General features: G+C 35.8%; 1 protein-coding gene across 1 annotated transcript; it reads left to right on the top strand.

Moving 5' to 3' along the window:
* The first annotated feature begins 42,907 nt into the window (after nt 1–42,907).
* Nucleotides 42,908–52,712, top strand: LOC129922895 (uncharacterized). The gene is made up of 4 exons (XM_056011074.1): nt 42,908–43,086; nt 48,211–48,408; nt 51,367–51,534; nt 52,401–52,712. Exons 1-4 carry the CDS (start codon nt 43,017–43,019, stop codon nt 52,511–52,513), a joined length of 549 nt encoding a protein of 182 aa, XP_055867049.1. The 5' UTR covers nt 42,908–43,016; the 3' UTR covers nt 52,514–52,712.
* Nucleotides 52,713–64,572: the final 11,860 nt, after the last annotated feature.

The following is a 64,572-nucleotide window of genomic DNA, read 5'->3' as shown; positions in this document are numbered from 1 at the left end:
ATAATATTGATAAAACAATGAAAATTACGTATAACGTGAAAGCCTTTAATGGATTGCGTAATTTGTATACAAGGTATAGAGAACCAAGTAGTAAAATGTTGTTTGTTTACGATTGGTGAATGAGGTCCATTTATTTCAATCAGTCATGTAATTAAATTTCTAATACCAATTGTTTTTGTGTAGCGTAATTTCATGCTTCTAGCTTTCTCCATACACTATGATCCTATCACTTTTCTGGACTAGCTCGAAAGGGGTGGGAGAAGGGGAGGAAAGAAATGGTATCTGGGTCATCGCTTTTTAAATGTATTAACAAAAAAAAGTAAGCGATCAGAATTTGAACTCTAGAGCTAAGGCCTCATCAGCCTCCGCTTGCCATAGTTAGGTCCTTTCATCCTCGTTTACTTCATCCCCGGTCATTTCATCCCCGGTCACTTCATCCCCATGCACGAAATGGCCTAAATTGTGCCGATATGCCTAAACTCAAAACTAAATCACTTTCTCCCCGGTCATTTAATCCCCGGTCACTTTATCCCCGGTCACTTCATCCCCGATCATTTCATCCCCGTCATTTCATCCCCTGTCACTTCATCACCGGTCACTTCATTCCGGGTCATTTCATCCCCGGTCATTTCATCCCCGGTCACTTCATCCCCAGTCACTTCATTCCTGATCATTTCATCCCGGCTCATTTCATTTCCGTTAACTTCATACCCGGTCATTTCATCCCCGGTCACTTTATCCACGGTCACTTCATTCCGGCTCATTTCATCCCCGGTCATTTCATTCCCGTTAACTTCATCCCCGTTCATTTCATCCCCGGTCACTTCTTCCACGGTCACTTCATTCCGGGTCATTTCATCCCCTGGTCATTTCATCCCCTGATCATTTAAATCCCCCAGTCATTTCATCCTCTTGTCATTTCATCTTCTGGCCATTTCATCCCCGTAACATGCAATCTAGTAACACCGTAACATACAATCTAGTAACACTTTAACATGCAATCTAGTATCACCGTAACATGCAATCTAGTAACACCATAACATGCAATCTAGTAACACCGTTACATGTAATCTAGTAACACCGTAATATGCAATCTAGTAACACCGAAACATGCAATATAGTAACACCGTAACATGCAATCTAGTAACACCGTAACATGCAATCTAGTAACACCGTACATGCAATCTAGTAACACTTTAACATGCAATCTAGTAACACTTTAACATACAATGTAGTAATAATTTAACATGGAATATAGTAACAATTTAACATGCAATGTAGTAACACTTTAACATGCAATCTAGTAACACCGTAACATGCAATCTAGTAACATTTTAACATGCAATCTAGTAACACTTTAACATGCAATCTATTAACACTTTAACATACAATGTAGTAACACATTAACATGGAATCTAGTCACACTTGAACATACAATGTAGTAACATTTTAACACGCAATCTATTAACACTTTAACACGCAATCTAGTAACACTTAAACATGCAATCTAGTAACACTTTAACATACAATGTAGTAACACTTTAACATGCAATCTAGTGACACCGTAACATGCAATCTAGTAACACTTTAACACGCTATCAAGTGACACCGTATCATGCAATCTTGTAACATTTTAACATGCAATCTAGTATCACTTTAACACGCAATCTAGTATCACTTTAACAAGCAATCTAGTAACACTTTAACACGCGTTCTAGTAACACTTTAACATGCAATCTTGTAACACCGTAACACGCAATCTAGTACCATTTTAACATGCAATCTAGTAGCAGATTAACATTCAATCTAGTAACACTTTAACATGCAATCTAGTAACACTTTAACATGCTATCTAGTAACACTTTGACATGCAATCTAGTATTACCTTAACATGCAATCTAGTAACATTGTAACATGCAATCTAGTAACACCGTAACACTCAATCTAGTAACACCGTAACATGCAATCTTAAAACACCGTAACACACAATCTAGTAACACCGTAACATGCAATATAGTAACACTTAAACATGATATCTAGTAACACCGTAATATGCAATCTAGTAACACCGTAATATGCAATCTAGTAACATCGTAACATGCAATCTAGTAACTTTTTTACACGCAATCTAGTAACACCGTAACATGCAATCTAGTAACACCGTAACATAAGATCTAGTAACACCGTAACATGCAATCTTAAAACACCGTAACACACAATCTAGTAACACCGTAACATGCAATATAGTAACACTTAAACATGATATCTAGTAACACCGTAATATGCAATCTAGTAACACCGTAATATGCAATCTAGTAACATCGTAACATGCAATCTAGTAACTTTTTTACACGCAATCTAGTAACACCGTAACATGCAATCTAGTAACACCGTAACATAAGATCTAGTAACACCGTAACATGCAATCTAGTAACACCATAACATAAGATCTAGTAACACCGTAACATGCTTTCTAGTAACACCATATCACGCAATGTAGTAACAACGTAACATAAGATCTAGTGACACTGTAACATGCAATATCGTAACACTTTAACATGCAATCTAGTAACACTTTAACATGCAATCTAGTAACACCGTAACACGCAATCTAGTAACACTTTAACATGCAATCTAGTAGCACTTTAATATGCAATCTATTAACACCGTAAAATGCAATCTAAAAACACCGTAACATGCAATCTAGTAACACCGTAACACTCAATCTAGTAACACCGTAACATGTAATCTAGTAACACCGTAACACAAAATCTAGTAACACCGTAACATGCAATATAGTAACACCGTAACATAAGATCTAGTAACACCGTAACATGCAATCTAGTAACACCATAACATAAGATCTAATAACACCGTAACATGCAATCTAGTAACATCATATCACACAATGTAGTAACAACGTAACATAAGATCTAGTGACACCGTAACATGCAATATAGTAACACTTTAATATGCAATCTAGTAACACTTTAACATGCAATCTAGTAACACCGTAACATACAATCTAGTAACACCGTAACATAAGATCTAGTAACACCGTAACATGCAATCTAGTTACACCGTAACATGCAATCTAGTAACACAATAACACGCAATGTAGTGACAACGTAACATAAGATCTAGTGACTCCGTAACATGCAATATTGTAACACCGTTATATGTAATCTAGTAACATCGTGACACGTAGTTACTAACTGCATTCTACGAAGTGAAGTAACATCGTGACACGTAGAGTAGTACTAATATAATAATATAATTTTTCAGACCCACCTCCAAGTGAGATAGAGATTACGACTATGACTAGTAACATCGATCAACAGCAAACAGATCTAGAAGATTTATAATCTTTGTTTTACATCAAGCTACAACTAAGCACGTGATATGGCTGTGTAGCCACCTTGGGATCATGTTTTATTGTCGCCCTTACAATCATTCTGTAAATCCTCCGCTTGGTTCAAACATAGCAGAGAATCGTGGATTTTGGTGACCGTGTTTCATTTTTCATTGTTCCGACATTGCTGTTTGATTGAATTGAATGTAACAAATTAGTAGTGATAACAAAATATCCAATTTGCTGGTTGAACTAATTTTTGTGTGTGTGTTTTTCCTCGAATGAAATCTATGTTTTGTCAGATCATTTAATGGTAAACACAGATTCACCTTCACCTCCACCTATGGCTTAGTCTGTTGGACCGTTGGGGCATCACAAAAGATCTGTTGACCACACTTCTCCATTCCTCTCTGTCTTTTGTCTTGGACAGAATCTCCCTCAATGAAAGGCCCGTCCATTCCTTTAAATAAGTTGTCTTCCCATCGCTTATTTCCTGGACGAAATTATTTCTAAGCTCTTAGGACCCTGAAATAGAATTTTAGTCTTTTTTGGTTTTACATTAGTGAGCAGATTATTGCATAATTTAAGAAAATTAAAAATTTGGAAACGTGATTTCACCTACTAAAGTTTGATGAATAAACATTTTTATTATGGAAACAATTATTCCTTCATATTTCATAAACTTTCTTACACTATCTATCTATCTATCTATCTATCTATCTATCTATCTATCTATCTATCTATCTATCTATCTATCTATCTATCTATCTATCTATCTATCTATCTATCTATCTATCTATCTATCTATCTATCTATCTATCTATCTATCTATCTATCTATCTATCTATCTATCTATCTATCTATCTATCTATCTATCTATCTATCTATCTATCTATCTATCTATCTATCTATCTATCTATCTATCTATCTATCTATCTATCTATCTATTTATCTATCTATCTATCTATCTATCTATCTATCTATCTATCTATCTATCTATCTATCTATCTATCTATCTATCTATCTATCTATCTATCTATCTATCTATCTGTCTGTCTGTCTGTCTGTCTGTCTGTCTGAAAGAGAGAAAGGAGAGAGAGAGAGAGAGAGAGAGAGAGCAGGGAATGGTACTTTTTAACACTGTAAAAGCAAGCAAACAAACATAAAACTACTAATTCTAATAGCATTGAAAAGGTAAATCTCGATATATTGTCATGTCGCTACATTTCAAATGGGTTAAATAAGCGTTTACAATTAATTAAACCAAATTGATATTTCTTTTTGTGTAGAGAACAAAATACCAAGAGAAATGTAGACAAGGGGCATCATGAACAAAATGGCAGGAGCACAAGTCAAAATTAAAAATAATCTTGCTACAAGAGACGAAAAAACATTGGCCAACGAGTTAAATGATTTCTATTGTCGCTTCGACACGAAAGATTTTAATTATCTAAAACTCAAAGCCCTTGAGGATGTCAATGTTAACAACTGTTTAGAATTAGCGATTACTAGAGAGCAAGTTTGTAACATTTTCAAAAACGTCAACCCAATGAAAACTGTTGGGCCTGATGGAATAAAAGTGCGAATCTTAAAAAAATGTGCTGAACAACTAGCTGAACCTTTCCAAGATATTTTTTCTACTTCATTACTAAACCATGAGATACCACCTGTGTGGAAGTCATCTATAATTGTACCTGTGCCAAAGGTTTTAAAACCGAAGGAAATGAATGACTATAGACCTGTTTCACTTAATTCCATTGTGTCTAAATGTTTAGAAAAATTGGATAAAATGTTTCTTTTGAATGATCTTTGTAATAAGTTAGACCCTTTACAATTTGCTTACCAAAAGGGTATCCTAAATATTTTAAACTGTGTCTACAAACATCTGGACTTACCGAACACTTATGTAAGATTGTTCTTTATTGATTTCTCATCAGCTTTTAACACTATGATTTAACACCAATGATTTTCAATCCGATAGTTCTTGTTGCTCCTTCACAAAATTCGCTGATGATGCGGCTCTTCTTGCCCTTCTCTCAGAGAGCTCAGACGTAAATGAGTATTTCAAAGAATTAGAACACATTGAAAAATACTGTTAAGATAATTTTTTATTATTAAATGTAAAAAAACAACAACAAAGAAATGATAATCGATTTTCGTAGGGACAAGAAGGAAAATTATATTGTTTCTATAGCTGGAGAGACTATTGAAATTGTGCAAACCTTTAAATACCTTGGTACTATCTAGACAATAAACTAATTATAGCAGCAAAAAAGGGCAGCAAAGATTACGAAAACTGTCCTCGTTTAATGTTAGCCAAAAGGCCTTGGCTATGTTTTATCACTCTCACATCTGCAATATTTTAAGTTTCAATATCACTGCCTGGTATGGCAATCTGAGCATTAAAAATAAAAATAAACTTAATAGAATCCTAAATGCTGCTGGCAAAATCATTGGCAAAAAAACAAACCCCGTTTGGGCAGTTGTTTGAGACAAACATCTATAAAAAAGCTAACAAGATCCTCGAAATAAAGAATCACCCTTTGTGTCAGGATTGTGTGATTTTACCATCACAAAACAGATACAAGACACCGATTGCAAAGACAAACAGACACAAACACTCTTTTGTTCCCCTGGCAATCAAATCATTAAATAAGAACAATCTGGTATAAACTTTGTCACATGTAAATTATGAGTGAGTCTGTTGTGAATGTACACTTTGGTTTTTTATAGTTATAATGTCTATTGTTTGGTGTAATGCACAAATTGTAAGACAAATTTCCTTACGGATAATAAAGATTATTAGTATTATTATTATTAAATGTGTAGAAAGGACTCAGTTTTTGTTGTTGGCAAAGAAGAGGGGGGGGGACGGATAAGTAATAGTGCTATTAAAATGAACGTGCCAAAAATATGAGTGCGTGTAAGTGTCGGGGCGGTAGGAGCGCATTGTAAAGTGGGTCTCACCAAATCAAGTCAGAAGTTTATGTGGGAGAAATTACGATGCGCAGGTAAAAAATCACAAAATCTCCAGAGAGAGAGAAAGAGAGAGAAGGAAAGTGAGAGCGGGCCCGGAAATCTCATTGTAACAGAGGCGGGCTAAATAATATGTTAAGTTGATCGTTAAAATGTATACTGTTTAATAAAAAAAAGAGAAGAGAAGGGGCCGTTCCGGTCATAATAAATGTTATAGAGCCTAAAAACAAATCAACGGGCTTAGCCGGCGTAGCATATGCTACTTTTAATTGAAACAGTTCCCTTTCAATCGACCTCTCAAACACTCCCACTTCATGCCTGTCAGCTCTCTATCGCTCGCTACCCCATCCATTTTTTTTAGTCATAATAAGGCTTGTCTTCGAGTCCGAAGATAAATGAGAAATACAGTATTGCAGTATTTCCAGTGACTGCCTAGCCTCAGCAAGAGTAATCATTTTTTAATCAGGTGTTAAAAACGTCTTAGTATCGAGGTTATTTCAACTTTTGTGCAGATCGAATTATTAAAATTCAAATGTGCAAAAAAACAACAACAAAAAACGCTATTTAATTAAAAAAAAATAAATTATAAATTAAAAAAAAGCTCGCTAAGAGACCTATACCAATGCCGAATTGGCAGAAGAAAAACGCCAGAGAAGAAAAGCAAGGCCCATGACACTAGCTCCAGCTGGAATAACCTGCCCAGTGTCCGGGCTGACATAGGTCTCACCAGCCACATGAGAAGGCATAAAACCCCAGTGCAAAGCCCTCAGCCCCCTGGATGAGAAAGTGCTCATCATCGAACCACGATGGACGAACTATATATATATACCAATGACTCTCACATCTTAAGTCTGATACTCTATCTTATCTTATCTTATCTTATCAAATTAAAACGTTAACGTTACTTAAAAAAAAAGAAGATAATTGCGTCCTACGCGTGTCCCTAGGTCAATCTTGTTATGCATGTCAATGACTTTCTTAAACTCTGGCTGATTGAGGCAACCAATTTCAGGCTCTAATACGAGGGAAGAAGGAGCATTTGTTACCAGTGGAAAAACGTAAAGGAAAGTAGAATACAGTACTTTTCAATCTGTCGGACTATGAAAAAAAAAGATGTTCGGTCGAAAATGCGAATAAAAAACCATTTTAGGTCAATTTAACCGCTATAGTTCCAATCATGAACAGCTTAAATTTTCGTATTTTTTGTCTACGGCAATTGGGAGATGTAATGATAGGTGAGTCAGTCAGTATATCAATCAGGGCCCTTGCGTTTATTATATACATTTATTAAAGACATGAGTTTTTATATTAGATCTAGTGCTATAGTAACCCAGAAAAGTTCCCCTTTCAGACCGGCAGATGATTTTAAGATCAACTGTTTCTTTGCTCAACAGTTAACGAGCAGGGCGTCACGTGGCCAGCACCACTACCAACCGCCTTTTACTTTCCCTAACCAAAGTCACGTACCCATTCAAGTTAAGAGGACTCAGGAGAGCGCCCTAAAAAAAACTCGACGAATTTAAAAATCGCATCCTTCACCGAGTTTCGAACCCGGGACTCCAGGTTCGGAAGCCTTGCGCTTAGCAACTCGGCTATGGCCTAAAGATGCGTAGCTGAAGTTGTGCAAATCAGTAAGTGTTCAACAAGTTCAGCACGTGTACGAACAAAGCACAACCAAATGTAAACACAGTGAACTGTCAAGTACATGGAAATAGATGTAGAATCTTTAGTCTAAACAACCGGAAGACTTTCTTTTGCTTCAGAATTAAAGGGTTTGCACGTCTGTTTCTCATTAGATGAATTCATCTGTCTAGGCTCTCTGCTACCAATGGAATGTTATCAAAAGCAGTCAACTCAAATAGCCTCTATTAAGTTATTAACCAATTCTGGCTTATAAAGATCTAGACATTGACTTATATATTATACTAGACTGGAAACCGGAAATAAATTCTTATATGTATATATATATATATATATATATATATATATATATATATATATATATATATATATATATATATATATATATATATATATATATATATATATATATATATATATATATAAACGCCTTGATCCAACTTTCTAAAAACATTTTTACATTTTTTGTAAAGCTAAAAAATCTCCAAGTCCAGTCTAGAGTAGTATATATAAGTCTATGATCTAGATCTATTTTGTCCGGCGGAATCACTGCCACGGATCGTGTGAACCATTTGTCGGATGAACCAATTGAACTTTAAATCGTTTGTCTGTGAACCATTTATCTTGTAACTATTTAGATTTGATACAATATACAGTCGCCCAACTTAATTCCCTCCCACCTCTTTGTGGCATTTTACGTCTCGAGAGATAATCTTTTCCCTTTGCAATTTCTCGCGTGACAAAAGAGCAGAGACATAGTGAACATAGTTGGCGCCCGGGACTTTGTTGCCCCCTCCCTTTTTTTTCTTCTAATGAGCGTAGAATGTATTACCTAATTAAAATATCTACAATAATTTTGCTTCTAAAAAATACTAGACTATTTTTCATGCTAAAAAAGAACACTGAAGCTCCGTTGTATTTATTTGTGGTTCACTTTTTTCAAATCGATTTAAAAAAAAAATTCAGATGGTATTGCAATTAATATTGGGATAGAAGACTTAAAAGTAAAGGAGAAATTATACATAAAACACTGAACCATAATCTTCAAATACAAAACAAAATTTAATAAAATACTCAGAAAGACACACAGATAAAGGCACATACCTCGTCCCATATACTACAAGAAATTTGTACAAATACTCCTTCTTCCCTAGTGCTATTATAGCATGGAATGGGTTGCCTGAGCTAGCCAGGAAAACCTGTGACTTGGCAGAATTTAGGTTATTTGTTAACATGCATGACTAGATGCATGAAAAGTATAGTGCGTTTGTCATACATTTTGAAGTAACGTCTGTATTATATAAGATAAGATATTAACTGGCTTATGGTATATGATTATACAGAATCTTCCTCTATATCAAAGTAAAAGAAATGTATAACCTCTAGACTCTAGCTGGTGGGCTACAAATGGTGAAAACATTGTCTCAACTTGTAGTTACGTTTGATCCTCATTCATACCTTTATAGTCATGGAAACGCCACTAACTAGGCATACCTATCACCACAATCTCAAAATGAGTTTTTTTATCTTCTAGAGATCACTGTCAGAAATCAAGGGACATAAATATTCGGAATTTTTCTTTTGATTCCTATTATTTCTCGCCGAGAACAAATGGTTTAAGGTATGTGGATATTGTTTTTACCAACAGAAATGTTTTAGTCAAAGAATCTTTTTTTGGAGATATAGTGAAATACATGCTCAAGTTGCATCCTCAATTTAACTAGATAAAAATCATATTTCATTAATACACTGTAGATCACACTAATATGATAGTATTACACTTCTCATCATTGGCCTCCTTCAGTCCTAGAGCGAATATGGTTCATCTCGCACACTTCCTCTTGTGGCTGTGGAGCCCTATTTTGGAGAGACACTCCCGTCCACAAATATCGCAGGTTAATGTGTCTTTTGCTTCGGTGGTAGACACGCTGGCCATTTTTTGCATTGTCCGTTTTTCTTCCAGGGCTGAGGCCCATGTTCTTTCTCTATCCATAGCTTTCTTGGTCACTGTTTCTCTCCATCTGGTGCGGTCTAGAGCTATGTCTTCTCAATGGTCAGTATTGATGTTCACTGATTTGAGGTCCCGTTTTATTACATCTATGTAACGGAGGTGGGGCGACCAGTTTTTCTTGAGCCAGTCGCAAGTTGTCCATGCATTTGTCCTTCATTCGGAGAACTTGTCCAAGCCAGAGCAGTCTGAGGGCTGTAAAGATGCTGGGAATACCTGTTCGTGCAAGGATCTCAGTATTGCACACTTTTTCTTTCCAAGTGATTGTCAAGATCCTACGGAGACATCGCAAATGGAATGAGTTCAGTTTTCTCTCTTGCTTTGCGTAGGTGGTCCATGATTCACTACCATACAGTAGTGTACACTTATATATGCCTGATTACATATCTGAATTCAACTAAGAATCATGAAACAAAAAAAAAAAGGATTGTTCTTATTTAGTGTACAATTAATGTTTCAATGAAATAGAAGTTACTGTAGACAAGTAAAATCCAAGAGTTGCAATATTTGTTATAAATATATCTTGAAACATAAATCTTTTTCTCACGTTGAAAATCAAGATTAAAACTAAAACAATAATTCTGAAACTTTTAATAGTAGCTTACTCCACCCCCCTCCCAAATAGAAAAACATATTCACACATCCCCTCCCTTATCCAGCGAGTAAGCAACGGGACCAAGCGTTGTCCTGCATTGTAAGCTTCCGAAATTCATTATCTATTGGTCCATACCACACTTTACTCTAAGCAAGAAAGGTCAAAGTTCAATGTAGAGAGCTCGGGATGGGTTGATACGTAATAAGATAAGATAAGATAACTTTTATTGATCCAATCAAATGGAAATTCGGTTTGAGTACAATTGACAACCTCAGCGTAACTACTGTACAATACCACTATAGATGCACAATATGGATGCACATAGGAACGACATTCACACACGAAAAAAACAGACACTCATAACCAGCGCTTTATAAATAGACTTCTATGTACTTCTCGATGATAACAGAATGTTAATTTTTAATTTTGGTCATCCAGGGTCTATTTCTACTGAATGTTTAATTTTCTTCTTTGGTACAATCATGTTTTCACAGAACTGGATGTAAAAATTAACAGTTGTGGTAAGTTCATCTGTCTGGGCAGTTGTTTACAAACATGTCCCAATCGGTTTGCCACAGACAACTTTGTAGCTGTAAAACAGCGTCGTCAGACCATGACTGGATGGACTGTACTTTAGGTTTTGTTGTTTTTAAAACCGGTTTGTACGTGGATGTAAGATGAATCATTGTGAGGTCCGACTCTCCGAGGGGAAATAACGATCGAGATGTGTAGGCCATTTTTATGTTGCTATAACACATGTCCAAGGTTTTATCGTGCCGTGTGGGACAATTAATATATTAAATATATGTTAGCAAGAGTTAAGCTAACGAAAGATGATTTTAATCTCCCATTACTAGTCGGGCAGCAATAATAAGATACCCTCACACATACACGAGCATGGACGTTCGCAAAGGCTTAGATCGAAAGTTTTAACTCTTATTCAGAAAGGTCTTTTGTGTCTGTGATGTATAGCTCGCACGGAGGTGTCAACTGAACGATGTGAAGTCACTCACAAGAAATTTAAACTTTAGATAGTTTTTGTGTTCTTGAATAAAATATAACCAACTTCGTCAGCACCCTGGGGATTAGGGGAGGGGAGCATCCCGGTTAAAGAAACGATGGCCTGAAAATCTAAAAAAAAAACAACACACACAAAAAAGGAGCTCTTGCGTTATTCTATGTCGATTGTAGATCTAGATGTAGCGACAAGACTTATTTAAAATTTGTCTATCTAATTATTTTATTGAACTATGTTGTAACAATTTACTCACTAAATTGTAATCTATAATCTGATTTTGATTAAAAAAAAAAGATTTTTCATTGAAAACATGATCCCTTTTGACAAATTGTGATAAAAAGAACGCAGCGCATTGTATCCAACACTGGTGAATATATTCGATTTAACGCGAGTTGAAGCCTCTTATAAAATTACAATTAGCATAACGATAATTTCTAAGACTGATACAGAAGCGAATAAGATAATTACATCTTATTTAACATGTTTCTGGTTAGCTTTGTTTTTCATTGAAAATTTCAAGAAAATCATACTTGACTTTGAAATCTTTTGGCGACCCTCTGAGTGTGGCGACCGGGGCATCATACCTCCCTCACTAAGTCTCTGCAAAAGAGGCAAATCCTTGATACAGAGCTGCGGGTCACAGATTAGGCTTTTGTAATTACCAGATGCTGTTGCACTTTCTCTCTTCTGTCTAGTTCAGTGTGAATGACATCTGCAATACGGTGCCGTTCCTTTCTGCTTTCTCTCTTTGTAAATCTATCCAGTGCCACTTTTCCCAGCTGTTAGTGTCGATTTTGAGTAGCTGCATGTCACATTTCTCCGTATTTCCTGTGGAAGACCAGCGGCTCTCCTGCCTTCTGTTAGAGCTAACAGAATGAGCATCTGTAATCACCAGACACTTTTGCACTTTCACCATCAAGTATTGATTAGATGTCTACGTGTTTCAGAAAAACTACTAAGTATTAATCAGATGTCTACTTGTTACAGATAAACTACCAAGTATTGAACTAATGTTTACTTGTTATATATATATATATATAGATCACCAAGTATTGATAAGAGGTTCCTTTTTTTCAGATAAACCACCAAGTATTGATTAGATGTCTACTTGTTTCAGATAAATCACAAAGTATGGATCAGGTGTCTACTTGTTTCAGATAAGCCACAAAAGCCACATAAGGATGAGTCTAAACGCCACCTTATTGAACATGTTTTTAATCGGCCTAGTTATCATATCGCTGGCAATTGGGTGGATCGTACCAATTACCAAAACTCTTCCTGTGAGTATCCAATCGGTCTAGTGTATAGGCTTCTTTTCTCTGCTTGCTATCGTCAGTAAAAACATATAAAATTTAACTATACATACAAAAAATAAAAACAACAAAGCCCATCTATATGGAAAAAAATCCACTTTTAAGCCATATATATCAATACGGTAAGATATATTTCCTATTTTGATATCAAACAAATTTAATTAAATAACACTATTTGTTTAATTGATTGGTTAATTTATTTATAGATTCATGTTTCATCTTGATCCGATAATGGAAAGTGGAAGAAATAAAGTTCAAAATATCCTTAAGGGCACCACGCATGATCTGTCAACCGTCTTTCTCCATTCCCCCCTGTCTTTTGCCTTAAATGGAATCTGTTTCAATGACATTATTCGATATTGTCTTTCCATAGCTTTCTCTGTCAGCCTTTTCTTCTTTTTTTTACTGGTACTGTTCACCGAAGGAGGGTTTTTGCGAGCCCAGAGTAAGATGGCCGTACAGTGCAAGTTTGCGTTTTTGACAGTGGTGAGCTGGTCATCGTGGGTTCTAATTGCTATTGTGATACTGTTTCGAGTCTACTCATTTGTGATGCGGTCTATAGAGGTAACACCTAAGATATTTCTATAACACTTCCTTACAATCGTCCTCTCCAGTTCTGTAGTTAGCATCCAAGAGGATCAAGCATAGAAGAATTTCGCCATCAAATTGATTGTTACATGTTACAATTGTGAAAAAATACAAATAAAATAATCTTTAAACACTGAATGACAATTCTCAAATATTGATGAATTAAATTGAATTGTATAATTAAACAAGTTAAAGACAGTATTAAAAGATTCCTTTTCAGACCTTGCGATTTATAGGGCAGATGATGTTAAGGTCATCTGTTTCTGTCGCCACCGTTGACGAGCAGGGCGTCATTAGGCAAGCACAAAGACCAACCGCTTTTACTTTCCCCAACTAAAGTCAGGTACCTATTAGAGTTGGGTGGACTCAGCGGCGCCATATAAATCACGGAATCCGAAATCCCAGTCTTCAACGAGATTCGAGCACAGGATCACAGGGTTTTAAAATCCAAGAGTTTAACCCCCCAGCCTCCTCCCTCCTTACCCCTCCCTCCCCCCCAAAAAAAAACAGAATTAGAAAATTTTTGTTTTTAATTTCGACTTAAAGAGCTGAAGTAACTTGAACATAATGTTGCTGAGTTTGTCGAGAGCTTTGATCACTTGGTTTAAATGGTACAAAACCTAGAAACAAGATATATTCATAAACTCAATAACCAAAAAGCCATACAGAAACAACTCACACTATATTTACCTTTCAACGTTCCTTTTCTGACCAAGAGAAACAAAGTAATGTCATATTTTCAAGATAATCTCTGTTAGAATTTCGTTTTCAATTGCCAAATGTGTCAATCGTGATGTTGGTTCCATTGAATATCTGTAATAACTCTTCATATCTCCAGTTTACTTAAGTACCATGCAGACTCTATGTTTCATGAACGTAAACCCATTTTGAGTTTTTGGAACAAGACCAGAAACTTACGCTTTTTGTGAATTGTTGCCTTTCAATCTGATAAAGATGTTCTTTTAAAAATTAGCTTTCTTTGAGCTGAAGGAAATTCTCTTTATTTAAAAGCCTGTATTTCTACTGGCATTGTTTACCCCCCCCCCTCAAAAAAAAAAAAAAAAGCGGACTTAGTGGAGAATCGCTTCTGAGTTTTGATGAAAACACAAACTCTTCTTAAAACAATATGTATATTTAAAAATAGGGCATTTTTAAATTTTAAAATAATGTTTGTTTCTCTGTTTCTTTTCAAGCCTGATTTTTATGTCAACATAAATTCTTGGAAAGATAATAATACTATCTACATGTCAGTGAGCTATGACTGTTCTTCATTAAATATACCATTATCGATATAAAAAAAGTGGCTATGTGCCCACGATTCCAACATGTCAGGTATGCTGTCTAGTCTATTGTTTCAACTTAAGTTGTCAATTAGCACAAGGTATCTCACTTGTTTAGTAAGAGAGTGCATTGCTGTTGTTAACTAGTAAAAGGGCATCCAGGTTGTCAAGTAGCAGAGGGCATCCTGGTTACCAATTAACAGAGGGTAGTAGAAGGCATCTCTCTTGTCAAGTAGCAGAGCGCATCGCAGTTGTCAATTAGTAGAGGGCATCGCAAAAGTCAATTAGTAGAGGGCATCTCTGTTGGCAAGTAACAGAGGGCATCTTTCTTGTCAATTAGTAGAGGGCATCTCTGTTGGCAAGTAGCAGAGGGCATCTTTCTTGTCAAGTAGTAGAGGGCATCTCAGTCTTCGAGTAGTAGAAGGCATGTCTCTTGTCAAGTAGCAGAGGGCATCGCAGTTGTCAATTTGTAGAGGGCATCGCAAATGTTGATTAGTAGAGGGCATCACATTTGTCAATTAGTAGAGGGCATCTTTCTTATAAAGTAGTAGAGGGCATCTTTCTTGTCAAGTAGTAGAGGGCATATCAGTCTTCAAGTAGTAGAGGGCATATCAGTCTTCAAGTAGTAGAAGGTATCGCTGTTGGCAACTAGCAGAGGGCATCGCAGTTGCTAATTAGTAGAGGGCATCTCAGTCTTCAAATAGTATAGTAGAGGTCATCTCTGTTGACAAAATGATGCATTACGCGTTTCGCCCAATCCGGAACTGATATATGACCCCAGGAGCATAAAGCTAGTTGGTCTTTCTGTTTACCTTCTACATCGTCCAAAGAATGTCAGAAAAGTAACGAGGTGCTCATGTCGAAAACATGAGACACACTGACCTGGCCTCCCTTGATAAAAGCTATCCAGTTCTGAACAAAATGTTATAGCCCAGTAATCTTCAAACTACGAGCCGCGGGGCAGGCCTGGCCAAGTCCTATTGGTCTTGAAGATTTTTTTTGCGGAGAAATCCTCCGTGACGTCGTAAATTTATATGCCCACCCCCCCCGCTCCCTAAGATACTGTTATAGCCCATTGTCCAGTCGAGACCAATTGTGATAGTAAGCCTGAACACAGACCTGTGACGTGACACCAAGCTATTGGTTTTCACTGACCACACGTTACCACTTTGAGCGTTTGTGTTAATGTCTACTATAACGATTGGCCTTGGTCCGTTTCACAGAAGTGTCAATTGACGATCATTCCATTTAATGACCAACTTGACTCGGTGAAGGCTTCTTTCTGGAGGCCTCCATCTACTAGATGATCCTGTAATCACTCCCACTTTCATGAGAAACGACTACTTAAGCCATCGTCAGAAGCTCATTCTCTTATTGAAGGCAGGAGGCCGAGCCTAAGAAGGGACGCTCCATGTGCCTATGAAGTACCGGCACGATCCGTGGCAGGGCCGTCACTACCCTCGCTAAAAACGGTGTGACGAATGGAACATGGTTAAAGAGCCTTTCTTCCATACTCAGCAGGTGCACGTACATTCACTTGAGTATACAGTGGAGACACACTTTACATGCCTCAGACTTGACTTTGAATTACAGTGCCTCACTAAGGAGAAAGAGGAAGCCGTGCCTCATGATTTCAGTTACGACATACCTGGGATGCCGAATGCTTCTGACTTAAGGGGCATTGCGCACTACCGCATGTTTATTTTTTCCTCGGAATTTCAAAAGACAACATTTGAGCTTTTCAAGCTTTCTCTACTATGAAGCTGGATCATAATGTGGCCAGATAGCTAACAAGGTATAACGTTGTCAGCAAGCAAACGTGACTTTAGGTGTGCTTTAATGATTTCTTACTTCCCAATTCGAAGAACTTAACCTAAGGCTACCACCCTCATTAGCTTGATACAGACCGATCACAAAAAACATCAGGCAAGGTATTTTAAAAAATATTAAAACAAAAAAAAAGCGCAAAGTGTATACAAGGGAAAGAATCGCACAATCACTGGCATATATCTTAATATTGCAAGGCTTATTCTTCCCTTTTCTAAATTAAACAAAATAAATTAATTACCACTAATTAATTAACGAATTTGTTTATTTATTTAATCGATGTGTGTATTGTCTTGGACCATGGATAACTATGCGAAGTTTTTAACTTGATCAAAGAAAGGAATGTTGGAGCAATAACGTGTACATTGTTTTATCGACAGACAGACTGACAGACTGACCGACAGAAGAGCGTGAATTGTCATAAGCTTTGTAAAAAAGAAACAAGAAATTTTTTTGTACACCTAGCAATTAAATCAATCTAACTTTCTGATGTAAACTTCACATCTGATAATTGAGTGTGGCAAAGCGTATAGTCTGTTAGCTACTGCTATAATCATATATTGTTACATGTGATGTTTGAGTGTGGCAAAGCGTATAGTCTGTTGGCTACTGCTATAATCATATATTGTTACATGTGATGTTTGAGTGTGGCAAAGCGTATAGTCTGTTAGCTACTGCTATAATCATATATTGTTACATGTGATGTTTGAGTGTGGCAAAGCGTATAGTCTGTTGGCTACTGCTATAATCATATATTGTTACATGTGATGTTTGAGTGTGGCAAAGCGTATAGTCTGTTGGCTACTGCTATAATCATATATTGTTACATATGATGCTAAGTTGTTAGACACATGTTCTTAGTGATAAAAAAAAAGTAAAGTTTCGCTTTCAGACCTTGTGGTCTATAAGGAAGATGATGTAAACGTCATCTGTTTATGTGCACTACGGTTAACGAGGGTGTCATTTGGCCAGCACAACGACCAACCGCCTTTACGTTTCCCCAACTAATGCCAGGTAACCATTTGAACTGATTGGACTCAGAGGCGTCCATAGATCCCAAAACTAAAATATCCTAATTTTCACCAGGATTCAAATTTGGGACCCCCAGTTCAGAAACCTAGCGCTTTATCGCTCAGCCACCGCGCCTCCGTTCTTAATGAAAATAGCGATATATAATTACTATTATAAAACAGAAGAGACTTATCTTTGTATCTCTCTGTGTGAAATGACTTTTAATGTTTTGGCAAGAATAATTAGCAGTGAGACACGCGATATTTACGGTCCCAGGGTCTCACACCCATGGGAAACCTCCACAGACTAAATAAAAAAAGTAGAATAAATGAAAAAAATATTCTAAGACGACATTACCATAACAAAACAAATATTTCTAACACCTATTAACTGAACTCTTCATTTACACGCCGAATCATTTTTGCCATATACATTTCAGAATGGCGAACATTATGCTTTGTATTTATGCTGATATTAAGTGGGATTGTCCTAATCGTCATTTTGCTAAATTTGCTGGCGCTGTGTCTTGATACGTTTAGACGCTTCGAACTTTTCGTTATGGGCTACTCTGTGCCAGGTAAGCTCTGGAAATCTCTGACTTTTCTTTTTTTTTGTTTCATGTCTCAGGTTGTAGAGTCAGGCCCTGGATTAATCTTAGAGCTTTGATTTTGTTTCATGTCTCTGGTTGTAGAGTCAGGCCCTGGGTTAATCTTAGAGCTTTGATTTTGTTTCATGTCTCAGGCCCTGGGTTAATCTTAGAGCTTTGATTTTGTTTCATGTCTCTGGTTGTAGAGTCAGGCCCTGGATTAATCTTAGAGCTTTGATTTTGTTTCATGTCTCTGGTTGTAGAGTCAGGCCCTGGGTTAATCTTAGAGCTTTGATTTTGTTTCATGTCTCAGGTTGTAGAGTCAGGCCCTGGGTTAATCTTAGAGCATTGATTTTGTTTCATGTCTCGGGTTGTAGAGTCAGGCCCTGGGTTAATCTTAGAGCTTTGATTTTGTTTCATTTGTTTGCTGGAAAAGTTTTATTTGGTTGTATGAGAATTGAATTTATCTGTCTAGTGCAAGGCTGGTAAATTTATATCCAGCGTAAAGCCATTGAATTTATTACTTGAGACGTTGAGTGTAAGGCCATTCAATTTCTATCGAGTGTAAAGCCATTGAATTTATTCCATGAGTGTAAGGCCATTTGTATTCTATCCAGTGTAAAGCCATTGAATTTATCCCTTAAGGCAATTCAATCTCATTCTAGTGAAAGGCCATTTAATTTATCACTTGAGTGTCAGTTTATTGTTTTATTCCAGTAAAATGCTATTAAATTTATCACTCGAGAGTAAGGCCATTGAATTTATCCCTTAAGTGTAAGGCCATTGAATTTATCCCTTAAGTGTAAGACCATTGAATTTATCCCCTGATCAGTTAAACATTGAACTTACCCGTTGTATTTGAGTCCATATAATTTATCTGTTGAGTATAAGTCCATTGATTCAATCTATTGAGCGTAAAACTACTTAGTATATCTTTTAGCATATGTCTATTACATTTATTTCTCGACTGATATGCCGATTAGACTATCTCTGGCATGTAAAGCCATTAATTGAGCGAAAGACCATTAAAGATTTCACGGGTTTGTGATACGCACTTATTACTTTGTGGAATCGGGTTGACAAAATTATATATATATATATATATATATATATATATATATATATATATATATATATATATATATATATATATATATATATATATATATATATATATATAAAATAAATAAATTATAGCTTTAAAATAGCTCTACTTTCATGCTTATAGCAAGCTCATTTGTGGACCAATGGGAGGGGGTATCTAAGAGAAGGTTTTCCGTGCTGTCTTTAGGTGCTCAGTAAACACATCTCTGATCGAGTGGGGTATCCAGGCCTAGCCAAGTTCGTGTACTTAGACTCTCGACCAAGCATCCCACAATATATATAGTGATGGGAACTAAATTATTTTTTTTTAGTTAAACTAAAACTAAGTTTGAACTAAAAAAAAGTAATTAAACTTTTAGTTAATCACAAATTGAAAGAAAAAATTGGTTAAACTAAACTAATAAACTTTAGTTAAACTTTTACTAACTATTTTAACCTTTTTTTAAGGACGGAACAGCCAAACATGAAAAATATAATGCACAACCAATCTCTTTAGCAAAATGTAATAAACATTTATTTGTGCACATGAAAAAAGATTTAAATGTCTATATGGGTTAGATGTAGATCTTAATAGAATCACTAGAATAATACTATTATAGAAAGAAATTAGAAGTAATTGTCCAAGTTCTAATATAAGTTACCTTTAGAAGTAATGCATGTTAACTCTCTAAATAACTCTAGATTCTAGAATATTGTGGATCTAATATCTTCTACAAACGAAATGATCAGAAATATAATCTGGATCTAGAAATAGATCTAGCTACTAGACCTAGATCAAATAATTATTATTTTAATCTAAAAATAATCTAAGAAATACTAGTTACTACTACTACTACTACTAGATCTAAAATCTAGATATAGTCTTCTAAATATCTTAGTTACTCAAGATCTAGAGATTTTAGATTATATTATAATTATAATTATAACTAGATATGGGTATTTAGATTTATAATTCTATATATACTCTAGTAGATAATACTAGATCTAGTAGATCTAAGTACATATAAGTATAATTATAATAGAAGTAGATGTAGATCTAGTCTAGATTTAGTTAATTTAGTATTAGATCTAGAAATCTAGTATAGTGACGACTATTATTAGTTATAGTCATTATATGTCTATCATCTATGCATCTTAGAACACTTAGGTGTTAGTATAATAAGTAATCTAGATATATCTAGATCTAATCTAGACTCTAATTCTAGAAAAGTAGAATCTCTAACCTAATAGATCTAGTCTAATAAAGAAAAGTAATATAGATTTTAATTAATAGATCTATATTATTGACTTATAATTTTAAATTTACATCTAGATCGAAGACTAAGACTACTAAAAGCTAGACTCTACTTAAGACTAAAATAATTAAATATAGACTATTATGACTATAGATCTAATAGTAGTAATATATGGTTCCTTTTGTCTCGAAAGGCAATGGATGCGCCCAAGTGAGTCACTGGTTTTGGCTTAATCTTGAGACGGGGCAGAATCTGGTGTGGCTAATCAAGCCAATTCTAGAACGGCAGACTTTGCCACAATTCGTACATGTGTATGCCTCTGATTTAGGGCTAGCAGACAGGGCAGCTTTCTTTTTTTCCCTCTTGATTAAAGCCGCTTCAATTCTTTTGTTCTCAGCAAGGGTTGTCCCAGCACGCACAGTCTGTCTCCATGCACTCCGGTCTTTGGCTATGTTTTCCCACATACTTTCACTGATGCCTGAGGCTCTCATGTCTCGCTTGCAGACATCTCTATATGTTAGTCTTGGGCGGCCCTTGGGTCTGACTCCTTCCACAAGCTCAGCATATAAGATATCTTTCGGGATTCTACCATCTGGCATGCGGGTGACATGTCCGAGCCAGCGTAATCTTCTTTGTGTCAGGAGAGCATACATGCTGTTCATATTGGCCAATCTCAAAACTTCCTGATTGGAGACATGGTCCCTCCAAGAAATGCCCATTATGCGTCTCAGGCAGCGCAAGTGGAAACTATTCAATCTGTGCTCTTGGTACATGTATGTTGACCAGCTTTCACTGCCATAAAGGAGAGTGCTCACAACACAGGCGTTGTAGACTAGGATTTTGGTCGCTGTGGTCAATTTACCATTTTCCCAGACGCGCTTGGAGAGTTTTGCCAATGCTGTGGTAGCTTTCCTATCCTTTTTGTCAGCTCGATGTCTAAGTCTAGGTTACTGACAATTGTTGAACCCAAGTAGGTAAATTCCTGCACCACTGAAAGGGTGTGGTTCCCAATTTGTATTATAGGTATTTCTGCGACGTCTTGTGCCAGGATTTCGGTCTTGGAGAGACTTATAGTAAGGCTAAACTCTTGACAAGCAGCTGCTAAGGCGTTCACTAGCTTCTGTAGAACTCCTTGTGAGTGAGATACGAGTGCCGCGTCATCGGCAAACAGCAGCTCCCTTATCAAGATACGACGCCTTTTCGTTTTGGCTTTAAGACGTGCCAGGTTAAAGAGCCTTCCATCGGATCTGCTATGGATGTATATTCCGTCTTCCAGGGATTTAAAAGCACTGGATAGTACGACTGAGAAGAAGATGCCAAATAGTGTAGGGGCCAGTACACATCCTTGTTTTACACCGCTCTTAATGGAGAATGGCCTGGAGGAAGAACTTTCAAACTGAACGGTGCCCTGCATATTTTCGTGAAAAGCTGACACTAGTTTTCTTAACTTATTTGGGCAGCCAATTCTCTCTAGTACAGCAAACAGACCGCTTCTGCTAACAAGGTCAAAGGCCTTGGTCAAATCAATAAAAGCTATGAAGAGGGGCTGCTTTTGTTCTCTGCTCTTCTCCTGTAGCTGCCGCAGAGAGAAAACCATATCTGTTGTAGATCTACCTGCCCTAAAGCCACACTGCGACTCTGGATAAACACGATCTGCCAGGATCTGTAATCGCTTTAGTAATACTCTAGCAAAAGCCTTTCCGACTATGCTAAGCAGTGAGATGCCTCTGTAATTGTTACAATCAGAGCGGTCGCCTTTATTTTTATAAATTGTAACAATGTTGGGGTCTTTCAATTCCTGGGGGACCATTCCTTGTTCCCAGCACAAGCTTAGCAGTTCATGGAGTGGTTTGATTAGGGCATGTTTTCCAGCCTGAATTACTTCAGCAGGAATGCCATCTCCTCCGGGTGTTTTCTTATGTGCAAGCATGTCAATGGCAATGCTCAGCTCCTTTACTGAGGGCGTTTCGTCTAATTCCGTCAAAACTGGAAGTGATGGGAAGTTGGAAACAGCATTTGGTGAGATGGCGTTTTCAATCTGGTAGAGTTCTGCATAGTGTTCTACCCATCGTTCCATTTGCAGCGCACGATCGCTGATGATTGAGCCATCTTTTGACTTTAGCGGAGCACACTTGCTGGTGTGAGGTCCAAAGGCTTTTCTCATGCCCTCATATAGTCCTCTTATGTTACCACAGTCGGCACAAGATTGAATGTCTTCGCAAAGCTCCTGCCAGTATTTGTTAGCACATTGTCTCGCTACTCTTTGGGCATTGTTACGTGCAGCTCTGAGCCTTTTTAAGTTGCTTGGGGTGGGATCCTTCTTGTAGATTAGCATGGCTGCTCTCTTGTTCGTGGTGGCAGTTTCCATTTCTGGTAGACTAGCTTCAAACCAGTCTTCGCTTTTCTTGGTTTTGTTTCCAAAGACCCATGATGATGTTTGGTAGATTGTATCACGCATAAACGTCCAGCCTTTTTCTACCTCAGTCACAGAGAAGTTTTTAAAAGCTTCCTCTAATTTGTTCTCAAATTCGGTGCAAAGATCAGGTTTTTTTGTGCTAGTAGTATTCAGGCGTGATTTTCTTTTTCCCTGTGAAGTGTGGATCTTAGTTGGCAGCAGTCTTGTCCGGCAGGACACTAAAGTATGATCAGTATCACAATCCGCGCTTTGGTAGCTACGTGTTAGCAGTATATTTCCAATGTCCTTTTTTCGTGTCAGTATCATATCCAGCTGGTGCCAGTGCCCAGACCTAGGGTGCCTCCATGAGACACAGTGCTGTGGTTTTGTTCTGAAGTATGTGTTGGTAATGCAGAGCTTATGGTATGTGCAGAATTCAAGCAGTCTTTGTCCGTTCTCATTCATCTTTCCGATTCCAAAAAGCCCAAGACAGTCTGGCCAGGTAGTGTGATCTGATCCTACTCTGGCATTGAAGTCACCTAGAAGGATCATATGTTCTTTTTGAGGAATGTTTGCAATGGCTTCTTTGAGGTCTTCAAAGAACTTGTCTTTGTCCTCCTGAAGTGAGCATAGTGTGGGGGCATAGGCACTAATTAGAGTGACTTTTCCAGATGCTGTCATCATACTTATGCTTAGTAGCCGTTCCGAGCCACCAACTGGAGGGACTATCATGGGAAGAAGACTGTTCTTGACAGCAAATCCCACACCATGTATTCGAGTCTCATCCTGTGCTTTCCCTTTCCAAAAGAAAGTGTAGTCAGTCTCGCGGAGCATGCCGTTTTCGGCCAGTCGGGTTTCTTGCAGGGCTGCAATGTCAATATGTAGCCTTTTTAGCTCGTTGTTTATAACTGCCGTCTTCCTTGCATCGTCGATCTGCCTTAGATCATCAGTGAGACCAGGACACATTGTCCTGACATTCCAAGTGGCCAGTCGCATGACAGGGATTTTCTTTTTCAGTTTAATTTTTCTTCTTTTGTTGCTTGGTGCAAGTTTCCAGCCTACTTGTCGTTTTAAACTAAGCTCTAAGCACCCATTAGAGCAGGCAGGCTGTGGCGGATCAGCACCTAACTGACTGGGGGCTGCCCAGGTTGAGGCGGGCGGTAGCTGATCAGTGAGGCGCGAAGACCTCTTCCACCGTCAGAGACAACCCGTGGCGTCCATACATTACGCCAATCAAGTTAGACTTATAACCCGTAACTGTTGTCTCCCGTGTTGTTTTAGCCTCTTTGCAGCAGCACCAGAGTTTCCTCTCCGGGGTGCATTCCTGGGCCTTGGATAAAGGGGTCATGGGTGGCCCATGCGTCATGATCCCTCTCTCGACCTTGCTGATGTGATCCAAAGGAACGCATCGCATTACATTTGGCACCAACTCAGTTGCAGAAGCTGCCGGAGGGAATTTCGTAGCTGATACTCCCAACGCCTAAGGGGCTTCACTCCTGATTTCTCCTCGAGGTTGTCTCCTGAAGCCTCAGTACCGCAAGGCAGCGGGGGTTTGAAGTCAGAGTACCCCTCTCCTAGAGGAACTGCCTTACTAGGCTGACGAGCTCCATCTGCCCGAAGCTCCCGGTTTTGTGGCGCCAGGTATTCGCCTTCACCCCTTCACCTGTTAGTAAGAGCAGTTTCGCCGGGCTTAATATCTAAGCCACACGAGCAGGCCAGGTGCTGGACTTAGTTGTCAGAGGCTATTTGAGACGCATGCCATTAGGAGTACTTTATAGACAATGGGAGCTTAACCCCATTGACACCCCTGGCCATGACAACCTATAGATCTAATAGTAGTAATAGACTAATACTAATAGACAAGTCTAGACGTCACTAGACTAAAAAAAGTTTTAAAATAAAAAGAGTGAACATTTCTTTTAGATCTATAGTAAAACAAAATTCTTTGCCTGCAGCTATACAGGAATACAATGGTGTTTAATAAAAAGCAGCAAATGTAGATCTATAGAAGCAAGGAGTAATCAGGATTTATCAAGCAGCGAAACTTGCTAGAAATATAATGAACACGATTATTTTTCTCGCCTTTCAAATACCTTGAATTGGCGGGAATAGCGACCATTATAGGGTAAAGGTCAAAAGGCTTTCTAGTGACCTGTGCACCCTCTAGTTTATTCTCCTCTCCATTATTCATTATATATGTTCTCCAAATTACATCGATCTAAATATTTATTGATATGTATGTTAAAAAAGTTTGTAAAATTTGTAATTAAACTTTTTAGTTTGTAACTAAAAAAAAAAAAAAAATTAAACTAGGGTTTTAACTAGACTTTAAAAAAAAATTAAACTTTGGCCTTAACTAATTTTTTTTTAGTTAAACTTAAAGTTGGCAACTTTTTAGTTAACTTTGCCCATCACTAAATATATATTTGAATCTCGCAAGTTTATTTTCAGCCTCATCAATACGCAGTAAAAAAAAACAACAACAACAAACTTTGAACTAACAATCCTAAAAAAAAATTGTTTAAAATATTTGTTCTTGTGTCTCGTTTTTTGAAGTCTCGATGTTCACAAAGTTTTCTTAAAAATCATTTTTAGGGGTATTAGGCACGACTGTTCTGATCCTCTTTCCAACTAAAGTCTCTCCACTCAGTGAGTTTACACAGTGAGTTCATCTTACACTTTATTATCCTTTTAGTTATAGGTTTACACTCTCTTAGTTGCGTGCTGCACTGCTAAATAAAGATTGAGTATTAACACTACTGAATATTGATTGCGTATTAGCCAGGGCCGGCCTTTAACAAATGCGAAACGGATTTCGCTGGGCCCAGTCTGGGTAGGGATAAGGATAATACTTGAGAGTTTTGATTTTGTATTAGAAAATAAATTTGTCTTTATATTTTATTTATTCTCTACTAATTACAAAATCATGATCAAGTTTTACGAGTCTTTCATGTAGTGAGGTCATACATTATATCATCAAAGTTCAGTTTTCTACATATCACGGTCAATAGCAAGATTTGCCAAACTTGTTCCAAATTGGGGCCTATGAAAGTGCGGGGCTTCGGCGGCATATGATTTAAGGCCAGCCCTGGTAAAGAAAAAAAGTAAAGTTCCCCTTTCAAACCTTTTGGTCTATAGGGCAGATGAAGTAAAGGACATCTCTTTTTGTGGACTACGGTTATGTGGCCAGCACACAACCAACCGCCTTTACTTTTCCCCAACTAATGTCATGTAATGATTAGAGCTGGGTGGACTCAAAGGCGCCCGAAGATACCAAAATTAGAAATCCCAGTCTTGACCAGGATTCAAACCCCGGTCCCCAGTTCGGAAGCCTAGCGCTTTACCGCTCAGCACCCATGCCTCTTGGCCTTGGTATTAGCACTGCTGAATAGCACACGCATACTTCCTATCATGAAGTCCGTTGTTTAAGCATGAAGAGGTATACATCTTAGGCGATGATAATGGTTCAATAGACTGACTGTAGAAGATTCAAAGATGAAGAAAACGTTTAGTCTCAATGACGAGATGGAGTCTAGAAAAAAGTCAAGATATAATAAGTACAATGAAGTATCTAGCTTAGTTAAACACACGGCTGTAAATGCGTCTTTTCACATTAGATGCATACCGTTTCGTTGGTAAAAAATACTAGCTCGTTGGCTACACTGGCAAAACTCTGGTTTGACCGTTATAATTTTTCACATTATAAAAAGAAATAAGTTTAAATTTGTATAGAGAACTAGAAACTATTTTTTTCTTGAACGGACTAAACGTCTTCGGGTATTTCCGCATTCATTTAAAAGCTGAGTAGATTTATGAAATTTAATATTAAGGAAAATTTAGCGCATCGCCTTCTAAGTCTAGATCAGTGTTTCTCAAACTATTTTGTCTGGCGGCACAGTAAAAAAACTACAAAAATTTCGCGGCACACCACGAAGAGAAACAGTTGTTTTATAATAAAAAAGAAAAAAGATTTTAAATGTTTTTAAGTATTACATTTAATGTGAAGGGTGTGCCTGTTTTTGAGATCAAATTCGATCTAATCGAGGCTCCAAACTTGCATTTCATCGTCTATTGTAAGATGTCTCTCTCTTTTCTTAGACTTGATTTCAGTCAGTGCTGAAAATCCAAACTTACAAAACCATGAAGATGCTAATGGAAGAATTATTTTGATTGCATTTAAATTGATTGCAGGATATAACTTGTTGATTAAAATCCAAAAAACATCCAGGCTTTTCTCGGCAAAACTTGACTTAAGAACTGCATCGTTTTTTAAATCTATGAGCTGCTCTGCTTCTTCAGTTGTCAGATTTGTAGCTTCATTGTTTCCAAATGGATAGCTGACCCATCCATATTCATTACTTCCAAATGTTGGAAAGTAATGCTGCAATGCTGACTGCAGGTGTGTCAAAGTGTCCAGAATTTCGGAGGTGATTTCTTCATTTGAAGCTCATTCATTGTAAGTAGGAAAGCAGTCGAAGACTCCTTTTAGGATCATACTATGCCACAAAGACAATTTTCCCCAAATGACTTCAGTTTTGAGGATGCAGTGATGATGGTTTCCGATGGTCCTTGAAGATTTAAATTCAATGAATTTAATTTAACAAATAAATCAGAGAGAAATGTCACCTTAACCCACCAGATCTCGTCATGAATAGAAAATCCAAAGTCTTTTTTTTCAGCCTCCAAGAATGACATCAACTCGGCCTTGAGTTGGACGACACGCTTTAACACTTTTCCCCTGGAGAGCCAACGAACGTTGGTATGATACAGGAGGCATTTGTAGTCTGAATCCATTGCTTCACAGAACTGAGAGAAAAGTCGGGATGCAACAGGTCGACATTTGATAAAGTTTACAACTTCAATCACTTGATCCAGAACATAAAATCTTTCGGCAAAGATTTGAAGGAAAGAGCTTCTCTGTGAATCATGCAGTGAACAACTAATACATTTGGATTTTCTTTTCTATTTCCCTGCATGGAAAGACAGCCATCGGTGCAAACGCTGACATAGTTTTTTCACTGTAGTTTGAATAGCAAAATGTTTTCGTTCACCACTTTGAAAATATCTTCGCCTTTGGTCGTAGTTGGTAAGTCTTTGCAAAATAAGAATTCGTTGACACATTTTTCATCCTTTATGAACCGAATAAAAGCTAGCAGCTGGGCTTGCCGCTAACGTCAGTGGATTCATCAACTTGAAGAGACCACAGCAGAGACACCTCATCGTCAGTCACATCGAAGAGTGTGCATGTTTGATCTTGTAAATCTGACGATAAGTCTTCAATTCTGCGCGAGATAGTATCATTTGACAAAGGAACTTTTTTAACTTTTTCGGCGGCATCGGGTCCAATGATAAATTCAACAACTATTGCTAAAGCTGGTGCAATGACTGATTCAGCCTTTGTGTGTGCTTTCTTAGGTTTTGCTAATACATGAGCAACCTTATAACTTGCAATCAATCCCTTTTCTTGCAGCTTTAGGTAGTTCGTAAGTTTCTTAGCTTCTTTATTTTGTTGAGCCCAGATGTTTTCGAAGTATTCCCTCGGTTGCACTTTTACAGCTGGATCTTTCGTTTCCAAGTGTCTCTTCAATTTGCTTGGAACAAGCGCCTCATTCGACAGAGTTGCATTGCAGATCAGACAGAATGGCAATAAAGAATCTTCAGGTCCAGAAGATATGAAACAATATCCGATGTAATCTTCTTTGTACCTTCGTTTGGTTCCTTGCTTTTCATTTAACGCTTGCGCAGTTTCATTCTTGCTAACGTATTTATCCATGGATAACAATAAATAAAGCTTATTGATAATTTGTTATTTTTAAAATTCACCTAAACAATTTACATGAAACACATCGCTTATTATTTGTAATAGTAGGCTAGTAGAGACTAACAAACCATTTCTTGTCTGTTTAAAGTTTAACTGCTGCTTTATTCAAGTTAGATCGTCCATATATATAGGCCTAAAAGGCATTCAATTACCCCGCCCCCTATCTGTTAATGAGCACATTCTTTCGACATGCCAGCAATGTGGGTTACACTAACTGGACGGGCCTGACCAAACAATAACATTTACTATCACATTATTATCGTTACCAATTCAAGAACTGACGTGAGTCTGCTAAGGCGGCCTACATTTATAATAATATTTGTATAGTGGACGCCATAACCTGAAGAGCTAACAACCCTTTCTGTCACTATGGAGCGCTCCACTTCTATTACTGATCATTGCAAGTGGGGATGTCATCGCAATGTAAAAAAAAATTAATAGTAGGCAGACCTGTGTAACGCTGCACTTGTGGCGTTCTAAAAACTCCCGCGGCACACCTGCAAATCTTCGTGTGCCGCGGCACACAGTTTGAGAAACACTGGTCTAGATCATAGACAAAGGTCTATCTTTGGAATATTCTAAAGTTGAGTACATCTATAAATTCTCTTTAGTATGCTTCTTTCTGGGGGGGGGAGATGAGAAGAATTTGTGTAAAAAATCTTTTATTGTTCTTTTATCTAACATTAATTAGAGAAAACTTATCGCTCTATAAGTTGTATAAAGGAGGTATCGTGTTTCTTTCTAAAATTGTTTTCAATGTTTTTCTTCTTACAGCATTGTCTCCGGCTACTACTTTCTATTGACTTCTTTCCTATCCATGTTTGCATTATCTGGACTAAGCTTTACTATAGATCCGTACGACTACCCGGGCTTTTAAAGTTCTGCCTGCAGAGACCTTTATCTACACATTGAGCTCATGTATGTTGTATTTTGCAGTCTCTATCTCAAATGTTTATCATATGCTTTTAAAGAATCAGTGTGTACCAAAGGAATGGTTTCGTTTGACCTTACGAGTTCAAGGACAATAATCTTTAAGGAGTTATTGCAATTGCTAGGAATGAACAAATCACAAAACTTGATTGACAAAATGGATTTAATGTTTACTATTTAAACTTAAAACAAATTAACTCTTTCTCTCCGTAATTATTTCTTCGTTCAGGCTGAATTATTCATTTTACGCATTAGTGTTTCACTTCCCTGTTATGATTAAACTTCAATAACTTTTTATTGTATATAATTATGGAATGTTATATTAGATATATAATTATATAAGAATGCATGTTCTTTATATCAAACACTAATTAAAGTTTATAAAATAAAAAATTAATTAATTAATTAAAAATAAATTTACTTCAATGGGTCAAATCAACGTTGGTGTTTTCAGTTAGGAGAGAAAGAGTTAACTTGTACGCTAATTGTACTTTCAGGCTATTAGCGTCAATGTGTACTCATGATACTTCAATGGTTAGTTCCATAAGTGGTTAGTTTATTTTGGAAGTCTAACGAGCGTTCCACAGGGCTTTACAATACTTAAAGATATTGTTTACTTCTCATACTGCACTTGACCAAATGTTTACTTCTTATATTGTATTGCTATAACAAACATGAACATATTTTCTGTGATGATAAAATATAACAATGTATTTTTGTCATAGTGAAAATAAAATGCATAACAGTAGAAACAGTTGTTGTTTTTTTTTCCTTGTACTTTTTACAAAGCTTGTCTGTCTACCTGGTACAAAGCTTGTCTGTCTACCAGGTACTAAGCTTGTTTGTCAGTCTGGTACAAAGCTTGTTTGTCTGTCTGGTACAAAGCTTGTCTGTCTGTCTGGTACAAAGCTTGTTTGTCTGTCTGGTACAAAGCTTGTCTGTATGTCTGGTACAAAGCTTGTCTGTCTACCTGGTACAAAGCTTGTCTGTCTGTCTGGTACAAAGCTTGTCTGTCTACCTGGTAGAAAGCTTGTTTGTCTGTCTGGTACAAAGCTTGTTTGTCTGTCTGGTACAAAGCTTGTCTGTCTACCTGGTACAAAGCTTGTCTGTCTGTCTGGTACAAAGCTTGTCTGTCTACCTGGTACAAAGCTTGTCTGTCTGTCTGGTACAAAGCTTGTCTGTCTACCTGGTACAAAGCTTGTCTGTCTGTCTGGTACAAAGCTTGTTTGTCTACCTGGTACAAAGCTTGTATGTCTGTCTGGTACAAAGCTTGTCTGTCTACCTAGTACAAAAGTTTCCCACTTAGCAGACTGGGATCAAGTTGAAACTTGCCCCATTATTCAATGTACCTGATGAGATATGGATCTATAAAAAAATTAACCAATTAATTTGTTAATTATAAGTGATTAATTACTCTGTTTGATATCGAGAATAAAGAAAAATGCTACTCAATGAGAAATGTGATGTAAATATGGACTTAATCCCCTTATTACGTTTTGTCACGTTTTTTTTTCTCTTACTTATTTTACTAACTAAGTATACATAGAAAATAAAAAGTTGCACTATTCTTGCACGTAGAAAGAATAAGTTTACATCATTTAGATAGTCGATAGCCAATATCTTTGTCTTCTTTGCTTGTTTGTTGTTAAAGAAGCTCCAGGAAAGTCCTAGTTAGACCCAAGAATCAAAATAAACGAACAGATGATATAACGAACATGAGAGATTTACCTTTCTAGGCTTTTCTCGAAACGGAAACGGAAATAATAAAATTGACTTGCGAATTCTCAAGGCCATTGCCTCCAATGTACCCGTGTAGTGGTTCCTTTAGCTGCACTTTAGCAGATCTTGTCATGTTCTCTTTTCAGGGCTATCATCTAGACCTAAAGCTTCCTCTTTTATGTTTTTCAATTGAACAAGAGTTTAATACTTATCAGAGTGGTTTGCACTGTGTGTGTGTGTGTGTGGGGCTGGGCTGGACTGAGGTAGCATTTATAGATAAATTGTCATCATCAAAATTCTAATTATTTTGTGTTATGATGTCTCTCTGTGTGTGTGTTTCTATGGTGACAGTGCGAAGACGTTAGAGATTGGTTGCTGGCTATGTACTGTGAATGATGCAAGAAAAGCGGTCGGTAGACTGCAGGATGCCAGAGTGTAATAACGTGTTTTTGTTTCTCCTGAGTCCAAAGATGCTGATTTAGTATTAGTTTTAAGATTCTTCTAACAACGAAATGTTGTAAAATTCTTTCACTTTTCAAACTGATGGGATACATTTTTCTTTTTTTTTTCTTCTTCTGACACTAGCATTTTGACTTTTAGCACCAAACTGTTGGTAGACAACTGAATCGCTGTAACTTACAAAAAGTTTCAAAAACTTCAATAACTTCTTCGTTACTTCTTTCATTACATTATAGACAAATTTAACTTGAATAAACTTATTTTTTAAACAAGCAAAATATATAAAATAAAACAACAACAAAAACAACAAGAAAGCTTACATTAAGTGTAGTTTCATCAATGGACCTCATTCACCAATCGTAAACAAACAACATTTAGCCACGTGATAATATTGATAAAACAATGAAAATTGCGTATCACGTGACAGCCTTTATGGATTGCGTAATTTGTATACAAGGTATAGAGAACCAAGTAGTAAAATGTTGTTTGTTTACGATTGGTGAATGAGGTCCATTCATTTGAATCAGTCATGTAATTAAATTTCTAATACCAATTGTTTTTGTGTAGCGTAATTTCATGCTTCTAGCTTTCTCCATACACTATGATCCTATCACTTTTCTGGACTAGTTGGAAAGGGGTGGGAGCAGGGGAGGAAGTAAATGGTATCTGGGTCATCGCTTTTTAAATGTATTAACAAAAAAAAGTGAGCGATCAGAATTTGAACTCTAGAGCTAAGGCCTCATCAGCCTCCGCTTGCCATAGTTAGGTCCTTTCATCCTCGGTCATTTTATCCCCGGTCACTTCATCCCCGGTCACTTCATCCCCATGCACGACATGGCCTTAATTGTGCCGATATGCCTAAACTCAAAACTAAATCACTTCATCCCCGGTCATTTCATCCCCGGTCACTTCATCCCCGGTCACTTCATCCCCGGTCATTTCATCCCCGTCATTTCATCCCCGGTCACTTCATCCCCGGTCACTTCATACCCGGTCACTTCATCCCCATGCACGACATGGCCTTAATTGTGCCGATATGCCTAAACTCAAAACTCAAACACTTCATCCCCGGTCATTTTATCCCCGGTCATTTCATCCCCGGTCATTTCATCCCTGGTCACTTCATCCCCGATCACTTCATCCCCGGTCACTTCATTCCCGGTCATTTCATCCCCGGTCACTTCATCCCAGGTCACTTCATCCCAGGTCACTTCATCCCCGATCACTTCATCCCCGGTCACTTCATTCCCGGTCATTTCATCCACGGTCACTTCATCCCCGGTCACTTCATCCCCGGTCACTTCATCCCCTGGTCATTTAAATCCCCCGGTCATTTCATCCCCTTGTCATTTCATCTTCTGGTCATTTCATCCCCTGTTATTTTCATTATGTGATAATTTTATCTAACAAATAGTAATTGTAAAAATCATGAAATAGCGATGTTTAATATATTACTTTTTAAAATTTAAATGATAAAAGTGTAACACATTAGATAAGTAAACAATTAAAATTAAATGCCATTATAAAGTATAAATAATTAGTTATAGTTATTTACACATTTTTTTTGTACAAGCAATAAAGAGGACTTTATCAGTCAAGATACAAAACAAAATAATTATTCAACAATAGTTAATCAATTTTAATTTTTTTTTTAAATTGATTCTTATGTTGGCGTGTTAAAGAAATAATCATTTGAAATTTCAGCTTGGGCGTGGGAGAAATTGCGTGTACAAACCTTTTACCAGACAGAGTAAGTTGATATAAGCTGTGTAACAAATCTAACTCACAATAACTACCACATCCATATGTTTTGTTGAGTCTTTGTCTGTCACCACCTCATAGTAGTGACATAAGTAGGGAAACCCAAGCAGTATCATGAATTGGTATTGACAACAAGCATAAACTGAGGTCAACTATTCTGAACCGTTCATTGAGGTCATTAGATTAGCTTTGAGTCAGTCAGTCTCAAGTTTTTGGTATGCCGTCAGTAATTGAGCGGTCAGCAGTAAACACAGTATTTAGTTAATAGTTCAGAATGAGGTAAATTTATGTTACATTGGACTTATAATTGATTGTGCATGTAACATCAGGCCACTAGTGTTGTGTAATTCTACAACACTCGAGACTGTTTAAAAAAAAAACAAACACAGTGAAGTGTGACAAGGCTGCCTGCTTTTACCAACACTCGAGACTGGTTAAAAAAAAAACCAAACACAGTGAAGTGAGACAAGGCTGCCTGCTTTTACCAACACTCGAGACTGGTTAAAAAAAAAACCAAACACAGTGAAGTGAGACAAGGCTGCCTGCTTTTACCAACACTCGAGACTGGTTAAAAAAAAAACCAAACACAGTGAAGTGAGACAAGGCTGCCTGCTTTTACCAACACTCGAGACTGGTTAAAAAAAAAAACCAAACACAGTGAAGTGAGACAAGGCTGCCTGCTTTTACCAACACTCGAGACTGGTTAAAAAAAAAAAACCAAACACAGTGAAGTGAGACAAGGCTGCCTGCTTTTACCAACACTCGAGACTGGTTAAAAAAAAAACCAAACACAGTGAAGTGAGACAAGGCTGCCTGCTTTTACCAACACATTTCAATATCTTCCTTGGATCCATAATGGAAAGTGTTCACGAGTGATATTAGGGCTCTATTTGCATTGGAGGAAGAAGAATGACTAACATGCGCTTCGCGAGCGACATAGTCTGGCAAGGGGAAGGACAAGAGTTAGCTGACTTAGTGATAAACATGGACAAGACTTCCACAGCATATGGTATGCAAATCAATGCCGACCCCCCCCCCTCTCCCACGAATTATGACCAATAGCCAACAGGGCTTTGAAAGGGCATCAGCATTGGTAGAGAAAGCTGACAAGTGTCAGTAATTTTAAATACATCAGAACTAGCGTCTCAGATAAAGGAACAAATGTGAACTAGTGGCCAGAATTGCACATTTCTTTGGGGCTCGCAAAGACCTTCCTTCAGGGAACAGTACTAGGAAAAAGAATAAGAGGCAGACATAGTAAGCGTTGGGAGGACAACATAAAAGAATGGACGGGCCTGACATTGAAAGAGGTTCTAAGGCAGAAGACAGGGAGGAATGGAGAAAGATAGTCGACGAATCTTGCATGGTGTCCCAGCGTTTCAACAGACTAAGGGATAGGTAAGGTAAACGTAACGCTAACCGTTTTGTTTTGAAATTATTATGTAATCGATTTATTTATAAAACACACCATTTCTAAAAGAGAATGCAAGGGCGATTGTGTTAGTTCAGTTCCGTAGGTGTATACCATATGTAACGCATATGAAAAGTGAAAATACTACTTATTAATTGTAAATTAAAATTACTTCCGGCGTATATGTATACTAAATAGATTTTTTTCTCTTTAAAATAAAACATTTTGTTGATAACGTATTAGCTAGTATGATAAAAAGTACATAGTTTAGTCATACACATTTTTTTTTAATTTTTCAACAAAAAACCTAAAACATTTTGCATAAATGTGTTAGAAATATGCTAAATAACAACTTCCTTTTTAAATAGTCTCCAATCTATTTTTACTATTAATAGTGAATAGTGGTAAAAATGGTGTATTCTGGTTGCATGGTTGATTTTGGAATATTAAAATTTTCGCTTCCAGAAAACAAAAAAAGCTGCCGTTGCATCAGAACTTTGAAAGATGTAAAATATCATGAAATCGGATTTTCAATATCTTCTCTAGTTTTTGAGATCTAAACGGGACGGACGAATGGACAGATAGACCACTTACGGGGCCGCTAAAGTATCAATTATTAGGAATTGGAAAGACAACATTTATGTTTGATTGTAAAGGTTATGAATACAATTTGTATGCCTCACAATTTTCTAAAAATCCATTTTTTAATGCTACGACTGCCATGCAGCGTGACCGCCGCGGCCACAAACGCTAAACTGTCCACTCAAATAGTTTTCAATACTCAGATTTGTTCGTTAGTGTCCAAGTAAGGGTAAAAGCTACTTTATATGCTGCTATCACATTGGCGCCAATGTTTTTAATCTTCGTCAACTCCATGGAGTTAAAAATGACATTAGTAGTCTAACTAAGTTGTGTGACGTAGTGAAATTTTTTTTTTTCGTTTGACTTTATTCGGAATGATTTTTTTAAACAAAAGTACTTTGACTCTTCGCTCGGTTAAATGATTTGCTTCAGAACCATGAGAACCGTTGTCTTGTATGATTAGCTTAAGAACCATGAGGACCGGTGTCTTTTATGATTTGCTTCAGAACCACGAGGACCGGTGTCTTTTATGATTTGCTTCAGAACCACGAGGACCGGTGTCTTTTATGATTTGCTTCAGAACCACGAGGACCGGTGTCTTTTATGATTTGCTTCAGAACCACGAGGACCGGTGTCTTTTATGATTTGCTTCAGAACCATGAGGACCGGTGTCTTTTATGATTTGCTTCAGAACCATGAGAACCGGTGTCTTGTATGATTAGCTTAAGAACCATGAGGACCGGTGTCTTTTATGATTTGCTTTAGAACCATGAGGACCGTTGTCTTTTATGATTTGCTTTAGAACCATGAGGACCGGTGTCTTGTATGATTAGCTTAAGAACCATGAGGACCGGTGTCTTGTATGATTTGCTTTAGAACCATGAGGACCGGTGTCTTTTATGATTTGCTTTAGAACCATGAGGACCGGTGTCTTGTATGATTAGCTTAAGAACCATGAGGACCGGTGTCTTTTATGATTTGCTTTAGAACCATGAGGACCGGTGTCTTCTATTATTTGCTTCAGAAATCAATTAATTTCCTATATGTATAAAAACAAGTTACATGCATCAAATGTTTTCTATTGTATTGTATAGTTTCTAACTAACCTTTATTGATTTACACTGGGACATTCTTATAGACTAAGACAATTCTATGACAAGATGCATGACGCGTAGGACGTTATCATCTTCTTTTTTAAAGTAACGTCTGTATTTTATAAGATAAAAAAAGATAGAAAGATAAGAAAAAAAATATAAAAAGACTCGCAAGTGTATTTATCTGTTGTTTGTATATGTTTTTATTTTGTCGTTTGTATGTTTGTATTATATATATATATATATCTTTGCAATGAGATTGTGTAATGTTTTTCTAAGCTATGCTAGACATGTTTGTGACAGGTAATTTTTGAATCTCCTAGTGATAATGGGAAGCGTGGTCGAGAGGCTGAGTACGCTTGAAATTGGGCACTGATGAAAGGGGCTTGCGGCTCGACAACCGACTCGAGCAGAGTTGTGTTTACTGAGCGCCTATAGGCAGCAAGGAAAACCTTCTCTCAGATACCCCTTGCCCCCCTCCCAACTGACCCACAAATGAGATTGGACCATAGCGCTCTGAGCATGCTATAAGCATGAAAGTAGCGCTATATAAAAGCTATTGTTTATTTAATTGTTAAAATGTCAAATTAACCAATCACCGCAGATCAAATCTGTAATCACATGAGATTAATAATAATAATAATTATAATAATAATAATAAAACTGATTTATATAATAATAATAATGATAATAATAATAATGATAATAATAATAATGATAATAATAATAATGATAATAATAATAATGATAATAATAATAATGATATGTCAGAGGGCGGTACTGCTGCAGACCTGCCACATCACCAGAAAATTCCTCAGTGGAAACTGTTAAAGGGACTACGATGAATTTTGTTTCTCTTTAGCGAAACTCGACCCTGGCAGTGCCAGAGAATGACTACTTGTTCATTTCTAACATAATAATGATAATAATAATAATAATAATAATAATAATAATGATAATAGTAATAATAATAATAACAATAAAAATAATAATAATACACCAACACTTGGCTATGACACAATTTGATCGGTAAGGACATGCATCCTTATTATAAATACTCGCCACAAGAGTTTCTCGAGTCTACTGAACATCTGCTGTACTAGGATAGACCTATTTTGACCGACAAAACGGCAGATTTCAATCGCCCTGATCTTCTGTTCGTTGATAAAAAAAGAAAAAAAAACGCTACCATTATCGACATCGCCGTTCCACTGTCTCATAACTTAAGAAAAACTGAGATAGAAAAAACAAAGAAAATACGGGAACTAAGGCTTAGTGTCTATGGAAATTATTATTATCCGAAATAACAATTATATACTTCATTGTTATATCAACCCAGGGGATAATAACAACTGATCTCACAGATAACTTCAAGGCCCTATATATTCCTAGGAACATCCTCGATGCCTGTCAGAGGTCGGTAATGCTGCAGACCTGTCACATCACCAGAAAATTCCTCAGTGGAAACCCTACGACAAACTGTCACAGCACCCCTATGACGAACGGTCAAAGCACCCCTACGACGAACTGTCAGATCACCCCTATGACAAACTGTCAAAACACCTTTATGACGAACTGTCACAGCACCCCTATGACGAACTGTTAAAGCACCCCTACGACGAACTGTCAAAGCACCCCAACGACGAACTGTCACAGGACCCCTATGATGAACTGTCAAAACACCCCTATAACGAGCTGTCACAGCACCCCTATGACGAACTGTCACAGCACCTCTACGACGAACTGTCACAGCACCCCTATGATAAACTGTCAAAGCACACCTACTATTATTGGTAATTATAAATGTTACAGCAGCTCCGCTTGTTTACTTCGCCAAGGCAACAACCAAGGCATTGTCTGTGGCCTTTTGAATTATTAAGGTTATGTCTATTTACCAGCGGACTGTTAAAAAAATGTTACACCCACAGTTGTCTTCATTTTAAACTGCTAGTTCCAGAAGGAAGAGTATTTAATCTCTTAAAAAGAGAATTGTATCTTTACATTCTATAAAGTCTTTATTTTGTACCATACTGACACTTATTTCAAGTGAGAAAATATGAATCCAATATTGTTTCTTGTCACATTTCTATCAGGTAAGCTTTACATTGTCTCAAGTTTTGAACAACAAAATGAAACATAAATTATATATTTTATATATATGATCTTAGGACTTAATCTTGCATCTATCTCTCTATCTATCTATCTATCTATCTCTCTATCTATCTATCTATCTATCTATCTATCTATCTATCTATCTATCTATCTATCTATCTATCTATCTATCTATCTATCTATCTATCTATCTATCTATCTATCTATCTATCTATCTATTTATCTATCTATCTATCTATCTATCTATCTATCTATCTATCTATCTATCTATCTATCTATCTATCTACTTGTATTTCACACGAATGATTACGTGATTATCTTTCCAAGCTCGTTCGTCTTGGGATCATTTCTATTGCTGTGTTTCAAATTTAATTTGGTATCAAACAACATAACCTTAATCTTCATTTATCTTTGAGTCTTCTAGACACCATTGGGGCACCACACATGATTTGTCTACTGTTATACAATCAATTAGATGTAATAACAACACTGCTGTTTAAGTTGCAATTCCATTTTATTGACATAACAAGAAAGTAAAAAAATAACAGGAGGCTTTAATACACACTAATAACAAACTGAACAATAGAACAAGGAAGACTACTAATAAACAAACACACACATTATACATGAACATAAATACACGTATCAATGTAATATCTACCGTCTTCCTTCATTCATCAGTATTTTGCCTTACTTAGAGCCTATTTCAATGGCAGGCCCGTCCATTTTTAGCGGCCCCAGTAAGGGGAAAAAGCCGCTATTAGGTTTGTGCAAAATGTCCGTCTGTCCGTCTGTCTGTCTGTCCGTCTGTCACACTCAGATCTCGAAAACTTGAAGAGATATGAAAAATATTATTTCATCATTGAATGCGGCTTGAAAAGTTTAGGTGCAACGGCTACTTTTGATTTTCTAAAAGCAAACCGTTTAATTTAAAAAATTAATTATGCAAGCATTTTTTTCATATCTCTAAAACAATTACGTAAATGTAAGGGAGGCAATGTTACAATATGCTAACAAAGATGGATAATTTTCGTGTATTTTCAGTATCACTAAGTAAAATATATTTTAAAAATGTACAGGAAATGTTTACAACAAATATAAGTAATAGTTGAAGATGTTTTTTCTCTTCAACTAGCTGCTAAAATTAAAAGAAAACATTTCTGTTTGTTTATAAAGGCTAATAATGCACTTTGTATGTAAATATCACGCATATTTTTTTAATGGACTTTTTATGCAGCGATTTTCGTGCAGTAGCGTAACTTCGCAACATGAACAGGTGCTAAACCAATTCCTTAAACTTTTTTAAAAAATCAGATTTTATTAATTTTTTGTTTAGTGCCCCCATCCGAATAAAAGAAGATTATTTTTGTGAGTTTTGTCTGTTGGTCGGTTTGTCCGTCACGATTAGATTAAAAAAAACTAGAACTCTAAAAGCTATTGAAAATCTGATTTACCCTTTAATGTTCCTCCCGTAACATTTCAATAGTTTTAAGTATCTAAAAATTGATTGTTCCGGATTTTTTTGTGCAAAACTAATCAACCCCAACAAATGTTTGTTTGCTCTTCTAATTTATATTACATTCAATTTCCATGCTTAAACGTTGCAAAAACACATTATCAATAATATGTTGTTCCGTTTTTTATGTAAATAGCATATTAATGCTAAATCAAAATCTCTATACTGACTTATATTTCATTAAGTGTAAAAATGTTCCGGATATTGTTTTATAAATCATGAATTATTATTATTATTATTATTATAGCTTTTATATAGCGCTACTTTCATGCTTATAGCATGCTCAGAGCGCTTTTGGTCCAATCTCATTTGTGGACCGGTGGGGGTATCTAGGAGTTGGTTTTCCGTGCTGCTTTTAGGCGCTCAGTAAACACAACTCTGCCCGAGTCGGGTGTCGAACCTCGGGCCCCCTTCTAGGTAGCCAAGCCAAGCCAAGTTCAAGCGCACTTAGCCTCTCGACCACGCTTCCCACCTTATGCCTAATTATTGTTTGTAATCGCATAATTTACTAATATTACACTTATATTATTTGACAATGCGTCACTATAATTTGGTTATCAATATCAAATTGTTCCGTATTTTCATCTTTAAACAAATTTTTAAAATATCGACAATAGGTTGTTCAGGGCTTTAAAAAATAATTTACTAGAATTGATTACTGAAAATTACTTTTTAGACAATTAATTTTATTGCTGAAACATTGCATAGAAGTTTGTAATCGATAAAGAATGTTCCGGATTTTGTTTTTTACAAATCGTCGCCAGAAATTTCCGAATTTATTTAAAAATCTACTAACGCCAAATAATTGTTTGAACTCCCTCTTCTAATTAATAAACTAATAATCTTCTCATTTACGAAATAATGTTTTTATGGATTTTTATGAAAAATATTTTAACTCACTACTCTCTTACAGTACATTTAACTTTCTACCTAAAACATTAAAAAATCTAATTATCGTTAATATTATGTTCCGATTTTTAAGGAAAACAGAATCCAAATACCAAAGTAGGTATGAAATCTCTCCACATGGCTGTAGTACATCTAATTTTTATACGAGACCATCCAAAAAATTTAATTAACGGTATTACATTTATCTAAAATTCTCTTTTTCTTTTACTATTTGTACAAACATCCGGAACAATCTATTATATAAACTTTTCAATTGTGTTCATACCTAAAAATTATTGCGATGTTTTGAAACGTAAAATAAAGGTTAATAAATTTCTAATAACTTTTAGTTGTTTTTTTTTATATCAAGATGACGGACAGAGCGACTGACAGACAAAACGCAAAAACAATGCGGCTTTGATCCTTTTTAAATAAATTATATTAGAACTCAGTGCACCAATGTCTATGAACCCTCGTTAAATATCTCGTGTAAATAAAGACATTTTTTTTATGGTACAGGTACTAGCCTATTGTGAGGTAATGGAATTTTTTTTCTTTGACGTCATATGAATGGACTCTTTAAATGTAATGTTAAAAGAACGCACTCGGTGCACCAATGTCTATTAACCCTCGAAAAATTGCTCGTATTGATGAAAACATACTTTAGTCTAGCTAGGCCGTGTGACGTAGTGTTTTTTTTCCTTTGATTTCATATGGACTGAATTCTTTAAATGAAATGCTAAAAAAACGCACTCGGTGCACCAATGTCTATGAACACTCAATATATGGCTCGTATTGATGAAGGTGATTTTTAGTCTAGCTAGGCCGTGTGACGTAGTGTTTTTTTCCTTGGACGTCATATGGAATGAATTCTGTAAATGAAATGCTAAAAGAACGCACTCGGTGCACCAAAGTGTATGAACACTCGATAAATGGCTCGTATTGATGAAGGCGATTTTTAGTCTAGCTAGGCAGTGTAACGTAGTGTTTTTTTTCCCTCTGACGTTATATGGAATTAATTCTTCAAATGAAATGAAAAAAGAACTCGGTATAGTAATGTTTATTAAGCCTCGTTATGTGACTCGCGTTTAAATAAAAAAGGAATGATATCTTGATTTAGATCAAATCTAGATTTTTTAAACTAGATCTAGATTTTTATTACAGTAAAGCTAGATCTGGATTTATATTCTAATTAAAATTATTTTAGAGTCTAGATCTATAATTTCTAGATCTAGTTAAGACTAAAACAGACTAGATTAAGATGTAGAATTTCAATTTCTAAACTTAAAGTGTAAAAAAAAAAGTGTAGATTTTCATTTCCAAACGTTTTGATCAATATTGCAATGTTTTAATATACTAAAACTAATCTTCTATTTTTTTTATTTAATTTAAATTTAAATTTACGGCAAATGAATCTTTGAAACATTATTACTTTTGATCATCAAAATTAAATCCCCTCTTGAATATTATATGCAGATCCGACAGGGATCCGACTTCGACGGGGGCCGCCTCTGAGTTTGTGTAACACAAACTCTTTTTGTTATCTTGTTCTATGTTGTCTTCCCATCGCATTCTCTGTCTGTCTCTTTTTTTTTCTGACAGTGTTCCCTGAAGGAAGGTATTTGCAAGCTCCGAAAACCTTGTATAATTTTGTTTAAACCTACTTTTATACTTTTAGTAACACTGTGCCATGCAGCATTGACAACTACAAAATTTCAGTTTCAAAGCGACTTGTATAAGACAATCCAGCCAATCAACAAGAACTTTTCCACTCGGACATCAACTCTCTGCGCCATGAAGTGTGGACAAGAGACAACGTGCCAGGCTTACCAGTACGATACTGAGAAACAAGTCTGTGTACTGGGTAATACATTTAGAAAATATTATGGATAGTTAATGAATATGTTTTTCTTGGTATTTAAATTCTGATATTTATAGAGGGTAAAAGGTAAAGCTAGCTTACATAGACCCTGCGATAACTGGGAGCAGATGATGTAAAGGTTAAATTTTTCAATATCCGAAAGTTGACTAGGGTGCCATAGGGCTAGTTCAACGACCAAACGCCCACACATCCCCTACGTATATTAACAACCAATTAAAGTTCGTTGGACTTAAGGGAGTCCTGAAATAGAAATTCGAAATTCCAGTCTACACTAGTACTCAAGCTCGATCCCGCTCGATTGGAAAGACACGCGCTTTACCACTTGACCACCATGTGTTCTATTATTATTTGTTTGTTTTTTTATGAAGATTCGCAGAACTGACCAGTCAATGTCCCGGTGATGAACGCTTATCTGGAAGTACTAATATATTGCTTGAAAAGTGAGACGTTAATGAAGAAACAAACCAATCAAGATGCGGAGTGTTAAGTCTTGTTCTGTAATAATGCCAAAATCCAAACATGTGGTTTTCGCTCGGTGTGTCTGTCGACTGTGAATTCTGGGCAGCACAAACTCAATGCAAATTTTGTCTTCCATCAGTCTCAACTTTCTCAAGCATAGTCAAGATGGTATTTTTTTTTTGTCATTTAAGTGATTGCTGATGTGCTGGACAGACTTGCAACTTGACAGAAACTGGTTCATGAACAAATGAATGAATAAGTGACGACAATTAAAAGACAAATTAGAAACATTTGAGAAGCAGGCAATGATTACACATATTCAATATGCAGTGTGTCTGGTTTCACTTACAGACGTTATTTTAAAAATACGCCAAACAGTCAAAGATCATCTCAAAGTTGTGACTTATAGCGCAAATGAATATGTATTTCTCAGTTCATCACATCTCACACAAAAGAGGTAAAATTTACACCTACACTATCGCTTGTGACTTTTTCGGGAAAAATAGACAATTTTCTTGTGACCAACAACATTAGGTATATCTAAAACGTTTTTCAGGTCACTGATAACAAACTTAAGTATGTGGAACGCGCAAATGACATAAACTGCTTTTGAATATTTTTCATGAATCCTTGCCAGAACAAAATTATGAATGCTACCCATCACGGGGTAGCCATGGTAGCCTTGACTTTGTAGTTTGTCCACGTGAAAAATGTACGTAATGTATTCGCCGACAATGACATTACACACAGGCAGTGCGTCTCTCTAAACAACAACAAGACCAATACATTCTTCTTGATTACCATCTCCTTCAACCAATTCAACGCTCAAACACATCTGTTCGGTGCAGTTTCATTATCGAAATATCAAGAAAACAGAGGTAATTCATGTTACTGCTGCTGGCATATTTTGGTTTCTTGCTATTCGCAGATTACTGCATAGTATAAAGAACAATAAAAACAACACAAAATACAAAAATTTTACAAAAAAGAATTAGATGAATTACAGAAATTGGAATCAAATTGGAGCATGTCTTTCCACCTAGAAAAATGTCAGTAATTAAGGAGTAACAAAAAAAAAACTAAAACAAATTAATTCCACTTATCTTATTCATAGTAAACCAGTATCACAGACTAAAAACGCAAAAAATACCTAGGTGTTATAATAAATGAAAAACTGTCGTGGAATCCCCATATTGATGAAATTATAAAAAAATTAATGCATTAGGGTTTATTAAAAAAATTCTATAATTCAAATAAGAACATAAAACTAAAAATGTTATTTAACCTTGGTTAGGCCAATAATAGAATATGCATCCTCTGTTTGGGACCCCTAAACTCAAGAAAACATTAAGAAACTGGAACAGACACAAATAGAGCAGTGAGATTCATAACAAACGAATATTCACATTTGACTAGAGCAGGGGTGGGCACATTACGGCCCGCGGGCCACATGCGGCCCGCTGAAGTGTTTTATGCGGCCCGCGAATACCTACAGAAATCATGTGTACCCACAGTATATACATATAAAAATGTTAATCTATTAAAAAGAATTATAAATTTCCCTACAAATTATCGAAACTCTCTCATTATATAAAGTCAAAGACACAATCTCAGGCCAGTATTTCTTCAATGCTTTGAAGAACTGTGTTGAATGTTGGGTATGATTGGAACAAGATGGCAAGTGTAACAACTGATGGAGCTCGATCTTTGACTGAGAAAAACTTTTTTTTTTTAAAGAATATCCCAACCATAAACTCTAAACAGAAAAGTTTGCACAAAGCTGCATGAATTCTCATCATATTATTCCAAAGGAAATGCACTAAAACATCAGACTTACGGTCATAACCACAGGCAGTATAGAAAAGTACTTGTAGATATATAAACTAAATATTCCGATGCATCCGCTGGCTTAGCATGGGCAAGGTAATGAGAAGAATATAAATTCTCAAAGTAGAAATGTCCATATTCTTAGAAGGATATTGACTGTGAGTTTGAAACTAATATTTCTAATGAAGAGTAGAAGATATTTTATGTTTTTCATGGTAGCTATTGCAATGGGCTGCTTGCTTATGTAATGCATTTTAAATTTTTCAAACAAGGCTTTCCAATTTCTCCAGGCCAGCAGGGGAAAATAGGTTTTGTCATTTTCCTTTGTTGAAAGGTGAAAATATTTCTAGTAAAATGGTTAATATTACCAGACTTATTTAAATTCATTAATTATGAAATGTATGAAGGCGAATTTTAAGACGTCAAGAACCAGTTTTCAATACCATCAGCTCACCATTTAGTGCAGAAGCTGATTCAGCTCCAGAGAACATAACACCATGCAAATTTTAACCTGTAAGAGAAGTTCAAGTCAGTACTTCCACGGTAGCTTAATGGGTGCCAGAAGCTGTATTTCCACACTTTAAAAAAACTTTTCAACTAAGTTTTAACATTATTTTGGTACACATACATATGTGAACAAGTATTTTTCTTGTGGAAAATAAACAAGTGTAATCACAGGTCGATGGTGAATGACTATAATTTCACAGCAGTCACAAGTGTAACAACTAGAAAGCTAGCTCCACAATTCAGGAACATCACGCACGAGCGTAAATAGTTAAATTCCTCACATTAAGTACAACTGTACATTTGTGGTGAAATGTAATATGAAAAGACAATAGCGAATAAAAAAATAATTTTAAATTGGTTTCAGAAATTACTAACTCTAGTAATTCCTCAATTTAGAATGTGAAAAAAAGGAAAAGTGAATGTATGATACAGTATAAATATGAATTAAAAGACATTATACAGTTAACTAGCGTATTTTTCTAAGTTGTAAGTATATACGCACACACACACACACACACACAAACATATATATATATATATATATATATATATATATATATATATATATATATATATATATATATATATATATATATATATATATATGCGGCCCCCCATTCCCAAATTTTTGTTAATTCGGCCCTCGATACAAAAAGGTTGCCCACCCCTGGACTAGAGTAACACCTTTAGTAAAATCACTAAATTTAGAAAGCCTTCAAGACAGAAGACTCAAAAGTAAAGTAGCAATTACACATAAAACACAACCATAATCCTCAAATACAAAATCAAAATTTGATAAAATACTTAGAAATACACAAAGATAAAGGCACATTCCTCGCCCTATATGCTAGGACAAATTTGTACAAATGCTCCTTCTTCCCTAGTGCTATTAGAGCATAGAATGGGTTGCCTGAGCTAGCCAGGAAAACCAGTGACTTGGCAGAATTTAAGTATTTAAGTCATTGGTTAATATGCTTGACTGAATGCATGACGCGTGGGACGTAATCCTCTTTTTTGAAGTAACGTCTGTATCAGATAAGATAAGATAATGCCAGTGCTCTATCGATACAAATCTTCGTTTTTAATCAGATGGCATGGAAAGAAGTTTCTTCTTTCTAACTTAAACTAGTGGAAGTGTTTCACTAGCTATTTTTTTCGATAGCTTTCACTGACCACAACTCCACGCAGATGTGTTCCAAGATTACTATACTCTTCAAGAAACTTTAACGTATACCAAATCAAAAGACAGCTGGCAATGATTTTTCTTACAAGACAAAAAAACTTTTACCATATTCTAGGCCTTTACTAAATAAAAAGATATCTATTATCTATAATTATTTTCAAATGAAATGAAATTGTCACGACTAACGTGCTATAGAATATTGAATTAAGAGCCTATAATAATAAATTGCACATGGTAGAACATGAAGCTCAGATTAATCTATTTTAGTTTATTACAATAATAGTATATCCTTATTAACTTTATATCAGTAGAAGCAATACATGTTAAGAAGTTGCTTTATAGATGTTAATTGAAAGGGTAAAAAACCTAGTTAAAATTTGGTTACTCAGAATTCAGAGGGGTGCACGTACATGAATGTCTGATAACACACTAGGCTAGTCATCTACAACTGTACTTCAGCCACCAGTGAAAGCTCTACTAGTTCAGTTGCTACTTAGATTTTAACTGATCTGGTGGTTACTTAGAATCTAAGGATGGGGTGCAACGTGCAAACGCACCACCTTGCAACCCCCTTGCGAGCGTCCATGAAAACATGTTTTTGACATCAACATACTATTTCACTTTAATTTATAGATTCTTTTTATTCTATACTTTAAAACGGTAGTCATCAGTTTATATCTTAACATAACTACCGTGGTTCTGATTCTAAAATAGCAAATACATATATCTTTATCCTTTACCTCCCCTCCTCCCTTATTATAGAGTTCCACTTTATCTCATGCTAAACACACCTAAAGCATTAATAAAAGCGTTTTTTTTTATTTTGGGGACACAGTGGCTTACAGCTACCGATCCGGAGGTCCTGAAGTTCGAATCTAGTTGAAGTATCTGATATTGAATTTCGGTATTTTTAGGGCACCCCTGAGAACAACCAACTCTAACGGTTTTATTTCGGGGACAGCAACGGCGGTTGGTCGTCGTGTTAGCCACATGCCACAGTGCTTGTTAACAGTGGCATAGATACGGATGACGTTGACACCACCTGCTCTATAGATCGTAAGAGGAAACTTTTAATTTTTAAAACTTTGTTTTACTATTTTAAATGTTTTCTTTTTCCTATATTTTTTAAGGCTCAACGGTGTTGTCATCAACGGTCCAACGATTCTCTAGTCAGAAACTGTATTGGGCTGGACAGTCTTCCGAACCAGCATGCAATAGTAATAATTACATGATTTGGCATGTGCAGGGACTAGATAACGGAAAACGCGTTTGTCTTCATATTGACAAGAATCCCTATTTACAACTTGACGCTAATTATCTTTGTAAAGGTACTACTATCTAGTATCTACTAACAATAATAACACCAACAATGCACTTTCACTGTATCATGGTTACGTTAACTATCAAGACAAGATTTTAGTGGACCATAAATAATTACTTAAATAGGGGACACGGCGGCTGTATGGTAAAGAACTTGGCTTTTAAACCTGGGGTGCTAGACTGGACACTCGATAAAGACTGGGATTTTAATTTTAGGGATTTTTTAGGGCACCCCTGAGTCCACCCAACTCTAAAGGGTACCTGAATACAGATGGAGACATTAAAGGCGGTTGGTTTTTGTTTAACGTTGACAAAATAAACAGAAGACGTTAACATCATCTGACCAATAGATTGCAAGGTTTGAAAGGGAAACTTTACTGAACTACTTCAATAGAAGATATTCTCTTCATTAAATTTTCTACATTTTTTTTTGGATCAAGTTGAATTTTGTGTACACATATCTATTCTCAAGTTCAACTTCAACTTCAGCTATCCGTGAAAATAATAATAACTTTAATATCCAATAAAGCACATAATGAAAAGCAACTCTCAGGAAATATTAATTCACAAACACCAGTCCAGGAAGCAATCGTCCAACCTTCCTGGACAGGGAACCAGACCTCATTGACTCACTCACTCTCTCGTACATTCAAGGAATACTTAACCATTCAGTTTACATCACGTGCAAGACTATTCACATTCATAACCTGGGAGTACAAAAACAAAGGAATATAAATATTATTCATATTGCAGAAAGAAAGTTAAGCCCTGTCATCTTAAGATATATGGAAGTAATTAGCAAATCTGTCCATTGGACGTGCATATTTCTTCTTGTTTGTGTTAAAAAATAGTTTTATTATGCACAGTGGCGTCACTAGAGGGGGTGCAGGTGGTGCGGTTTCGACTTAACATATTTTTATTTTTTTATGAAATTATTTCAAAATGCTATATTATACTTAATATATCAAGTAAACCGTGAAACCCTATTTTCAGATGTATACCAGCTGCATGTATTTATATAAACACTGCTTTGATTTTTCTAAATGTTTTTATTGAATCTAATTTGTCGCTTGCACCTTAATATCAGGACGCCAACCAACAGTTCCTTGTTTAACAAACGACGACTTTTTCCTGCATAAATATTATTGCATTCTTGCCATTAATGTAAATTTAGTAGAATTGGAAAGTAAAAAAGAGGTCATTGAGATTTCTGAAGATTATAATGTAATGTAATTTCTCTGTAAATGAAGCTCTAGCCAAGATAAAAGAAATGTTACAATGTGTCAGTCGAATATTATACTTTACTATTTTAGGGAATTTTTCAGATTTTGATGCTTCCATTGCCTCCTAATGGAAACGATTTAGTCACTAAGTAGCAAAAGAAATGACATTTTTTGTTGTCGACTATTTTCGACTAATTGTATAAGTCCGATATTGGAATATTAAAGACGAGAAGAATTCTTATGGATTTGAAAAAAAAGTTTTTGGGATCAACTTAATACCTTAAAATGTCTAGAAAAAGTTGATCTTGAATCTATATGTGGAGCTCAAAGATATGAAAATGCAGCTTTAATGTCTGGAACCATTGAGGACTATATGAAATGTATTAACAACCGAATAGAATAGCTATTTACTAGATGTACATGACGTTCACTCAATCTATGTGGTTTACATTCGTTTTCAGAAATTAGATTTTTGCTTAGCGTTTTTTGGATACGACTGAAATACTTTTTTCGTGCTGAAATTATTGATACAAGAGGTGCAGCTAAAGGTCTTTTATTTTAGTTATCCTAACTTTTTTTTGTGATGGGAAGATCTACTAGAAGGCCAAAGATACACAAGAGTAAGCCTATCTTTAGAATATTGTCAAAGTGGTGATTAATTAAACCTAAAAAAAAAGCATTGTGATTCAGTAGAAAAAAAAATGTCATGCGAGCGATCACAAGATGCCGAACTCACTACTTAAGAAGAGAAAAAGATGTTCATTCTTATGTGCATTGATCTTTTTTTTTAACTCTAAGCTTCAACTCCTACCGGAAGCACTCATTATTGCATCAGATTTATTTGGAGCAATCAAACCGAAAAATTCTTTAGTTCAATACCAAACGGAGAATTGTAGACGTCAGTTTCAAAACATTGGAGTATATGTTGATTATTCAGAAGTCAAAGTCAAACAGAAACGAAGGGTCTAAAGGTAACAAAAGTTATTCTTGATTTATATGCCACTAACACCTTAAAATATATCTCTAAATCATTTAACAAAGCGTTCAACTGGTTCGTACCATCTGCATTTCTATGGCATGCATTTTTAAAATTAAAATGAAGAACTTTTTGAGACAAAGAAACAAACGACACTTTCACAAAGGGGAGTTTTATTTAAAATGAAATCGTTAAAGACATTAACTTGATCAACTTAATGATAAGTTTTCAAGTTTTGTTTGAAATCCAGAAAGAAACCCAGTGTAATATACTTATGGTTGCGTTGTTGTAAAATTTAACTATATATTAATGGCAATGGCTTCGATTTTTAAGATTGAGGATGCGTTCAGAGTTTTACATGACTACACAACTCCAGTAAACTTTAGATAAATTGTAATCGACAACTGAATTTTAAAATTTGATAGACAATCATTTTATTATTATTCAGCAATCAAATAACTTAGGGAATTATAAACTTTATATATTACAGCACAACAAAGAAACTAATTTTTTTTAAGGGGGCTTGACACTCTGAGCTGAACGCACCGGGCGACACCCACTCTTGTGACGCCACTGAATATGCATGTTGTATAACAAACCTAAAGTGTAAAAATGGCGTTGCATGTATTTTTGTGTGTAATTAATAATTATAATAAATGATTTATAATAATTATTAACTAATGAAATTTGAGATCTAAAAAAATTATCAGTAAAATTTTTTTGTTGAAATGTATTTTTAAAGAAACTTCTTGTATTTTTGTTGCTAGGTTATAACGGCACTTTGGCCGGTGTAGACACAAGTTATAAAGTCGACCTCTTGAATTTTTATCAGATGGAATTTTGGGTAGGACTGGAGTATGACACTGTTACTCAGAAACATTATTGGTCTTATGACGGTAGCCCTCTGGATGATACTTGGAAAGCTTACATCTTTGGTAATACTTTAGTCTTTATTTCCGTGATTTAAAAACTTCAATTCATACAGAAAATAAACTTTTAATTTGATTCAATAAAAAAGAATACTATTAAATATAAGCCACGCCCAAGGTAAAATGACAAACATTCTGATGAAATGAATAAAGACACGAAAAAAAAAAAACGCAACTTGTGCAACTTATGACTAAAACGTTCAACTTCGAGGTTATTTTAACACAAGATGATTTTTTGTTTACCCACACCATCTAAACAACAGCCGTTTTATCGGCATCATAGACTTGAAAAGTGAAGTGAGTGTTTTACAGAGCAAGCTGAAATGTATGCTCTAATGTCAGAGTGTTATTGTACAGTGTTTCTCAAATTGTGATCCGCTGACCCTAAGAGGTCTTCGAAACGACCTTAAGGGGTCCGCAGAAAAATGAAAAGTGAATAGAATAAATCGTTATAGTGGGCCTCAACAACGACCTGTGACGTCACCTATTGTGGGCCATATAGACCAATAGCTCATTATCACGTCGTACAAACCTGTGACATGGCAACGAGCTATTGGTCTCCACTGCCCACAGGATACGACGTTGCAGGTCAGTGTTTAGGTCTCCTTTGACGACTGGTCTCATTTGTTTCGATAAAATACGTTATAAATATTATTGAGATTTTTTTCTATGGTATATCTGATGTACAAAAAAATAAGTTTTGATAAGAGAGAGAGAGAGAGAGGCAGACAGACAGAGAGACACAGAGAGAGAGAGAAATGTGAGGAAAAAATCTTACATTAGCATTAACTATTTTGAAAGTTATTTATCAATCAATGTATTCGTATCTGTTTATATACAATGTAACTTTGTTTCTTTATTTGTCTTTTTAGGACAAACGTATGTAACTGGCTACTGCGCGACATTCTACAACTCAAAGATCTACTTTAAATCTTGTTCCATGAAATTTGCCTTCGTATGTGAACCTGCTAAGATGACTGTCTAAAGTGCATACCTTATGTATTTATATTCGAACGTCATTTCCCTTTTACTTACAAATATCAACTACTCAGTTAAGTGGTCAATTTCAATAGTCAGCGACTAATTAGGAATGAGCATTTTGCTTACACCATTATATGGTATAATGCCTGTGACATTTATAATTAATAGCGAGCATTTATTTTATTTGTTTTTAAAAATAATACTAAAATACATTTTAGATGGTATGAATATAGATTCAGTAAATGTTAAAATCTTTGTATAATTGAGCGTTTATTATAATGTTGTCTTGTGATTTTCCACTTTCCTCCATCCAATAATATTATAAGAAAAAAAATTACAATTATAAAATTTAAAACCTTAATACTATTTGTGCAAATGATTTTCTTAACACTGAAAATGTCTGTTTGTAACTTTATACACTCATGTTTTGTCTAAGTGTATTATTACACGCAATATTCAAAGCTATTCTGAGTGTTACTTCTATATCTTATCTCATTTTATCTTAATACTGGACAAATATAATATTTATATCATCTAGAATCAATAGATAGATAAAATTTTATGTATTTATTTAGTGCAGGGAAGGCCATTTTATGGAGTATGCGTCAAAAGTGGCACATAGCACAATTGCAAGTGGCTCAAAAAAAAAATAATAAAAAAATAAACGATTTCCAAAAAAAGTTGAACATTTTTTAATTTATCCCCTATATCGACGCCCAAATTGACCCAAATTTTATAAAAATAATTAGACATAAAATAAAAAAAGAAGATTACAAAGAGAAGCGGCCCTCGTGGGAGTTGGATCCCTGTCGTATCCGCCTATTTGCAAGTTAATATTCAAGACGTCATTTACTTTAAATGGAGAAAAAAAAATGTTTCAAAGATTTTTTTGCTTTTGTAAAAAAAAAATGTGCCGTTTACGCGATGGACTGTCGCTCGGACTAATCGATGATCCCTGGTTCAAACCCTGTACGCTCCAATCCTCCGTAGTAAAACGGGAAGTAAACTGTCTTCAACACTGAAGAAACATCCGAAACATGTAAAACAAACGAACAAACAACCCGGAAACGTCGAGATAATTAATTCAGCTCGCTAACCGCACGACCAGGTATTGCTCTTAACTAAATAACAAACTGGTTACCAACTAATAGCCTATTATTGATAAAGAGACAGATTACACATTACGGCATGGCATTTACCGGATATGTACAATATGTTAGACGAGCGATTTTAATTTTCAACAGATCTATAGTTATTTTCAATTCAAAGGAGCTAGAAGGAACATGTAGATCTAGAAAACTAAAAATCTGATTTAGCACACTAAAGATCTATATCTACTAAATCTAAAATATACATTTGGAATAATTTAGATGTAATTAGATTAGATTTAGGCCCAAAAAAACACTCATAGTTAACCTTCTTTTCTTATATAATACAGACATTACTTCAAAAAAGAAGATGATTACGCCCTACGCGTCATGCATTTAGTCATGCATATTAACCAATGACTTAAATTCTGCCAAGTCACTTGTTTTCCATGGTCTGTCTGGTACAGCATGAGGTAGCAATTTTTCCTTCACATTATTTCTTTTGAACGTTGCACATGTTGAGCATTTCATTATTGTCGAAAAACATGGGCGTAGCCAGGATTTTTTTTCGGGGGGAGGGGGTTGGGGGAAGGATTTTTTTCTGCCCCCCCCTCCGTGCGCGAATAAAATAGATTTATATGTATGTAGGCTATGTGTGTGTGTGTGTATAATCTTTATTACATTCTAACCTATCATTCTTTCGGAAGACGATTATTGTGCCCTAGAATAGGTTCTTCCTGGAGATAGTGGAAAAATTGTAGACTCTCTGCCATTGACATCAAGGGGGTCTGAGGGAGCGCTAGGAGCACCCCCAGCGCGGGGCGGAGCCCCGCCACCATGCACTATTTCTGATATTGAAAGCCAACAAAATGCATATTCTTAGGTATCTACAGTGCATTTTCTTGCCATTAAAAGTTTTATTTAAAAAACCTAATGTGCTATTCTTACTGACTTAGACTCTCCCACGCCGTTCGGCGCAGTTTCCGTAAAGCTGTTTCCACAAAAATCTGTCACTTTAATGTCTCAAGCCTCTGAGGACATCCATGAATGTGTGGCGCTAAGTTGTACTATGATGTCTTATTATGCCTAATTCAATTTGTCTTAGCCATCTTTGTTGAGCCACATTTAGGATTTTTTAATTTCGGCCAATGACTATTCACTGCACTTTATTAATGGAGCCCCGCCTCTGGTAGAGATGTGTAACCTCTCTTGAATACGCTCTTGGAATTAAGTGACTGTAGTTTGCTTTAGAATAATATTGAAGATAGAGGTTTTCCACCTCAAAACTCTCTGTAGGGGGATTTTAAACTCAAAACCATATGGAGGGGTTTTAAACTTTAAAAAAACCATCTGTAGGAGAGAGATTTAAACTCAAAACCCCCAATAGTCTTGGCTAACCTTAAATAATTTTAGTGTGTAATGTGCTTTTTTTTATATTGAAGAGGTATTTTTTGCAACAAACCACTCTGAAGGGGGTTTAAACTCAAAGCTCCTTTTGGCAACGCTCATAACACTTTGAGTGCGTAATTTGCTTTTTTCTTACAGTGAAGATTTATTTTCTAGCTTCAAACCCCGCTTGCGGGGAGTTTCAACTCCAAACCATTTAGGCTACGCCCTCATAGACTTCTGAGAATGTAATTTTCTTTTTTTTTATATTAAAGAGGTATTTTTTAGCTTCAAACTCCACTGGAGGGGAGTTTAAACTCAAAACCCCTCTGAATACACTCATCACCTGTGGAGTGTATAATTTGCTTTATTTTTATTATTAAAAAGGTATTTTTTCCTACAAACTCCACTGAAGGGGGGTTTAAACCCAAAACTGAGACAAAACCCATTTATTTACGCTCATAACATTTTGAGTGTGTACTTTGCGTTTTTTTTTAGCTTTACACCCTACTTACGAGGGGGTAGGGGTTAACTCAAAACCCTTTGGCTATGCTCATAGAATTTTAAGTGTTTTATTTTCTTTTTTTATATTGAAGAGGGGGTTTATTGAAAATTTTGGAAGGTGTTTAAAAATCAAAATCTTCCTTAACTGTGCTCGTAAAATTTGGGTGATTGTCATTTCCATTTTTTGTTTGTTTTGTGCTATAGAAGAGGGGAATTTAACTGGAAAAAGCCCTAGTGGGTGTTTTTAAACTCGAACCCCTTCCTCCTGGTAGATGGTTTTAAACTCACCCCCCAGTAGGGGTTATAAGATCAAAAACCCCTGGTAGGGGGTTTTCAAGTCAAATCCTCCTTTGATGTGCTGGGGCAAGTGATAGTTTAGTTGAAAACCCCAGTCTTCACCAGGATTCACACCCGGGGCCCCCGGTTCGGAAGCCTAGCGCTTTATCGCTCAGCTACCTCGCCTCTCATGGCCTAACTGAAGTCTTATAATAGCTGTAATTGTGTTGAAAAGGCTCAATCTCTTATTCGAATGCTCAAAAAAAAAAATAAAAAAAATTCTGCAATATTAAAATTTGTTTACGAACATTACGTTTACAAGATAACTATTTCTTTTAATTTAAGTTTAACTTATAATGCATACTAATTAGCTTTTTCTCTTTAAAAAACTGCTTGCATAACTGATTATAAAAAATATTTTTTTTCCCTTTCACACAAAAAAAATGTAGCCGTTGCATCATAACTTTGAATGGTCTAAAATATTATGATGTCGGATTTTCAATATCTTTTCTAGCTAATGAGATCAAAACGGGACGGACGAACAGACAATACTAATAGCGTCTTTTCCCCTTTCGGGAGCCGCTAAAAATAGTATTGAGCTGGAAAAACAACGAAAATATGGAAACCTTATATTGGAGATTAAGCGTCTATGGAAATGATCCAAAATAACAATATACCCCATTGTTATATCAATAGAGGGGATAATAACAACCGACCTCACAGATATATTCAAGGCCCTTAACACTCCTAGGAACATCCTCGTTGCCTATCAGAGGGCGGTACTGCAGCAGACCTGCCACATCACCAGAAAATTCCTCGGTGGAAACTAATAAAGGGACTACGATGAATTTTGTTTCCCTTTAACGAAACTCGACACTAGTTTCGCCAGAGAATGAATACTTGTTCTTTTCTAAAATAATAATAATAATACAAATAAAAAATGTTACGCCCACAGTTGTCTTAACTTTAAACTGCTAGTTTTATAAGGAAGAGTTTTTAATTGTATAATTAAAAACTATTAAGTTTTTTTTTTCATTTTGTATCATACTGACACTTATCTTAATTGAGAAAATATGAATCCAATATTGTTTCTTGTCACATTTCTATCAGGTAAGCTTTACATTTTAAAGTTGTTAACAACAAAAGAAAACACACATTATAAATTTATATAGATTTCGAATGATGAACTGTGGCATAGAAAAAAGCAGCAGCCAAATGAAGTAAGATTTGAAACTAACTTTATTCGCCATTCAAGCGCTTTATCACTCAGCTATCACGCCGTTATACTTGTAGTTTACAGTAATGATTACGTTATTATCTTTCCAAGCTCATTCACAATGTGATGAAATCTATTGCTACGTTTTCCAACAAAATAACCTTCACCTATCTCTTAGTCTTCCAGGCCGTTGGGTCACCAGACATGATATGTCTACCGTCTTTCTTCATTCACCTGTCTTTTGCCTTGGATAGAGCCTCTTTCAATGGCAGGCCCGTCCATTTTTTCTATGCTGTCTTCCCATCGCATTCTGTGTTTGCCTCTTCTTCTTTCCTGGCACTGTTCCTTGAAGGAAGGTCTTTGCAAGCCCCGAATACTTTGTAACATGGACATAGAGGTGTAGTTTCCGTTTTATTTTACATAGTTAGCAGGTCTACGTGGGGTCCAATCGCTGTAGTAATCCTGTCTCTAAACTCTTCGTTTATGTTTCGGTCTTTAAACATGACACTATCTCTAAGAAAAATAAAACAGAACATTAAAAAATAATTTGTATCATTTTGTATATACCTACTTTTATATTTTAGTAACACTGTGCCATGCAGCATTGACTACGACGAAATTTCAATTTTAAGTCGACTTGTATAAGACAATCCAGTCAATCAACAAGAACTTTTCCACTCAGACATCAACTCTCTGCGCCATAAAGTGTGGACAAGAGACAACGTGCCAGGCTTACAAGTACGATACTGAGAAACAAGTCTGTGCACTGGGTAATGCATATATAAAATACTATGGTTAGTTGGTGAATATGTTTTTCTGGGTATTTGAATTTTGATATCTTTATAGACCTTGCGATATCTGATGTAAAAGTTATCTGTTATAGAACATAGAACATGGTCTACTACCAGAAAGCCAGTGCGGATTCAGAAAAGAGCGTGGAATCATTGACTTGATCTTTGCATCAAGGCAGCTCCAGGAAAAATGCCAAGAACAAATTGCTGACCTGTTATCAATCTATGTCGACCTAACAAAGCCATTCAAACACTGTTAGCAGAAAAAGACACTGGAAGATCATGTCAAAGTATGGCTGTCCACGAAAATTCATAACCATGAACCTATATTTTATTATTATAAAGCCCTAATACAATAACAAAAATTCCTTTACATTTCTGTGGCATTTCACGTCTCGAGAGGCGATCTTTTGTCTTTAAAACTTCTTGTTTGACTAACGAAGCCGCGGTGACAGGATGGGCAGCTGTAATGACCAGGAGCCCTTGCACTTTCACACTTCTTTCTACTATTGTTGTGTATTGCATCTGTTATCCTGGACCCTATTTTTATACTCTCTTGACATGTGGATCTATACAATGTCATTTTTTCCCAGGTGCGAAAAGCTTTAGATTTAAAACTAATTAATTTAAATGGTTGTGAAATTTCAACACTGAACAAAGTAAAAAGGTCGACGAAAGAAAAAAGGTCGCCCAAAGAAAAAGGTCGCCCAAAGAAAAAGGTCGCCCAAAGAAAAAGGTCGCCCAAAGAAAAAGGTCGCCCAAAGAAAAAGGTCATCCACAATATAAATGAATGATATCCTGATAAAGACAGGAAAGAATTAAGAAATTTTATTACTTCAATTGTCACAGCAAAACTACGACGTACTGTCATAGCACCCTTACGACGAAATGTCACAGCACCCCTAATGAGGAATTGTCACAGCACCCCTACGATGAACTGTCACAGTAACCCTAGTTCAAACTCTCGCAGCACCCCAACGACGAACTGTTTAGACACCCTTACTACTATTGATAATTATAAATATTAAAATCATCTCCCCTTGTCTACGTCGCCAAGGCAACAACCAGACAATCAATCCATTGGCTGTGGCCTTTTAAATTATTAAGGTTATGTTTGTTTATAAGCGGACTGTTCTTCTTCTTGGAGCTTTATTGCCGCTGAGCTGTGAGCTTTTTTGCAGACTGTGCCTGGGCAGCACAAACACAATGCAAAGATTGTCTTCCAACAGTCTCAACTTTCTCAAGCATGGACCTGTTGGTATTTTATTATGTCATTAAAGTGACTGCTGATGTGCTGGACAGACTTGCAACTTGACAGAAACTGGTTCATGAACAAATGAATGAATAAGTGACGACAATTAAAAGACAAATTAGAAACATCGAGAAGCAAGCAATGATTACACATATTCAATATGCAGTGTGTCTGGTTTCACTTACAGACGTTATTTTAAAATACGCCAAACAGTCAAAGATCGTCTCAAAGTTGTGACTTATAGCGCAAATGAATATGTATTTCTCAGTTCATCACATCTCACACAAAAGAGGTAAAATTTACACCTACACTATCGCTTGTGACTTTTTCGGGAAAAATAGACAATTTTCTTGAGACCAACAGCATTAGGTATATCTAAAACGTTTTTCAGGTCACTGATAACAAACTTTAGTATGTGGGACGCGCAAATGACATAAACTGCTTTTGAATATTTTTCATTAATCCTTGCCAGAACAAAATTATGAATGCTACCCATCACGGGGTAGCCATGGTAGCCTTGACTTTGTAGTTTGTCCATGTGAAAAATGTACATAATGTATTCGCCGACAATGACATTAGACACAGGCAGTGCGTCTCTCTAAACAACAACAAGACCAATGAATTCTTCTCGAGTACCATCTCCTTCAACTAATTCAACGTTCAAACACATCTGTTCAGTGCCTAAGATGTATGCAGTTTCATTATCGAAATATCAAGAAAACGGAGGTAATTCATGTTGCTGCTGCTGGTATATTTAGTTTTTTTGCTATTCGCAGATTACTGCATAATATTTAGAACAATAAAAACAACACAAAATACAAAAATTTTACAAAAAAGAATTAGATGAATTACAGAAATTGGAATCAAATTGGAGCATGTCTTTCCACCCAGAAAAATGTCAGCTATTAAGAGTAACAAAAAAAAACTAAAACACATTAATTCTAATTATCTTATTCATAGTAAACCAGTAACACAAACTAAAAACGCAAAAATACCTAGGTGTTATAATAAATGAAAAACTGTCATGGAATCCCCATATTGATGAAACTATCAAAAAATCAATGCATTAGGGTTTATAAAAAGAAATTTCTTTAGTTCAAATAAGAACATAAAACTGTTATTTAACCTTGGTTAGGCCAATAATAAAATAAGATTGAGACCCCTCAACTCAAGAAAACATTGAGAAACTGGAACAGACACAAACATAGCAGTGAGATTCATAACAAATGAATATTCACATTTAACTAAAGTAACAACTTTAGTAAAATCACTAAATTTAGAAAGCCTTTAGGACAGAAGACTTAAAAGTAAAGTAGGAATTATACATAAAACACTGAACCATAATCCTCAAATACATAAACAAAATTTGATAAAATACTCAGAAAGACACAAAGATAAAGGCACATTTCTTGTTCCATATGCTAGGACTAATTTGTACAAATACTCCTTCTTCCCTAGTGCTATTAGAGCATAAAATATGTTGCCTGAGCTAGCCAGGAAAACCCGTGTTTTGGCAGAATTTAAGTATTTAAGTCATTGTTTAATATGCTTGACTGAATGCATGACGCGTGGGACGTAATCATCTCTTTTGAAGTAACGTCTGTATCATATAAGATAAGATAATGCCAGTGCTCTATCGATACAAATCTTCGTTTTTAATCAGATGGCATGGAAAGAAGTTTCTTCTTTCTAATTTAAACTAGTGGAAGTGTTTCACTAGCTATTTTTTCGATCGCTTTCATTGACCACATCTACACGCAAAGATGTGTTCCAAGATGACTATACTCTTTAAGAAACTTTCACGTATATCAAATCAAAAGACAGCTGGCAATGATTTTTTCTACAAGGCAAAAACAACAAAACTTTACCATATTCTAAGCCTTTACTTAATAAAAAAAAATATATATAATTATTTTCAAATGAAATGAAATTGTCACGACTAACGTGTTATAGAATATTGAATTGAGAGCCTATAATAATAAATTGCTCATGGTCAGACATGAAGTTCAGATTAATCTATTTTAGTTTATTACAATAATAGTATATCCTTATTAACTTTGTATCAGTAGAAGCAATACATGTTAAGAAGTTGCTTTATAGATGTTAATTGAAAGAGTAAAAAAAAAGTTAAAATTTGGTTACTCAGAATTCAGAGGGGTGCACGTACATGAATGTCTGATAACACACTAGGCTAGTCATCTACAACTGTACTTCAGCCGCTAGCTGAAGTGAAATTCAAAGCATTTTTCTTGTCAATGAAGAGATGTGTACGTTTTGGCTTCTAAAAGGGGCGGGTGGCTGAGTGGTAAAGCGCTTGACTTCTGAAACGAAGTATCTAGGCTTCAAAGTAAAGCCTTTGGTCGTTGTGTTGGCCACATTGCATCCTCGTTAACCGTCCTTTATAAATCTGTGCACATCTGCTTTGTATATCGAAAGGTCTAGAGTGTTATTGTTCTTACTTCAAAAATGAAACACGTCATATTTAAATAATTTTAAGCACTGTATTCGTTTGGTACAATTAGCAAAAACTAATTTTTACATTTTATTTTCATTGAAATGAGTTTGCTTATGAAACAAAGAAAGTACAAATATAATATTCATATAATTATTTTTTTTTATTTTAACAAAAAAACAATTTAAGAGATATACATATTACTTTCATTGTAGATATGGTAGTTAAATAAAAGACATAGTAAAATTTTTAGGCGGTAACCAGATAGGGAAATAGACCTATTAGTTTTGTGCGGTCCCTTCGTCCGTCCGTCCCATTTACATCTCGTTAACTAGAAAAGATATTGAAATCCAATGTCATGACAATGGAAAAATCTGATGCAATGGCAACTTCATTATTTTCTGAAAGAAAAAAAAAATTATTTAACTATGCAAGTAAATTTTTCATAAAAATATACCATTTTTCAACTATTCACTATTAATAAAAACAAACACAGGCGGCGATTTAGTAAGGGAGATAAATATTTACCATATTTTAAACACATTTAAGCAAACGGTTTTAGATTTTTTACAATTGTACTGTAAAGTTAGGGAAGTTCTGTCATACTAACTAACATTTACCAAAAAATGTTTACATATTTTTTTGAAGAGAAAAATTCTATTTAGTATACCTATAAGTCAAACATATATAAGCTGTATTAAAATTTAAGCCTTATGAATGGTCGCGGGAAATTCATTATAATTTGCCACATGAATTAAGTATGTCTACTGTTGATGTATATTTTGATATTCTATAGTTATAATGTTTGTTTTTTTTTGTTGTTGTTTTGTGTGTGTGTGTGTGTGTGTAATGCACAAATTGTAAGACGAATATTATTGTTATGTTAGAAACGATCGAGTGTTTATTCTCTGACACTGCCGGGGTCGAGTTTCGTTAAAGATTTCAATAACGGTAGCGTTTTTTTTTATCAATGAACAGCATATAAGGGTGATTGAAATCTACCGTTTTGGCGGTTCAAATTTATAATAATAAATTATTTATTATTATTATTATTATTATTTTTATTATTAATATGCCATTCCAATTGGCTATTGTCATTACATAAAAGAGGAAACAATAGATGATTTCATTTTCTAAAATATATTAAAAATAAAAGTGAATCCAGTTTTACATGTCCCTAGGCAGTTGTAGCACTTACAGACCCTTTTATATTCATTTGATCAATTCAAAACATTATATATAAAATAATAATTTGTAGAAAACAAGGTTACAAAGACAGTTTGTGTGGAAACACGAACTCAAAATCGGCCCCCGAAGTGGTCCACTCAGGCAGGTAAAAAGGCTTTTAAAGAAGGAGGCAGCATTGGTAAATACTATTATACTGGGGATGTTTCAGGTACATAGAGCGTACATATGTCTTAAGATCATCTTCATGTTCAGTAATAAGCATTGCGCCAACTTATTAATTTTTTGTCACACTTGCTAGTTTTTTCCATTCCGACTTTTATTTTCTAGTTTTTTCCAATATTATTTTTTTTCCCCAAACGGGTGTCACCCGGTGCGGACCGCACTCCCTGCACCCCCACATAGTTACGCCACTGATTATTCTAGCATCCTTTTACCATTGTATATCTCCAAATGATTAATTATTGTTGACATTAAACAAAAGCTTCAAGTTCAACCTTTTAATTTCATCCTACAAGTTCTATAAGATGTAAGGAGACTCTATGTCTTCATTGTCTTCTTGACTTTGAAAACAAAACAATTTAATTCTGTTGTTGAGAATACATCTGAACCGTTAGTATTGTGCATATGTTTGCGGTGTTGTACATTTAAAAGATATTTTTACTACTCTATTGTAGCTGCTTTTTTTGTTTAAACGATTGGTCTGAAAGAACAGGAATAATTAAATGTATACAAAGTTACATGCATCAATTGTTTTCTGTTGTATTGAAGCTCATGAAGAGTTTCAGACTAACTTTCATTGATTCACACTGGGCTAGTGTAATAGACCCGTGTAATTCTATAAAAACATTATTTGTAGCAAAAAAAAAAAAAAAAGAAAAAGAAATGAAAACAAAAGACTCGCAAGTTTATTCTTCTGTTGTTTGTATATATTTGTTGTTCGTCGTTTGTATGTTTGTATTATATATATATATATCTTTTGCTATGAGATAGTGTAATGTCATTCTAAGCTATGTTAGACATGCATGATTTAAAATTGTGAAACGTAATTTTTGAGTCTCCTAGTAATAATTGATGGAAGCGTGGTCGAGAGGCTAAGTACGCTTGAACTTGGCCACCTATGAAGGGGGCACGAGGTTCGACACCCATTTCGAACAGAGTTGTGTTTACTGAGCGCCTAAAGACCTTCTCCCAGACTCCCCTCCTCCCTCTAACCCACAAATGAGATCAGACCATAGCGCTCAAAGGTCTAATTAAACAATTGCCGCAAATCAAATTTTAGTTATCTGTAGTCACCTGACTTAACAAAATGAAGACAATACTAAGAACAACTGGAATCAAATTGACGGACTGTGATAGCCACGCACGACTCTTATGTTTGAAAGATTCTCTGAGACAGAAAGCTAAACTAAAGGGAGCTAGGTTAAAGCGCTACAACGAAACCACCAAAAGAAAGGAGCATAACGCTTTATTTCAGCACATGAGAAAACAGTTCTTCCGTAAACTAGCTGATAATGGTGCTGACAAAATTCAAACCATTGATAGCACTAAACACGGCTCCTTTACCGACTACTGGGCGGCGCTTTGGTCCGACCCGCTACATTACAATGTGCAGGCTGACTGGATCGAGGAAATCCAAACTAAAAACAACCTAATACCAGAAATGCCTGATGAGGATTTCACAGCTGAGGAAGTATCCGCAGCTATTTCAAAAACCCACAACTGGACTGCTCTTGGACCGGACAATATACACAACTTTTGGCTGAAAAAACTTACAGCCGTACATGCACCACTAACATCAAGTTTTAACGAGCTAATATCAGAACCATCTTCAATGCTGTTAGAACTCACTGAAGGGAGAACATCTCTCCTCCCCAAAAAAGGGGATCCGAACCAACCATCAAACTATCGCC

The sequence above is a fragment of the Biomphalaria glabrata genome, chromosome 14 (assembly GCF_947242115.1).
Source record: "Biomphalaria glabrata chromosome 14, xgBioGlab47.1, whole genome shotgun sequence".
NCBI classification, from domain to species: Eukaryota; Metazoa; Mollusca; class Gastropoda; family Planorbidae; genus Biomphalaria; species Biomphalaria glabrata.
This window is presented reverse-complemented; position numbering and strand designations above follow the sequence as displayed.

Coding starts and splice junctions, on each gene's coding strand:
- LOC129922895 (XM_056011074.1), top strand. CDS start 43,017: ATGAAGTGTGGACAAGAGACAACGTGCCAGGCTTACCAGTACGATACT. Junction 43,087..48,210: donor GAAACAAGTCTGTGTACTGG/GTAATACATTTA, acceptor ATATTTTTTAAG/GCTCAACGGTGTTGTCATCA. Junction 51,535..52,400: donor TTGGAAAGCTTACATCTTTG/GTAATACTTTAG, acceptor TTGTCTTTTTAG/GACAAACGTATGTAACTGGC.